The following is a 72,089-nucleotide window of genomic DNA, read 5'->3' as shown; positions in this document are numbered from 1 at the left end:
ACTTCTGGTTTGCTGTATACCTTGGAACTTGTTATTGACGATGAAACACAGAAATTGCATCGGAATTAATTTCAAAAGGCACAATGCCGACTTAAGTACAAGAGGACTGACACTCTAAATTTCTACGATTTGAACGTCTCCTGTGAGTCCAGTTTTAGATTCCGATGCTTCACTTCAGGTTTACTGTATCCCTTGGACCATCTTATTGACGATGAATCACAGAAATTGCATCCGAATTTAATACAAAAGGCAAAATGCCGACTTAAGTACAAGAGGACTGACACTCTCACTTTCTAAGATTTGAACCTCTCCTGTAAGTCCAGTTTTAGATTCCGATGCTTCACTTCAGGTTTACTGTATCCCTTGTACCTTCTTATTGACGATGAAACACAGAAATTGCATCCGAATTTAATACAAAAGGCACTATAACGACTTAAGTACAAGAGGACTGACACTCTAACTTTCTATGATTTGAACCTCTCCTGTAAGTCCAGTATTAGATTCCGATGCTTCACTTCTGGTTTGCTGTATACCTTGGAACTTGTTATTGACGATGAAACACAGAAATTGCATCGGAATTAATTTCAAAAGGCACAATGCCGACTTAAGTACAAGAGGACTGACACCCTCACTTTCTATGATTTAAACCTCTCCTGTGAGTCCAGTTTTAGATTCCGATGCTTCAGGGTTACTATATCCCTTGTACCTTCTTATTGACGATGAAAGACAGAAATTGCATCCGAATTTAATACAAAAGGCACAATGCCGACTTAAGTACAAGAGGACTGACACTCGCACTTTCTATGATTTGAACCTCTCCCGTGAGTCCAGTTTTAGATTCCGATGCTTCCCTTCAGGTTTACTGTATCCCTTGTACCTTCTTATTAACGATGAAACACAGACATTGCATCGGAATTTAATAAAAAAGGCACAATGCCGACTTAAGTACAAGAGGACTGACACCCTCACTTTCTATGATTTAAACCTCTCCTGTGAGTCCAGTTTTAGATTCCGATGCTTCAGGGTTACTATATCCCTTGTACATTCTTATTGACGTTGAAAGACAGAAATTGCATTCGAATTTAATACAAAAGGCACAATGCCGACTTAAGTACAAGAGGACTGACACTCTAACTTTCTATGATTTGAACCTCTCCTGTGAGTCCAGTTTTAGATTCCGATGCTTCACTTCAGGTTTCCTGTATACCTTGGACTTTCTTATTGACTATAAAACACAGAAATTGCATCCGAATTTAATACAAAAGGCACAATGCCGACTTAAGTACGAGAGGACTGACATTCTCACCTTCTATGATTTGAACCTCTTCTGTGAGTCCAGTTTTAGATTCCGAAACTTCACTTCAGGTTTACTGTATACCTTGGACCTTGTTATTGACGATGAAACACCGAAATTGCATCCGAATTTAACACAAAAGGCCCAATGCTTACTTAAGTACAAGGGGACTGACACTCTCACATTCGATGATTTGAACCTCTCCTGTGAGTCCAGTTCTAGATTCCGATGCTTCACTTCAGGTTTACTGTACCCCTTGTACCTTCTTATTGTCGATGAAACACAGACATTGCATCGGAATTTAATACAAAAGGCACAATGCCGACTTAAGTACAAGCGGACTGACACTCTAACTTTCAATAATTTGACCCTCGGTGTGAGTCCAGTTTTAGATTCCGATGCTTCACTTCAGGTTTACTGTATCCCTAGGACCTACGTATTGATGATGAAACACAGAAATTGCATCCGAATTTAATACAAAAGGGACATTGCCGACCTAAATACAATAGGACTGATACTCTAACTTTCTATGATTTGAACCTCTCCTGTAAGTCCAGTTTTAGATTTCGATGCTTCACTTCTGGTTTGCTGGATACCTTGTAACTTGTTATTGACGATGAAACACAGAAATTGCATCCGAATTTAATACAAAAGGCACAATAACGACTTAAGTACAAGAGGACTGACACTCTCACTTACTATGATTTTAACCTATCCTGTAAGTCCAGTATTAGATTCCGATGCTTCACTTCAGGTTTGCTGGATACCTTGTAACTTGTTATTGACGATGAAACACAGAAATTGCATCGGAATTAAATTCAAAAGGCACAATGCCGACTTAAGTACAAGAGGACTGACACTATAACTTTCTACGATTTGAACCTCTCCTGTGAGTCCAGTTTTAGATTCTGATGCTTCGCGTCAGGTTTACTGTATCCCTAGGACCTTCGTATTGATGATGAAACACAGAAATTGCATCTGAATTTAATACAAAAGGGACAATGCCGACCTAAATACAATAGGACTGATACTCTAACTTTCTATGATTTGAACCTCTCCTGTAAGTCCAGTTTTAGATTTCGATGCTTCACTTCTGGTTTGCTGTATACCTTGGAACTTGTTATTGACGATGAAACACAGAAATTGCATCGGAATTAATTTCAAAAGGCACAATGCCGACTTAAGTACAAGAGGACTGACACTCTAAATTTCTACGATTTGAACGTCTCCTGTGAGTCCAGTTTTAGATTCCGATGCTTCACTTCAGGTTTACTGTATCCCTTGGACCTTCATATTGACGATGAAACACAGAACTTGCATCCGAATTTAATACAAAAGGCACAATGCCGACTTAAGTACAAGAGGACTGACACTCTAACTTTCAATAATTTGAACCTCGCCTGTGAGTCCAGTTTTAGATTCCGATGCTTCACTTCAGGTTTACTGTATCCCTAGGACCTTCGTATTGATGGTGAAACACAGAAATTGCATCCGAATTTAATACAAAAGGGACAATGCCGACCTAAATTCAATAGGACTGATACTCTAACTTTCTATGATTTGAACCTCTCCTGTAAGTCCAGTTTTAGATTCCGATGCTTCACTTCAGGTTTACTGTATCCCTTGGACTTTCTTATTGAGGATGAGACACAGAAATTGCATCCGAATTTAATACAAAAGGCACAATGCCGACTAAAGTACAAGAGGACTGACTCTCTAACTTTCTATGATTTGAACCTCTCCTGTGAGTCCAGTTTTAGATTCCGATGCTTCACTTCTGGTTTACTGTATCCCTTGGACCCTCTTATTGACGATGAAACACAGAGATTTCTTCCGAATTTAATACAAAAGGCACAATGCCGACTTAAGTACAAGAGGACTGACACTCTAACTTTCTATGATTTGAACCTCTCCTGTGAGTCCAGTTTTAGATTCGGATGCTTCACTTCAGGTTTACTGTATCCCTTGGACCTTCATATTGACGATGAAACACAGAACTTGCATCCGAATTTAATACAAAAGGCACAATGCCGACATAAGTACAAGAGGACTGACACTCTAACTTTCTATGATTTGAACCTCTCCTGTGAGTCCAGTTTTAGATTCCGATGCTTCACTTAAGGTTTCCTGTATCCTTTGGACTTTCTTATTGACTATGAAACACAGAAATTGCATCCGAACTTAATACAAAAGGCACAATGCCGACTTAAGTACAAGAGGTCTGACACTCTCACTTTCTATGATTTGAACCTCTCCTGTGAGTCCAGTTTTAGATTCCGATGCCTCAATTCAGGTTTACTGTATCCCTTGGACCCGCTTATTGACGATGAAACACAGAAATTGCATCGGAATTCAATACAAAAGGCACAATGCCGACTTAAGGACAAGAGGACTGACACTCTCACTACCTATGAATTGAAAATCTCCTGTTAGTCCAGTACAGATTCCGATGCTTTACTTCAGGTTTACTGTATCCCTTGGACCTTCTTATTGATGATGAAACACAGAAATTGCATCCGAATTTAATAAAAAAGGCACAATGCCGACTTAAGCACAAGAGGACAGACACTATCACTTTCTATGATTTGAACCTCTCCTGTAAGTCCAGTTTTAGATTCCGATGCTCACTTTAGGTTTACTGTATCCCTCGTACCTTCTTATTGACGATGAAACACAGAAATTGCATCCGAATTTAATACAAAAGGCACAATGCCGACTAAAGTACAAGAGGACTGACTCTCTAACTTTCTATGATTTGAACCTCTCCTGTGAGTCCAGTTTTAGATTCCGATGCTTCACTTCTGGTTTTCTGTATCCCTTGGACCTTCTTATTGACGATGAAACACAGAGATTTCTTCCGAATTTAATACAAAAGGCACAATGCCGACTTAAGTACAAGAGGACTGACACTCTAACTTTCTATGATTTGAACCTCTCCTGTGAGTCCAGTTTTAGATTCGGATGCTTCACTTCAGGTTTACTGTATCCCTTGGACCTTCATTTTGACGATGAAACACAGAACTTGCATCCGAATTTAATACAAAAGGCACAATGCCGACATAAGTACAAGAGGACTGACACTCTAACTTTCTATGATTTGAACCTCTCCTGTGAGTCCAGTTTTAGATTCCGATGCTTCACTTAAGGTTTCCTGTATCCCTTGGACTTTCTTATTGACTATGAAACACAGAAATTGCATCCGAACTTAATACAAAAGGCACAATGCCGACTTAAGTACAAGAGGTCTGACACTCTCACTTTCTATGATTTGAACCACTCCTGTGAGTCCAGTTTTAGATTCCGATGATTCACTTCAGGTTTACTGTATACCTTGGACCATCTTATTGACGATGAATCACAGAAATTGCATCCGAATTTAATTCAAAAGCCACAATGCCGACTTAAGCACAAGAGGACAGACACTATCACTTTCTATGATTTGAACCTCTCCTGTAAGTCCAGTTTTAGATTCCGATGCTCACTTTAGGTTTACTGTATCCCTTGTACCTTCTTATTGACGATGAAACACAGAAATTGCATCCGAATTTAATACAAAAGGCACAATAACGACTTAAGTACAAGAGGACTGACACTCTCACTTTCTATGATTTGAACCTATCCTGTAAGTCCAGTATTAGATTCCGATGCTTCACTTCAGGTTTGCTGTATACCTTGTAACTTGTTATTGACGATGAAACACAGAAATTGCATCGGAATTCAATTCAAAAGCCACAATGCCGACTTAAGTACAAGAGGGCTGACACTCTAATTTTCTATGACTTGAACCTCTCCTGTGAGTCCAGTTTTAGATTCCGTTGCTACACTTCAGGTTTACTGTATCCCTTGGACCATCTTTTTAACGATGAAACACAGAAATTGCATCCGAATTTAATACAAAAGGCACAATGCCTATTTACGTACAAGAGGACTGACACTCTCACTTTCTATGATTTGAACCTCTGCTGTGAGTCCAGTATTAAATTCCGATGCTTCACTTCAGGTTTACTGTATCCCTTGGACCTTCTTATTGACGATGAAACACAGAAATTGCATCCAAATTTAATACAAAAGGCACAATGCCGACTTAAGTACAAGGGGACTGACACTCTAACTATCTATGATTTGAACCTCTCCTGTGACTCCAGCTTTACATTCCGATGCCTCACTTCAGGTTTACTGTATACCTTGGACCTTCTTATTGACGATGAAACACAGAAATTGCATACGAAATTAATACAAAAGGCACAATGCCGACTTAAGTACAAGGGGACTGACACTCTAACTATCTATGATTTGAACCTCTCCTGTGTCTCCAGTTTTAGATTCCGATGCTCACTTTAGGTTTACTGTATCCCTTGTACCTTCTTATTGACGATGAAACACAGAAATTGCATCCGAATTTAATACAAAAGGCACAATAACGACTTAAGTACAAGAGGACTGACACTCTCACTTTCTATGATTTGAACCTATCCTGTAAGTCCAGTATTAGATTCCGATGCTTCACTTCAGGTTTGCTGTATACCTTGTAACTTGTTATTGACGATGAAACACAGAAATTGCATCGGAATTCAATTCAAAAGCCACAATGCCGACTTAAGTACAAGAGGGCTGACACTCTAATTTTCTATGATTTGAACCTCTCCTGTGAGTCCAGTTTTAGATTCCGTTGCTACACTTCAGGTTTACTGTATCCCTTGGACCATCTTTTTAACGATGAAACACAGAAATTGCATCCGAATTTAATACAAAAGGCACAATGCCTATTTACGTACAAGAGGACTGACACTCTCACTTTCTATGATTTGAACCTCTCCTGTGAGTCCAGTTTTAGATTCCGATGCCTCACTTCAGGTTTACTGTATCCCTTGGACCTTCTTCATGACAATGAAACACAGAAATTGCATCGGAATTTAATACAAAATCCTCAATGCCGACTTAAGTACAAGAGGCCTGACACTCTAACATTCTATGATTTGAACCTCTCCTGTGAGTCCAGTTTTTGATTCCGATGCTTCACTTCAGGTTTACTGTATCCCTAGGACCATCTTTTTGACGATGAAACACAGATATTGCATCCGAATTTAATACAAAAGTCACAATGCCTATTTACGTACAAGAGGACTGACACTCTCACTTTCTATGATTTGAACCTCTGCTGTGAGTCCAGTTTTAGATTCCGATGCTTCACTTCAGGTCTACTGTATCCCTGGGACCTTACTTATTGACGATGAAACACAGAAATTGCATCCAAATTTAATACAAAAGGCACGATGCCGACTTAAGTACAAGAGGACTGACACTCTCACTTTCTATGATTTGAACCTCTGCTGTGAGTCCAGTTTTAGATTCCGATGCTTCACTTCAGGTCTACTGTATCCCTGGGACCTTACTTATTGACGATGAAACACAGAAATTGCATCCAAATTTAATACAAAAGGCACGATGCCGACTTAAGTACAAGAGGAATGACACTCTCACTTTCTATAATTGGACCCTCTTCTGTGAGTCCAGTTTTAGATTCCGATCCTTCACTTCAGCTTTACTGTATCCCTTGTACCTTCTAATTGACAATGAAACACAGAAATTGCATCCGAATTTAATACAAAAGGTACAAAGCCGACTTAAGTACCAGAGGACTGACACTTTCACTTCCTATGATTTAAACTTCTCCTGTGAGTCCAGTTTTACATTCCGATGCCTCACTTCAGGTTTACTGTATACCTTGGACCTTCTTATTGACGATGAAACACAGAAATTGCATACGAAATTAATACAAAAGGCACAATGCCGACTTAAGTACAAGGGGACTGACGCTCTAACTATCTATGATTTGAACCTCTCCTGTGTCTCCAGTTTTAGATTCCGATGCTTCACTTCAGGTTTACTGTATCCCTTGTACCTTCTTATTAACGATGAAGCACAGAAATTGCATCCGAATTTAATACAAAATGCACAATGCCGACTTAAGTACAAGAGGACTGACACTCTAACTTTCTATGTTTTGAACCACTCCTGTGAGTCCAGGTGTAGATTCGGATGCTTCACTTCAGGTTTCCTGTATACCTTGGACTTTCTTATTGACTATGAAACACAGAAATTGCATCCGAATTTAATACAAAAGGCACAATGCCGACTTAAGTACAAGAGGACTGACACTCTAACTTTCTATGATTTGAACCTCTCCTGTGAGTCCAGTTTTAGATTCCGATGCCTCACTTCAGGTTTACTGTATCCCTTGGACCTTCTTCATGACAATGAAACACAGAAATTGCATCGGAATTTAATACAAAATCCTCAATGCCGACTTAAGTACAAGAGGCCTGACACTCTAACATTCTATGATTTGAACCTCTCCTGTGAGTCCAGTTTTTGATTCCGATGCTTCACTTCAGGTTTACTGTATCCCTAGGACCATCTTTTTGACGATGAAACACAGATATTGCATCCGAATTTAATACAAAAGTCACAATGCCTATTTACGTACAAGAGGACTGACACTCTCACTTTCTATGATTTGAACCTCTGCTGTGAGTCCAGTTTTAGATTCCGATGCTTCACTTCAGGTCTACTGTATCCCTGGGACCTTACTTATTGACGATGAAACACAGAAATTGCATCCAAATTTAATACAAAAGGCACGATGCCGACTTAAGTACAAGAGGAATGACACTCTCACTTTCTATAATTGGACCCTCTTCTGTGAGTCCAGTTTTAGATTCCGATCCTTCACTTCAGCTTTACTGTATCCCTTGTACCTTCTAATTGACAATGAAACACAGAAATTGCATCCGAATTTAATACAAAAGGTACAAAGCCGACTTAAGTACCAGAGGACTGACACTTTCACTTCCTATGATTTAAACTTCTCCTGTGAGTCCAGTTTTACATTCCGATGCCTCACTTCAGGTTTACTGCATACCATGGACCTTCTTATTGCCGATGAAACACAGAACTTGCATCCAAAATTAATACAAAAGGCTCAATGCCGACTTAAGTACAAGAGGACTGACACTCTAACATTCTATGATTTGAACCTCTCCTGTGAGTCCAGTTTTTGATTCCGATGCTTCACTTCAGGTTGACTGTATACCTTGGAACTTCTTATTGACGATGGAACACAGAAATTGCATCGGAATTAAATTCAAAAGCCACAATGCCGACTTAAGTACAAGATGGCTGAGACTCTCATTATCTATTATTTGAACCTCTCCTGTGAGTCCAGTTTTAGATTCCGTTGCTACACTTCAGGTTTACTGTATCCCTTGGACCATCTTTTTAACAATGAAACACAGAAATTGCATCCGAATTTAATACAAAAGGCACAATGCCTATTTACGTACAAGAGGACTGACACTCTCACTTTCTATGATTTGAACCTCTGCTGTGAGTCCAGTTTTAAATTCCGATGCTTCACTTCTTGTTTACTGTATCCCTTGGACCTTCTTATTGTCGATGAAACACAGAAATTGCATCCAAATTTAATACAAAAGTTACGATGCCGACTTAAGTACAAGAGGAATGACACTCTCACTTTCTATAATTGGAACCTCTTCTGTGAGTCCAGTTTTAGATTCCGATGCTTCACTTCAGCTTTACTGTATCACTTGGACCTTCTTATTCACGATGAAACACAGAAATTGCATCCGAATTTAATATAAAAGGCACAATGCCAACCTAAGTACAATAGGACTGACACACTAACTTTCTATGATTTGAATCTCTCCTGTGAGTCCAGTTTTAGATTCCGATGCTTCACTTGAGGTTTCCTGTATACCTTGGACCTTGTTATTGACGATGAAACACAGAAATTGCATCCGAATTTAATACAAAAGGTACAATGCCGACTTAGGTACAAGAGGAGTGACACTCTAACTATCTATGATTTGAACCTCTCCTGTGACTCCAGTTTTAGATTCCGATGCTTCACTTCAGGTTTACTGTATCCCATGGACATTCTTATTGACGATGAAACACAGAAATTGCATCCGAATTTAATACAAAAGGCACAATGCCGACTTAAGTACAAGAGGACTGACACTCTAACTTACTATGATTTGAACCTCTCCTGTGAGTCCAGTTTTAAATTCCGATGCTTCACTTCAGGGTTACTGTATCCCTTGAACCATCTTATTTACCTCGAAACACAGAAATTGCATCCGAATTTAATACAAAAGGCACAATGCCGACTTAAGTACAAGAGGACTGACACTCTAACTTTCCATGATTTGAACCTCTCCTGTAAGTCCAGTTTTAGATTCCGATGCTTCACTTCAGGTTTACTGTATACCTTGGAACTTCTTATTGACGATGAAACACAGAAATTGCATCGTAATTAAATGCAAAAGCCACAATGCCGACTTAAGTACAAGACGGCTGACACTCTAATTTTCTATGATTTAAACCTCTCCTGTGAGTCCAGTTTTAGATTCCGTTGCTTCACTTCAGGTTTACTGTATCCCTTGGACCATCTTTTTGACGATGAAACACAGATATTGCATCCGAATTTAATACAAAAGGCACAATGCCTATTTACGTACAAGAGGACTGACACTCTAACTATCTATGAATTGAACCTCTCCTGTGTCTCCAGTTTTAGATTCCGATGCTTCACTTCAGGTTTACTGTATCCCATGGACCTTCTTATTGACGATGAAACACAGAAATTGCATCCGAATTTAATACAAAAGGCACAATGCCGACATAAGTACAAGAGGACTGACACCCTCTCTTTCTATGATTTGAAACTCTCCCGTGAGTCCAGTTTTAGATTCCGATGCTTCACTTCAGGTTTACTGTATCCCTTGTACCTTCTTATTAACGATGAAGCACAGAAATTGCATCCGAATTTAATACAAAATGCACAATGCCGACTTAAGTACAAGAGGACTGACACTCTAACTTTCTATGTTTTGAACCACTCCTGTGAGTCCAGGTGTAGATTCGGATGCTTCACTTCAGGTTTCCTGTATACCTTGGACTTTCTTATTGACTATGAAACACTGAAATTGCATCCGAATTTAATACAAAAGGCACAATGCCGACTTAAGTACAAGAGGACTGACACTCTAACTTTCTATGATTTGAACCTCTCCTGTGAGTCCAGTTTTAGATTCCGATGCCTCACTTCAGGTTTACTGTATCCCTTGGACCTTCTTCATGACAATGAAACACAGAAATTGCATCGGAATTTAATACAAAATCCTTAATGCCGACTTAAGTACAAGAGGCCTGACACTCTAACATTCTATGATTTGAACCTCTCCTGTGAGTCCAGTTTTTGATTCCGATGCTTCACTTCAGGTTTACTGTATCCCTAGGACCATCTTTTTGACGATGAAACACAGATATTGCATCCGAATTTAATACAACAGTCAAAATGCCTATTTACGTACAAGAGGACTGACACTCTCACTTTCTATGATTTGAACCTCTGCTGTGAGTCCAGTTTTAGATTCCGATGCTTCACTTCAGGTCTACTGTATCCCTTGGACCTTACTTATTGACGATGAAACACAGTAATTGCATCCAAATTTAATACAAAAGGCACGATGCCGACTTAAGTACAAGAGGAATGACACTCTCACTTTCTATAATTGGACCCTCTTCTGTGAGTCCAGTTTTAGATTCCGATCCTTCACTTCAGCTTTACTGTATCCCTTGTACCTTCTTATTGACAATGAAACACAGAAATTGCATCCGAATTTAATACAAAAGGTACATAGCCGACTTAAGTACCAGAGGACTGACACTTTCACTTCCTATGATTTAAACTTCTCCTGTGAGTCCAGTTTTACATTCCGATGCCTCACTTCAGGTTTACTGCATACCATGGACCTTCTTATTGACGATGAAACACAGAAATTGCATCCGAAATTAATACAAACGTCTCAATGCCGACTTAAGTACAAGAGGACTGACACTCTAACATTCTATGATTTGAACCTCTCCTGTGAGTCCAGTTTTTGATTCCGATGCTTCACTTCAGGTTGACTGTATACCTTGGAACTTCTTATTGACGATGGAACACAGAAATTGCATCGGAATTAAATTCAAAAGCCACAATGCCGACTTAAGTACAAGAGGGCTGAGACTCTAATTATCTATTATTTGAACCTCTCCTGTGAGTCCAGTTTTAGATTCCGTTGCTACACTTCAGGTTTACTGTATCCCTTGGACCATCTTTTTAACAATGAAACACAGAAATTGCATCCGAATTTAATACAAAAGGCACAATGCCTATTTACGTACAAGAGGACTGACACTCCCACTTTCTATGATTTGAACCTCTGCTGTGAGTCCAGTTTTAAATTCCGATGCTTCACTTCTTGTTTACTGTATCCCTTGGACCTTCTTATTGTCGATGAAACACAGAAATTGCATCCAAATTTAATACAAAAGTTACGATGCCGACTTAAGTACAAGAGGAATGACACTCTCACTTTCTATAATTGGAACCTCTTCTGTGAGTCCAGTTTTAGATTCCGATGCTTCACTTCAGCTTTACTGTATCCCTTGTACCTTCTTATTCACGATGAAACACAGAAATTGCATCCGAATTTAATATAAAAGGCACAATGCCGACCTAAGTACAATAGGACTGACACACTAACTTTCTATGATTTGAATCTCTCCTGTGAGTCCAGTTTTAGATTCCGATGCTTCACTTCAGGTTTCCTGTATACCTTGGACCTTGTTATTGACGATGAAACACAGAATTGCATCCGAATTTAATACAAAAGGTACAATGCCGACTTAGGTACAAGAGGAGTGACACTCTAACTATCTATGATTTGAACCTCTCCTGTGACTCTAGTTTTAGATTCCGATGCTTCACTTCAGGTTTACTGTATCCCATGGACCTTCTTATTGACGATGAAACACAGAAATTGCATCCGAATTTAATACAAAAGGCACAATGCCGACTTAACTATAAGAGGACTGACACTCTAACTTACTATGATTTGAACCTCTCCTGTGAGTCCAGTTTTAGATTCCGATGCTTCACTTCAGGGTTACTGTATCCCTTGGACCATCTTATTTACCTCGAAACACAGAAATTGCATCCGAATTTAATACAAAAGGCACAATGCCGACTTAAGTACAAGAGGACTGACACTCTAACTTTCCATGATTTGAACCTCTCCTGTAAGTCCAGTTTTAGATTCCGATGCTTCACTTCAGGTTTACTGTATACCTTGGAACTTCTTATTGACGATGAAACACAGAAATTGCATCGTAATTAAATGCAAAAGCCACAATGCCGACTTAAGTACAAGACGGCTGACACTCTAATTTTCTATGATTTAAACCTCTCCTGTGAGTCCAGTTTTAGATTCCGTTGCTTCACTTCAGGTTTACTGTATCCCTTGGACCATCTTTTTGACGATGAAACACAGATATTGCATCCGAATTTAATACAAAAGGCACATTGCCTATTTACGTACAAGAGGACTGACACTCTCACTTTCTATGATTTGAACCTCTGCTGTGAGTCCAGTTTTATATTCCGATGCTTCACTTCAGGTTTACTGTATCCCCTGGACCTTCTTATTGACGATGAAACACAGAAATTGCATGCGAATTTAATACAAAAGGCACAATGCAGACTTAAGTACAAGAGGACTGACACACTAACTTTCTATGATTTGAACCTCTCCTGTGAGTCCAGTTTTAGATTCCGATGCTTCACTTCAGGTTCACTGTATCCCTTGGAACTTCTTATTGACGATGAAACACAGAAATTGCATCCGTATTTAATTCAAAAAGCAGAATGCCGACTTAAGTACAAGAGGACGGACACTCTAACTTACTTTGATATGAACTTCTCCAGTGAGTCCAGTTTTAGTTTCCCATGCCTCACTTCCGGTTTACTGAATCCCTTGGACCTTCTTATTGACGATGAAACACAGAAATTGCATCCGAATTTAATACTGAAGGCACAATGCCGACTTAAGTACAAGTGGGCTGACACTCTCACTATCTATGATTTGAACCTCTCCTGTGAGTCCAGTTTTAGATTCCGATGCTTCACTTCAAGTTTACTGTATCCCTTGGACCTTCTAATTGAAGATGAAACACAGAAATTGCATCCGAATTTAATACAAAAGAAAAAAATGCCGACTGAAGTTTAAGAGGACTGACACTCTCACTTTCTATGATTTGAACCACTCCTGTGAGTCCAGTTTTAGATTCCGATGTCTCACTTCAGTTATACTGTATACCTTGGACCTTCTTATTGACGATGAAACACAGAAATTGCATCCGAATTTAATACAAAAGGCACAATGCCGACTTAAGTACAAGAGGACTGACACTCTAATTTTCTATGATTTGAACCTCTCCTGTGAGTCCAGTTTTAGATTCCGATGCCTCACTTCAGGTTTACTGTATCCCTTGGAAATTCTTATTGACGATGAAACACAGAAATTGCATCCGAAATTTATACAAAAGGCACAATGCCGACATAAGTACAAGAGGACTGACACTCTCACTTTCTATGATTGGAACCTCTCCCGTTAGTCCAGTTTTAGATTCCGATGCTTCACTGCAGCTTTACTGTATCCCTTGCACCTTCTTATTGACGATGAAACACAGTTATTGCATCCGAATTTAATATAAAAGGCACAATGCCGACTTAAGTACAAGAGGACTGACACACTAACTTTCTATGATTTGAACCTCTCCTGTGAGTTCAGTATTAGATTCCGATGCTTCACTTCAGGTTTCCTGTAAACCTTGGACCTTCTTATTGACGATGAAGCACAGAAATTGTATCGGAATTAAATTCAAAAGGCACAATGCCGACTTTAGTACAAGAGGACAAACACTGTAACTTTCTATGATTTGAACCTCTCCTGTGAGTCCAGTTTTACATTCCGATGCATCACTTCAGGTTTACTGTATACCTTGGACCCTCTCATTGACAATGAAACACAGAAATTTCATCCGAATTTAATACAAAAGGCACAATGCCGACTTAAGTACAAGAGGACTGACACTCTAACTTTCTATGATTTGAACCTCTCCTGTGAGTCCAGTTTTAGAATCCGATGCTTCACTTCAGGTTTACTGAATCCCTTGGACCTTCTTACTGACGATGAAACACAGAAATTGCATCCGAATTTAATACTAAAGACACAATGCCGACTTAAGTACAAGAGGGCTGACACTCTCGCTTTCTATGATTTGAACCTCTCCTGTGAGTCCAGTTTTAGATTCCGATGCTTCACTTCAGGTTTACCGTATCCCTTGGACCTTCTAATTGACGATGAAACACAGAAATTGCATCCGAATACAATACAAAAGGCACAATGCCGACTTCGGTACAAAAGGACTGACACTCTAACTTTCTATGATATGAACCTCTCCTGTGAGTCCAGTTTTAGATTCCGATGCTTTACTTCAGGTTTGCTGTATACCTTGTAACTTCTTGTTGCCGATGAAACACAGAAATTGCATCGAGAGTAAATTCAAAAGGCACAATGCCGACTTAAGTACAAGAGGACTGACACTCTATCTTTCTATGATTTGAACCTCTCCTGTAAGTCCAGTTTTAGATTCCGATGCTTCACTTCAATTTTACTGTATCCCTTGGACCTTCTTATTGACGATGAAACACAGAAATGGTATCCGAATTTAAGACAAAAGGCACAATGCCTATTTAAGTACAAGAGGTCTGACACTCTCACTTTCTATGATTTGAACCACTCCTGTGAGTCCAGTTTTATATTCCGATGGTTCACTTCAGGTTTACTGTATCCCCTGGACATTCTTATTGACGATGAAACACAGAAATTGCATGCGAATTTAATACAAAAGGCACAATGCAGACTTAAGTACAAGAGGACTGACACACTAACTTTCTATGATTTAAACCTCTCCTGTGAGTTCAGTTTTAGATTCCGATGCTTCACTTCAGGTTTCCTGTAAACCTTGGACCTTCTTATTGACGATGAAGCACAGAAATTGTATCGGAATTAAATTCAAAAGGCACAATGCCGACTTAAGTACAAGAGGACTGACACTCTAACTTTCTATGATTTGAACCTCTCCTGTGAGTCCAGTTTTACATTCCGATGCATCACTTCAGGTTAACTGTATACCTTGGACCCTCATATTGACGATGAAACACAGAAATTTCATCCGAATTTAATACAAAAGGCACAATGCCGACTTAAGTACAAGAGGACTGACACTCTAACTTTCTATAATTTGAACCTCTCCTGTGAGTCCAGTTTAGGAATCCGATGCTTCACTTCAGGTTTACTGAATCCCTTGGACCTTCTTACTGACGATGAGACACAGAAATTGCATCCGAATTTAATACTAAAGGCACAATGCCGACTTAAGTACAAGAGGGCTGACACTGTAATTTTCTATGATTTGAACCTCTCCTGTGAGTCCAGTTTTAGATTCCGATGCTTCACTTCAGGTTTACTGTATCCCTTGGACCTTCTAATTGACGATGAAACACAGAAATTGCATCCGAATTCAATACAAAAGGCACAATGCCAACTTAAGTACAAAAGGACTGACACTCTAACTTTCTATGATATGAACCTCTCCTGTGAGTCCAGTTTTAGATTTCGATGCTTCACTTCAGGTTTGCTGTATACCTTGTAACTTCTTGTTGCCGATGAAACACAGAAATTGCATCGGAAGTAAATTCAAAAGGCACAATGCCGACTTAAGTACAAGAGGACTGACACTCTAACTTTCTATGATTTGAACCTCTCCTGTAAGTCCAGTTTTAGATTCCGATGCTTCACTTCAATTTTACTGTATCCCTTGGACCTTCTTATTGACGATGAAACACAGAAATTGCATCCGAATTTAAGACAAAGGCACATTGCCTATTGAAGTACAAGAGGACTGACACTCTCACTTTCCATGATTTGAATCTCTCCTGTGAGTCCAGTTTTATATTCCGATGCTTCACTTCAGGTTTACTGTATCCCCTGGACCTTCTTATTGACGATGAAACACAGAAATGGCATGCGAATTTAATACAAAAGGCACAATGCAGACTTAAGTACAAGAGGACTGACACACTAACTTTCTATGATTTGAACCTCTCCTGTGAGTCCAGTTTTAGATTCCGATGCTTCACTTCAGGTTCACTGTATCCCTTGGAACTTCTTATTGACGATGAAACACAGAAATTGCATCCGTATTTAATTCAAAAGGCAGAATGCCGACGTAAGTACAAGAGGACGGACACTCTAACTTACTTTGATATGAACTTCTCCAGTGAGTCCAGTTTTAGTTTCCAATGCCTCACTTCCGGTTTACTGAATCCCTTGGACCTTCTTATTGACGATGAAACACAGAAATTGCATCCGAATTTAATACTGAAGGCACAATGCCGACTTAAGTACAAGAGGGCTGACACTCTCGCTATCTATGATTTGCACCTGTCCAGTGAGTCCAGTTTTAGATTCCGATGCTTCACTTCAAGTTTACTGTATCCCTTGGACCTTCTAATTGAAGATGAAACACAGAAATTGCATCCGAATTTAGTACCAAAGAAAAAATGCCGACTGAAGTACAAGTGGACTGACACTCTCACTTTCTATGATTTGAACCACTCCTGTGAGTCCAGTTTTAGATTCCGATGTCTCACTTCAGTTTTACTGTATACCTTGGACCTTCTTATTGACGATGAAACACAGAAATTGCATCCGAATTTAATACAAAAGGCACAATGCCGACTTAAGTACAAGAGGACTGACACTCTAATTTTCTATGATTTGATACTCTCCTGTGAGTCCAGTTTTAGATTCCGATGCCTCACTTCAGGTTTACTGTATCCCTTGGACATTCTTATTGACGATGAAACACAGATATTGCATCCGAAATTTATACAAAAGGCACAATGCCGACATAAGTACAAGAGGACTGACACTCTCACTTTCTATGATTGGAACCTCTCCTGTTAGTCCAGTTTTAGATTCCGATGCTTCACTGCAGCTTTACTGTATCCCTTGTACCTTCTTATTGACGATGAAACACAGTTATTGCATCCGAATTTAATATAAACGGCACAATGCCGACTTAAGTACAAGAGGACTGACACACTAACTTTCTATGATTTGAACCTCTCCTGTGAGTTCAGTTTTAGATTCCGATGCTTCACTTCAGGTTTCCTGTAAACCTTGGACCTTCTTATTGACGATGAAGCACAGAAATTGTATCGGAATTAAATTCAAAAGTCACAATGCCGACTTTAGTACAAGAGGACAAACACTCTCACTTTCTATGATTTGAACCTCTCCTGTGAGTCCAGTTTTAGAATCCGATGCTTCACTTCAGGTTTACTGAATCCCTTGGACCTTCTTACTGACGATGAAACACAGAAATTGCATCCGAATTTAATACTAAAGGCACAATACCGACTTAAGTACAAGAGGGCTGACACTCTCGATTTCTATGGATTGAACCTCTCCTGTGAGTCCAGTTTCAGATTCCGATGCTTCACTTCAGGTTTACTGTATCCCCTGGACCTTCTTATTGACAATGAAACACAGAAATTGCATGCGAATTTAATACAAAAGGCACAATGCAGACTTAAGTACAAGAGGACTGACACACTAACTTTCTATGATTTGAACCTCTCCTGTGAGTCCACTTTTAGATTCCGATGCTTCACTTCAGGTTTGCTGTATACCTTGTAACTTCTTGTTGCCGATGAAACACAGAAATTGCATCGGAAGTAAATTCAAAAGGCACAATGCCGACTTAAGTACAAGAGGACTGACACTCTAACTTTCTATGATTTGAACCTCTCCTGTAAGTCCAGTTTTAGATTCCGATGCTTCACATCAATTTTACTGTATCCCTTGGACCTTTTTATTGACGATGAAACACAGAAATTGCATCCGACTTTAAGACAAAAGGCACAATGCCTATTTAAGTACAAGAGGACTGACACTCTCACTTTCTATGATTCGAACGTCTCCTGTGAGTCCAGTTTTATATTCCGATGCTTCACTTCAGGTTTACTATATCCCCTGGACCTTCTTATTGACGATGAAACACAGAAATTGCATGCGAATTTAATACAAAAGGCACAATGAAGACTTAAGTACAAGAGGACTGACACACTAACTTTCTATGATTTGAAACTCTCCAGTGCGTCCAGTTTTAGATTCCGATGCTTCACTTCAGGTTCACTGTATCCCTTGGAACTTCTTATTGACGATGAAACACAGAAATTGCATCCGTATTTAATTCAAAAGGCAGAATGCCGACTTAAGTACAAGAGGACGGACACTCTAACTTACTTTGATATGAACTTCTCCAGTGAGTCCAGTTTTAGTTTCCCATGCCTCACTTCCGGTTTACTGAATCCCTTGGACCTTCTGATTGACGATGAAACACAGAAATTGCATCCGAATTTAATACTGAAGGCACAATGCCGACTTAAGTACAAGAGGGCTGACACTCTCACTATCTATGATTTGAACCTCTCCTGTGAGTCCAGTTTTAGATTCCGATGCTTCACTTCAAGTTTACTGTATCCCTTGGACCTTCCAATTGAAGATGAAACTCAGAAATTGCATCCGAATTTAATACAAAAGGCACAATGCCGACTTAAGTACAAGAGGACTGACACTCTAACTTTCTATGATTTGAACCTCTCCTGTGAGTCCAGTTTTAGATTCCGATCCCTCACTTCAGGTTTACTGTATCCCTTGGACCTTCTTATTGACGATGAAGCACAGAAATTCCATCTGAATTTAGTACAATAGGCACAATGCCGACTTAATTACAAGAGGACTGACACTCTAAATGTCTGTGATTTGAACCTCTCCTGTGAGTCCAGTTTTAGGTTACGATGCTACACTTCAGGATTACTAATTCCCCTGGACCTTCTTATTGACGATGAAACACAGAAATTGCGTCCGAATTTGATACTACAGGCACAATGCCGACTTAAGTACAAGTGGGCTGACACTCTCAAGTTTTATGATTTGAACCTCTCCTGTGCGTCCAGTTTTAGATTCCGATGCTTCACTTCAGGTTTACTGTATCCCTTGGACCATCTAATTGACGATGAAACACAGAAATTGCATCCGTATTTAATACAAAAGGCACAATGCCGACTTAAGTACACGAGGACTAATACTCTAAATTTCTATGATTTGAACCTCTCCTGTGAGTCTAGTTTTAGATTCCGATGCTTCACTTCAGGTTTGCTGTATACCTTAGAACTTCTTATTGACGATGAAAAACAGAAATTGCATCGGAATTTAATTCAAAATTCACAGTGCCGACTTAAGTACAAGAGGACTGACACCCTCACTTTCTATGATTTGAACCTCTCCTGTGAGTCCAGTTTTAGACTCCGATGCTTCACTTCAGGTTTACTGTATCCCTTGGACCTTCTTGTTGACGATGAATGACAGAAATTGCATGCGAATTTAATACAAAAGGCACAATGCAAACTTAAGTACAAGAGGACTGACACACTAACTTTCTATGATTTGAACCTCTCCTGTGAGTCCAGTTTTAGATTCCGATGCTTCACTTCAGGTTCACTGTATCCCTTGGAACTTCTTATTGACGATGAAACACAGAAATTGCATCCGTATTTAATTCAAAAGGCAGAATGCCGACTTAAGTACAAGAGGACGGACACTCTAACTTACTTTGATATGATTTTCTCCAGTGAGTCAGGTTTTTATTTCCCATGCCTCACTTCCGGTTTACTGAATCCCTTGGACCTTCTTATTGACGATGAAACACAGAAATTGCATCCGAATTTAATACTGAAGGCACAATGCCGACTTAAGTACAAGAGGGCTGACACTCTCACTATCTGTGATTTGAACCTCTCCTGTGAGTCCAGTTTTAGATTCCGATGCTTCACTTCAAGTTTACTGTATCCCTTGGACCTTCTAATTGAAGATGAAACACAGAAATTGCATCCGAATTTAATACAAAAGGCAAAATGCCGACTTAAGTACAAGAGGACGGACACTCTAACTTACTTTGATATGAACTTCTACAGTGTGTCCAGTTTTTATTTCCCATGCCTCACTTCCGGTTTACTGAATCCCTTGGACCTTCTTAATGACCATGAAACACAGAAATTGCATCCGAATTTAATACTAAAGGCACAATGCCGACTTAAGTACAAGAGGGCTGACACTCTCACTATTTATGATTTGAACCTCTCCTGTGAGTCCAGTTTTGGATTCCGATGCTTCACTTCAAGTTTACTGTACCCCTTGGAACTTCTAATTGACGATGAAACACAGAAATTGCACCCGAATTTAATACAAAACGCACAATGCCGACTTAAGTACAAGAGGACTGACACACTAACATTCTATGATTTGAACCTCTCCTGTGAGTTCAGTTTTAGATTCCGATGCTTCACTTCAGGTTTCCTGTAAACCTTGGACCTTCTTATTGACGTAGAAGCACAGATATAGTATCGGAATTAAATTCAAAAGGCACAATGCCGACTTAAGTACAAGAGAGCTGACACTCTCACATTCTATGATTTGAACCTCTCCTGTGAGTCCAGTTTTAGATTCCGATGCTTCACTTCAGGTTTACTGTATCCCTTGGACCTTCTAATTGACGATGAAACACAGAAATTGCATCCGAATTCAATACAAAAGGCACAATGCTGACTTAAGTACAAATGGACTGACACTCTAACTTTCTATGATATGAACCTCTCCTGTAAGTCCAGTTTTAGATTCCGATGCTTCACTTCAATTTTACTGTATCCCTTGGACCTCCTTATTGGCGATGAAACACAGAAATTGCATCCGAATTTAAGACAAAAGGTACAATGCCTATTTAAGTACAAGAGGACTGACACTCTCACTTTCTATGATTTGAACCCCTCCTGTGAGTCCAGTTTTATATTCCGATGCTACACTTCAAGTTTACTGTATCCCCTGGACCTTCTTATTGACGATGAAACACAGAAATTGCATGCGAATTTAATACAAAAGGGACAATGCAGACTTAAGTACAAGAGGACTGACACATAAACTTTCTATGATTTGAACCTCTCCTGTGAGTCCAGTTTTAGATTCCGATGCTTCACTTCAGGTTCACTGTATCCCTTGGAACTTCTTATTGACGATGAAACACAGAAATTGCATCCGTATTTAATTCAAAATGCAGAATGCCGACTTAAGTACAAGAGGACGGACACTCTAACTTACTTTGATATGAACTTCTCCAGTGAGTCCAGTTTTAGTTTCCCCTGCCGCACTTCCGGTTTACTGAATCCCTTGGACCTTCTTACTGACGATGAAACACAGAAATTGCATCCGAATTTAATACGGAAGGCACATTGCCGACTTAAGTACAAGAGGACTAACACTCTCACTATCTATGATTTGAACCTCTCCTGTGAGTCCAGTTTTAGATTCCGATGCTTCACTTCAAGTTTACTGTATCCCTTGGACCTTCTAATTGAAGATGAAACACAGAAATTGCATTCGAATTTAATACAAAAGGCAAAATGCCGACTTAAGTACAAAAGGACTGACACTCTCACTTTCTATGATTTGAACCACTCCTGTGAGTCCAGTTTTAGATTCCGATGTCTCACTTCAATTTTTCTGTGTACCGTGGACCTTCTTAATGACGATGAAACACAGAAATTGCATCCGAATTTAATACAAAAGGCACAATGCCGACTTAAGTACAAGAGGACTGACACTCTAACTTTCTATGATTTGAACCTCTCCTGTGAGTCCAGTTTTAGATTCCGATGCCTCACTTCAGGTTTACTGTATCCCTTGGACCTTCTTATTGACGATGAAGCACAGAAATTCCATCTGAATTTAATACAATAGGCACAATGCCGACTTAAGTACAAGAGGACTGACACTCTAAATTTCTATGATTTGAACCTCTCCTGTGAGTCCAGTTTTAGATTACGATGCTACACTTCAGGATGACTGAATCCCTTGGACCTTCTTATTGACGATGAATCACAGAAATTGCATCCGAATTTAATACAAAGGGCACAATGCCGACTTAAGTACAAGAGGGCTGACACTCTCAAGTTTTATGATTTGTACCTCTCCTGTGCGTCCAGTTTTAGATTCCGATGCTTCACTTCAGGTTTACTGTATCCCTTGGACCATCTAATTGACGATGAAACTCAGAAATTGCATCCGTATTTAATACAAAAGGCACAATGCCGACTTAAGTACAAGAGGACTGACACTCTAAATTTCTATGATTTGAACCTCTCCTGTGAGTCCAGTTTTAGATTCCGATGCTTCACTTCAGGTTTGCTGTATACCTTGGAACTTCCAATTGACGATGAAACACAGAAATTGCATCGGAATATAATTCAAAATTCACAATGCCGACTTAAGTGCAAGAGGACTGACACCCTCACTTTCTATGATTTGAACCTCTCCTGTGAGTCCAGTTTTAGACTCCGATGCTTCTCTTAAGGTTTACTGTATCCCTTGGACCTTCTAATTGACGATGAAACACAGAAATTGCATCCTAATTTAATAGAAAACGCACAATGCCGTCTTAAGTTCAAGAGGACTGACACTCTAACTTTCAATGATTTGAACCTCTCCTGTGAGTCCAGTTTTAGATTCCGATGCCTCTTTTCAGGTTTACTGTATCCCTTGGACCTTCTTATTGACGATGAAACACAGAAATTGCATCCGTATCTAATACATTAGGCACAATGCAGACTTAAGTACAAGAGGACTGACTCTCAAACTTTCTATGATTTGAACCTCTCCTGTGAGTCCAGTTTTAGATTCCGATGCAACACTTCAGGATTACTGAATCCCTTGGACCTTCTTATTGACGATGAATCACAGAAATTGCATCCGAATTTAATACTAAAGGCACAATGCCGACTTAAGTACAAGAGGGCTGACACACTCACTTTTTATGATTTGAACCTCTCCTGTGCGTCCAGTTTTAGATTCCGATGCTTCACTTCAGGTTTACTGTATCCCTTGGACCATCTAATTGACGATGAATCACAGAAATTGCATCCGAATTTAATATAAAAGGCACAATGCCGACTTAAGTACAGGAGGACTGACACACTAACTTTCTATGATTTGAACCTCTCCTGTGAGTTCAGTTTTAGATTCCGAGGCTTCACTTCAGGATTCCTGTATACCTTGGACCTTCGTATTGACGATGAAGCACAGATATTATATTGGAATTAAATTCAAAAGGCACAATGCCGACTTAAGTACAGAAGGACTGACAGTCTAACTTTCAATTATTTGAACCTCTCCTGTGAGTCCAGTTTTAGATTCCGATGCTTAACTTCAGGTTCACTGTATCCCTTGTACCTTCTTGTTGACAGATGAAACACAGAAATTGCATCCGAATTTAATTCAAAAGGCACAATGCCTATTTAAGTACAAGAGGACTGACACTCTCACTTTCTATGAAATTGAACCTCTCCTGTGAGTCCAGTTTTATATTCCGATGCTTCACTTCAGGCTTACTGTATCCCTTGGACCTTCTTATTGACGACGAAACACAGAAATTCCATGCGAATTTAATACAATAGGCACAATGCCGACTTAAGTACAAGCGGACTGACACACTAACTTTCTATGATTTGAACCTCTCCTGTGAGTCCAGTTTTAGATTCCGATGCATCACTTCAGGTTTGCAGTATACCTTGGAACTTCTTATTGACGATGAAACACAGAAATTGCATCGGAAGTAAATTCAAACGGCACAATGCCGATTTAAGTAAAATAGTACTGACACTCTAACTTTTTATGATTTGAACCTCTCCTGTGAGTCCAGTTTTAGATTCCGATGCAACACTTCAGGATTACTGAATCCCTTGGACCTTCTTATTGACGATGAATGACAGAAATTGCATCCGAATTTAATACTAAAGGCACAATGCCGACTCAAGTACAAGAGGGATGACACTCTCACTTTTTATGATTTGAACCTCTCCTGTGCGTCCAGTTTTAGATTCCGATGCCTCACTTCAGGTTTACTGTATCCTTTGGACCATCTAATTGACGATGAAACACAGATATTGCATCCGAATTTAATACTAAAGGCACAATGCCGACTCAAGTACATGAGGGATGACACTCTCACTTTTTATGATTTGAACCTCTCCTGTGCGTCCAGTTTTATATTCCGATGCCTCACTTCAGGTTTACTGTATCCCTTGGACCTTCTTATTGACGATGAAACACTGAAATTGCATCCGAATTTAAGACTAAAGGCACAATGCCTAATTAAGTACAAGAGGACAGACACTCTCACTTTCTATGATTTGAACCTCTCCTGTGAGTCCAGTTTTAGATTCCGATGCTTCACTTCAGGTTTACTGTATCCCTTGGACCTTGTTATTGACGATATAACACAGAAATTGCATCCGAATTTAAGACAAAAGGCACAATGCCTATTTAAGTACAAGAGGACAGACAGCCTAACTTTCTATGATTTGAACCTCTCCTGTGAGTCCAGGTTTAGATTCCGATGCTGCACTTCAGGTTTACTGTATCCCTTGGACCCTCTTATTGACGATGAAACACAGAAATAGCATCCGAATTTTATACAAAAGGCACAATGCCGACATAGGTACAAGAGGACTGACACTCTCTCTTTCTATGATTGGAACCTCTCCTGTGAGTCCAGTTTTAGATTCCGATGCCTCACTTCAGGTTTACTGTATCCCTTGGACCTTCTTATTGACAAATGAAACACAGAAATTGCATCCGTATTTAATACAATAGGCACAATGCAGACTTAAGTACAAGAGAACTGACTCTCTAACTTTCTATGATTTGAACCTCTCCTGCGAGTCCAGTTTTAGATTCCGATGCAACACTTCAGGATTACTGAATCCCTTGGACCTTCTTATTGACGATGAATGACAGAAATTGCATCCGAATTTAATACTAAAGGCACAGTGCCGACTTAATAACAAGAGGGATGACACTCTCACTTTTTATGATTTGAACCTCTCCTGTGCGTCCAGTTTTAGATTCCGATGCCTCACTTCAGGTTTACTGTATCCCTTGGACCATCTAATTGACGATGAAACACAGAAATTGCATCCGTATTTAATACAAAAGGCACTATGCCGACTTAAATAGAAGAGTACTGACACTCTAACTTTCTATGGTTTCAACCTCCCCTGTGAGTCCAGTTTTAGATTCCGATGCTTCACTTCAGGATTGCTGTATACCTTGGAACTTCTTATTCACGATTAAACACAGACATTGCATCGGAATTTAATTCAAAATTCACAATGCCGACTTCAGTACAAGAGGACTGACACTCTAACTATCTATGATTTGAACCTCTCCTGTGAGTAAAGTTTTAGATTCCGATGCTTCACTTTAGGTTTACTGTATCCCTTGGACCTTCTTATTGACGATGAAACACTGAAATTGCATCCGAATTTAAGACTAAAGGCACAATGCCTATTTAAGTACAAGAGGACAGACACTCTCACTTTCTATGATTTGAACCTCTCCTGTGAGTCCAGTTTTAGACTCCGATGCTTCACTTAAGGTTTACTGTATCCCTTGAACCTTCTTATTGACGATGAAACACAGAAATTGGTTCCTAATTTAATAGAAAACGCACAATGCCGACTTACGTTCAAGAGGACTGACACACTAACTTTCTATGATTTGAACCTCTCCTGTGAGTCCAGTTTTAGATTCCGATGCTTCACTTCAGGTTCACTGTATCCCTTGGACCTTCTTGTTGACGATGAAACACAGAAATTGCATCCGAATTTAATTCAAAAGGCACAATGCCGACTTAAGTACAAGAGGACTAACAATCTAACTTTCTATGATTTGAACCTCTCCTGTGAGTCCAGTTTTAGAATCCAATGATTCACTTCAGGTTTACTGAATCCCTTGGACATTCTTATTGACGATGAAACACAGAAATTGCATCCGAATTTAATACTAAAGGCACAATGCCGACTTAAGACCAAGAGGGCTGACACTCTCACTTTCTATGATTTGAACCTCTCCTGTGAGCCCAGTTTTAGATTCCGATGCTTCACATCAGGTTTTCTGTATCCCTTGGACCTTCTAATTGACGATGAAACACAGAAATTGCATCCGAATTTAATACAAAAGGCATAATGCCGACTTAAGTAGAAATGGACTGACACTCTAACTTTCTATGATATGAACCTCTCCTGTGAGTCCAGTTTTAGATTCCGATGCTTCACTTCAGGTTTGCTGTATACCTTGTAACTTCTTGTTGCCGATGAAACACAGAAATTGCATCCGAATTTAAGACAAAAGGGACAATGCCTATTTACGTACAAGAGGACTGACACTCTCACTTTCTATTAAATTGAACCTCTCCTGTGAGTCCAGTTTTATATTCCGATGCTTCACTTCAGGTTTACTGTATCCCTTGGACCTTCTTATTGACGACGAAACACAGAAATTCCATGCGAATTTTATACAAAAGGCACAATGGCGACTTAAGTACAAGAGGACTGACAAACTAACTTTCTATGATTTGAACCTCTCCTGTGAGTCCAGTTTTAGATTCCGATGCTTCAGTTCAGGTTTGCAGTATACCTTGGAACTTCTTATTGACGATGAAACACAGAAATTGCATCGGAAATAAATGCAAAAGGCACAATGCCGATTTAAGTAAAATAGGACTGACACTCTAACTTTTTATGAATTGCACCTCTCCTGTGATTCCAGTTTTAGATTCCGACGCTTCACTTTAGGTTTACTGTATCCCTTGGACCTTCTTATTAACGATGATACACAGAAATTGCATCCGAATTTAAGACAAAATACACCATGCCTATTTAAGTACAAGAGGACTGACACTCTCACTTTCCATGATTTCAAACTCTCCTGTGAGTCCAGTTTTAGATTCCGATGCTTCACTTCGGGTTTACTGTATCCCTTGGACCTTCTTATTGACGATGAAACACAGAAATTGCATCCGAATTTAATACAAAAGGCACAATGCCGACTTAAGTACAAGAGAACTGACACTCTCACTTACCATGATTGGAACCTCCCCTGTGAGTCCAGTTTTAGATTCCGATGCTTCACTGCAGCTTTACTGTATCCCTTGTACCTTCTTATTGACGATGAACCACAGAAATTGCATCCGAATTTAATATAAAAGGCACAATGCCGACTTAAGTACAATAGGACTGACACAATAACTTTCTATGATTTGAACCTCTCCTGTGAGTCCAGTTTCAGATTCCGATGCTTCACTTCAGGTTTCCTGCATACCTTGGACTTTCTTATTAACGATGATACACAGAAATTGCATCCGAATTTAATACAAAAGGCAAAATGCCGACTTAAGTACAAGAGGACTGACACTCTCACTTTCTATGATATGAACCTCTCCTCTGAGTCCAGTTTTAGATTCCGATGCCTCACTTCAGGTTTACTGTATCCCTTGGACCTTCTTAATGACGATAAAACACTGAAATTCCATCTGAATTTAGTACAATAGGCACAATGCCGACTTAAGTACAAGAGGACTGACATTCTAACTTTCTATGATTTGAACCTCTCCTGTGAGTCCAGATTTAGATTCCGATGCTACACTTCAGGAGTACTGAATCCCTTGGACCTTCTTATTGACGATGAATCACAGAGATTGCATCCGAATTTAATACTAAAGGCACAATGCTGACTTAAGTACAAGAGGGCTGACACTCACACTTTTTATGATTTGAACCTCTCCTGTGCGTCCAGTTTTAGATTCCGATGCTTCACTTCAGGTTTACTGTATCCATTGGACCTTCTTATGGACGATGAAACACAGAAATTGCATCCGAATTTAATACAAAAGGCACAATGCCGATTTAAATACAAGAGGACAGATACTCTAACTTTCTATGATTTGATCCTCTCCTGTGGGTCTAGTTTTAGATTCTGATGCTTCACTTCAGGTTTGCTGTATACCTTGGAACTTCTTATTGACGATGAAACACAATTGCATCGGAATTTAATTCAAAATTCACAATGCCGACATAAGTACAAGAGGACTGAGACTCTAACTTTCTATGATTAGAACCACTCCTGTAAGTAAAGTTTTAGATTCCGATGCTTCACTTTAGGTTTACTGTATCCCTTGTACCTTCTTATTGACGATGAAACACAGATATTGCATCCGAATTTAATATAAAAGGCACAATGCAGACTTAAGTACAAGAGGACTGGCACACTAACTTTCTATGATTTGAACCTCTCCTGTGAGTCCATTTTTAGATTCCGATGCTTCACTTCAGGTTTTCTGTATACCTTGGACTTTCTTATTGACGATGACACACAGAAATTGCATCCGAATTTATTACAAAAGGCAAAATGCCGACTGAAGTACAAGAGGACTGCCACTCTCACTTTCTATGATTTGAACCTCTCCTGTGAGTCCAGTTTTAGACTCCGATGCATCACTTCAGCTTTACTGTATCCCTTGGACCTTCTTATTGACGATGAAACACAGAAATAGCATCCTAATTTAATACATAAGTCACAATGCCGACTTAAGTTCAAGAGGACTGACACTCTAACTTTCAATGATTTGAACCTCTCCTGTGAGTCCAGTTTTAGATTCCGATGCCTCACCTCAGGTTGACTGTATCCCTTGGACCATCTTATTGACGATGAAACACAGAAATTGCATCCGAATTTAATACAAAAGGCACAATGCCGATCTAAGTACAAGAGGACTGACACTCTAGCTTTCTATGATTTGAACCTCTCCTGTGAGTCCAGTTTTAGATTCCGATGCTCACTTCAGGTTTACTGTATACCTTGGACCTTCCTATTGACAATGAAACACAGAAATTGTATCCGAATTTAATACAAAAGGCACAATGCCGACTTAAATACAAGAGGACTGACAGCCTAACTTTCTATGATTTCAACCTCTCCTGTGAGTCCACTTTTAGATTCCGATGCCTCACTTCAGGTTTACTGTTGGACCTTCTTATTGACGATGAGACACAGAAATTGCATCCGAATTTATTACTAAAGGCGCAATGCCGACTTAAGTCCAAGAGGACTGACACACTAACTTTCTATGATTTGAACCCCTCCTGTGAGTCCAGTTTTAGATTCCGATGCTTCACTTCAAGTTTACTGTATCCCTTGGACCATCTTATTGACGATGAAACACAGAAATTGCATCCGAATTTAATACAAAAGGCAAAATGCCGACTTAAGTACAAGAGGACTGACACTCTATCCTTCTATGATTTGAACCTCTCCTGTGAGTCCAGTTTTAGATTCCGACGCTTCACTTCAGGTTTGCTGGATCCGTTGGACCTTGTTATTGACGATGAAACACAAAAATTGCATCCGTATTTAATACAATGGGCACAATGCCGACTTAAGTATAAGAGGCCTGACACTCTAACTTTCTATGATTTGAACCTCTCCTGTAAGTCCAGTTTTACATTCCGATGCTTCACTTGAGGTTTACTGTAAACCTTGGAACTTCGTATTGACGATGAAACACAGAAATTGCATCGGTATTAAATTAAAAATTCACAATGCCGACTTAAGTACAAGAGCACTGACACTGTAACTTTCTATGATTTGAACCTCTCCTGTGAGTCCTGTTTTAGATTCCAATGCTTCACTTCAGGTTTACTGTATCCCTTGGGCCTTCTTATTGACGATGAAACACAGAAATTGCATCCGAATTTAATACAAAAGGGACAATGACGACTTAAAAACAAGAGGACAGACACTCTCACTTTCTATGATTTGAACCTCTCCTGTGAGTCCAGTTTTAGATTCCGATGCTTCACTTCAGGTTTACTGTAGCCCTTGGGCCTTGTTAATGACGATGAAACACAGAAATTGCATCCGAATTTAATACCAAAGGCACAATGCCGACCTAAGTACAAGAGGACTGACAAGCTCACTTTCTATGATTTGTACCTCTCCTGTGAGTCCAGTTTTAGATTTCGATGCCTCACTTCAGCTTTGCTGTATCCCCTGTACCTTCTTATTGACGATGAAACACTGAATTTGCATCCGAATTTAATATAAAAGCACAATGCCGACTTAAGTAAAAGAGGACTGACACACTAACTTTCTATGTTTTGAACCTCTCCTGTGCGTCCAGTTTTAGATTCCGATGCTTCACTTCAGGTTTCCTGTATACCTTGGACCTTGATATTGACGATGAAACACAGAAATTGCATCCGAATTTAATACAAAAGGCACAATGCCGACTTAATTACAAGAGGACTGACACTCTAACTTTCTGTGATTTGAACCTCTACTGTGAGTCCAGTTTTAGATTCCGATGCCTCACTTCAGGTTTACTGTATCCCTTGGACCATCGTATTGACGATGAAACAAAGAAATTGCATCTGAAATTAATACAAAAAGCACATTTCCGACTTATGTACAAGAGGACTGACACTCTAACTTTCTATGATTTGAACCTCTCCTGTGAGTCCAGTTTTAGATTCCGATGCTTCACTTCAGGTTTACTGTATACCTTGGACCTTCTTATTGACGAAGAAACACAGTTATTGCATCGGAATTAAATTCAAAAGGAACATTGCCAACATTAGTACAAGAGCACTGACACTCTAACTTTCTATGATTTGAATCTCTCCTGTGAGTCCAGTTTTAGATTCCGATGCTTCACTTCAGGTTTACTGTGTACCTTGGACCTTCTTATAGACGATGAAGCACAGAAATTGGATCGGAATTAAGTTTAAAAGGCACAATGCCGAGTTAAGTACAACAGGACTGACACTCTAACTTTCTATGATTTGAACCTCTCCTGTCAGTCCAGTTTTAGATTCCGATGCTTCACTTCAGGTTTACTGTATCCCTTGGACCATCTTATTGACGATGAAACACAGATGTTGCATCCGAATTTAATACAAAAGGCACAATGCCGACTTAGGTACAAAAGGACTAAGACTCTTACTTTCTATGATTTGAACCTCTCCTGTGAGTCCAGTTTTAGATTCCGATGCTTCACTTCAGGTTAACTGTATCCCTTGGACCCTCTCATTGATGATGAAACAAAGAAATTGCATCCGAATTTAATACAAAAGGCAAAATGTCGACTTAAGTACAAGAGGACTGACACTCTAACTTTCTACGATTTGAACCTCTCCTGTAAGTCCAGTTTTACATTCCGATGCTTCACTTCAGGTTTACTGTATCCCTTGGAACTTCTTATTGACGATGAAACACAGAAATAGCATCGGGATTAAATTAAAAATTCACAATGCCGACTTAAGTACAAGAGGACTGACACTCTCACATTCTATCATTGGAACTTCTCCTGTTACTCCAGTTTTAGATTCCGTGCTTCATTTCAGGTTTACTGTAGCCCTTGGGCCTTGTTAATGACGAAGAAACACAGAAATTGCATCCGAAATTAATACAAAAGGCAAAAAGCCGACTTAAGTACAAGAGGACTGACACTCTCACTTTCTATGATCTGAACCTCTCCTGTGAGTCCAGTTTTAGATTCCGATGCTTCTCTTCAGCTTTACTGTATCCCTTGTACCTTCTTATTGACGATGAAACACAGAAATTGCATCCGAGTTTAATATTAAAGGCACAATGCCGACTTAAGTACAAGAGGACTGACACACTAACTTTCTATGATTTGAACCTCTCCTGTGAGTCCAGCTTTAGATTCCGATGCTTCACTTCTGGTGTCCTGTATACCTTGGACCTTCATATTGACGGTGAAACACAGAAATTGCATCCGGATTTAATACAAAAGGCACAATGCCGACTTAAGTACAAGAGGACTGACACTCTCAATTTCTATGATTTGAACCTCTCCTGTGAGTCCAGTTTTAGATTCCGATGCTTCACTTCAGGTTTACTGTATACCTTGGACCTTCTTGTTGACGAAGAAACACAGAAATTGCATCCGAATTTAATACAAAAGGCACAATGCCGACTTAATTACAAGAGGACTGACACTCTAACTTACTATTATTTGAACCTCTCCTGTGAGTCCAGTTTTAGATTCCGATGCTTCACTTCAGGTTTGCTGTATACCTTGGACCATCTTATTGACGATGAAGCACAGAAATTGCATCGGAATTAAATGTAAAAGGCACAATGCCGAGTTAAGTACAAGAGGACTGACACTCTATCTTTCTGTGATTTGAAGCTCTCCTGTGAGTCCAGTTTTAGAATACAATGCTTCACTTCAGGTTTACTGTATCCATTGGACCTTCTTATTGACGATGGAACACAGGAATTGCATCCGAATTTAATACAAAAGGCACAATGCCGACTTAAGTACAAGAGGACTGACACTCTCACTTTCTGTGATTTGAACCTCTCCTGTGAGTCCAGTTTTAGATTCCAATGCTTCACTTCAGGTTTACTGTATCCTTGGACCTTCTTATTGACGATGAAACACAGAAATTTGCTTCGGAATTAAATTCAAAATGCAGAATGCCGCCTTAAGTACAAGAGGACTGACACACTAACTTTCTATGATTTGAACCTTTCCTGTGAGTCCAGTTTTAGATTCCGATGCTTCACATCTGGTTTACTATCTCCCTTGGACCTTCTTATTGACGATGAATCACAGAAATTGCATCCGAATTTAATACAAAAGGCACAATGCCGACTTAAGTACACGAGGACTGACACTCTCACTTTCTATGATTTGAACCTCCCCTGTGAGTCCAGTTTTAGATTCCGATGCTTCACTTCAGGTTTACTGTATCCCTTGGAACTTCTTATTGACGATGAAACACAGAAATAGCATCGGGATTAAATTAAAAATTCACAATGCCGACTTAAGTACAAGAGGACTGACACTCTCACATTCTATCATTGGAACTTCTCCTGTTACTCCAGTTTTAGATTCCGATGCTTCATTTCAGGTTTACTGTAGCCCTTGGGCCTTGTTAATGACGAAGAAACACAGAAATTGCATCCGAAATTAATACAAAAGGCAAAAAGCCGACTTAAGTACAAGAGGACTGACACTCTCACTTTCTATGATCTGAACCTCTCCTGTGAGTCCAGTTTTAGATTCCGATGCTTCTCTTCAGCTTTACTGTATCCCTTGTACCTTCTTATTGACGATGAAACACAGAAATTGCATCCGAGTTTAATATTAAAGGCACAATGCCGACTTAAGTACAAGAGGACTGACACACTAACTTTCTATGATTTGAACCTCTCCTGTGAGTCCAGTTTTAGATTCCGATGCTTCACTTCTGGTGTCCTGTATACCTTGGACCTTCGTATTGACGGTGAAACACAGAAATTGCATCCGGATTTAATACAAAAGGCACAATGCCGACTTAAGTACAAGAGGACTGACACTCTCAATTTCTATGATTTGAACCTCTCCTGTGAGTCCAGTTTTAGATTCCGATGCTTCACTTCAGGTTTACTGTATACCTTGGACCTTCTTGTTGACGAAGAAACACAGAAATTGCATCCGAATTTAATACAAAAGGCACAATGCCGACTTAATTACAAGAGGACTGACACTCTAACTTACTATTATTTGAACCTCTCCTGTGAGTCCAGTTTTAGATTCCGATGCTTCACTTCAGGTTTGCTGTATACCTTGGACCATCTTATTGACGATGAAGCACAGAAATTGCATCGGAATTAAATGTAAAAGGCACAGTGCCGAGTTAAGTACAAGAGGACTGACACTCTATCTTTCTGTGATTTGAAGCTCTCCTGTGAGTCCAGTTTTAGAATACAATGCTTCACTTCAGGTTTACTGTATCCATTGGACCTTCTTATTGACGATGGAACACAGGAATTGCATCCGAATTTAATACAAAAGGCACAATGCCGACTTAAGTACAAGAGGACTGACACTCTCACTTTCTATGATTTGAACCTCTCCTGTGAGTCCAGTTTTAGATTCCAATGCTTCACTTCAGGTTTACTGTATCCTTGGACCTTCTTATTGACGATGAAACACAGAAATTTGCATCGGAATTAAATTCAAAATGCAGAATGCCGCCTTAAGTACAAGAGGAGTGACACACTAACTTTCTATGATTTGAACCTTTCCTGTGAGTCCAGTTTTAGATTCCGATGCTTCACTTCTGGTTTGCAGTACACCTTGGAACTTCTTATTGACGATGAAACACAGAAACTGCATCCGAATTTAATACAAAAGGCACAATGCCGACTTAAGTACAAGAGGACTGACACTTATACTTTCTATGGTTTGAACCTCTCCTTTGAGTCCACTTTTAGATTCCGATGCTTTACTTAGGGTTTCCTGTATACCTTGGACCTTCTTATTGACGATGGAACACAGAAAATGCATCCGAATTTAATACAAAAGGCACAAACCGACTTAAGTACAAGAGGACTGACACTCTCACTTTCTATGATTTGAACCCCTCCTGTGAGTCCAGTTTTAGATTCCGATGCTTCACTTCAGGTTTACTAAATACCTTGGACCTTCTTATTGACGATGAAACACAGAAATTGCATCCGAATTTAATACAAATGGCACAATGCCGACTTAAGTACAAGAGGACTGACACTCTAACTTTCTATGATTTGGACCTCTCCTGTGAGTCCAGTTTTAGATTCCGATGCCTCACTTCAGGTGTACTGTATCCCTTGGCCTTCTTATTGACGATGAAACACAGAAATTGCATCCGAATTTAATACAAAAGGCACAATGCCGACTTAAGTACAAGAGGACTGACACTCTCACTATCTATGATTTGAACCTCTAATGTGAGTCCAGTTTTAGATTCCGATGCTTCTGGGTTAATGTATCCCTTGGACCTTCTTATTGACAATGAAACACAGAAATAGCATCCGAATTTAATACAAAAGGCACAATGCCGACTTAAAAACAAGAGGACTGACACTCTAATATTCTTTGATTTGAACCTCTCCTATGAGTCCCGTTTTAGATTCCGATGCTTCACTTCAGGTTTCCGGTATCCCTTGGACCTTCTTATTGACGATGAGACACAGAAACTGCATCCGAATTTAATACAAAAGGCACATTGGCGACTTAAGTACAAGTGGACTGACACTCTAACTTTCTATGATTTGAACCTCTCCTGTGAGTCCACTTTTAAATTCCGATGCTTCACTTAGGGTTTCCTGTATACCTTGGACCTTCTTATTGACGATGGAACACAGAAATTGCATTCCGAATTTAATACAAAAGGCACAATGCCGACTTAAGTACAAGAGGACTGACACTCTCACTTTATATGATTTGAACCTCTCCTGTGAGTCCAGTTTTAGATTCCGAAGCTTCACTTCAGGTTTACTGTATACCTTGGACCTTCTTATTGACAATGAAAAACAGAAATTGCTTTCGAATTTAATACAAAAGGCACAATGCCGACTTAAGTACAAGAGGACTGACACTCTCACTTTATATGATTTGAACCTCTCCTGTGAGTCCAGTTTTAGATTCCGAAGCTTCACTTCAGGTTTACTGTATACCCTGGACCTTCTTATTGACGATGAAACACAGAAATTGCATCCGAATTTAATACAATAGGCACAATGCCGACTAAAGTACAAGAGGACTGACACTCTAACTTTCTACGATTTGAACCTCTCCTGTAAGTCCAGTTTTAAATTCCGATGCTTCACTTCAGGTTTACTGTATCCCTTGGAACTTCTTATTGACGATGAAACACAGAAATTGCATCGGAATTAAATTAAACATTCACAATGCCGACTTAAGTACAAGAGGACTGACACTCTCACATTCTATCATTTGAACTTCTCCTGTTACTCCAGTTTTAGATTCCGATGCTTCACTTCAGGTTTACTGTAGCCCTTGGGCCTTGTTAATGACGAAGAAACACAGAAATTTCATCCGAATTTAATACAAATGGCACAAAGCCGACTTAAGTACAAGAGGACTGACACTCTCACTTTCTATGATCTGAACCTCTCCTGTGAGTCCAGTTTTAGATTTCGATGCTTCTCTTTAGCTTTACTGTATCCCTTGTACCTTCTTATTGACGATGAAACACAGAAATTGCATCCGAGTTTAATATAAAAGGCACAATCCCGACTTAAGTACAAGAGGACTGCTACACTAACTTTCTATGATTTGAACCTCTCCTGTGAGTCCAGTTTTAGATTCCGATGCTTCACTTAGGTGTCCTGTATACCTTGGACCTTCATATTGACGGTGAAACACAGAAATTGCATCCGGATTTAATACAAAAGGCACAATGCCGACTTAAGTACAAGAGGACTGACACTCTCAATCTCTATGATTTGAACCTCTCCTGTGAGTCCAGTTCTAGATTCCGATGCTTCACTTCAGGTTCACTGTATCCCTTGGACCTTCTTGTTGACGATGAAACACAGAAATTGCATCCGAATTTAATTCAAAAGGCACAATGCCGACTTAAGTACAAGAGGACTAAAAATCTAACTTTCTATGATTTGAACCTCTCCTGTGAGTCCAGTTTTAGAATCCAATGATTCACTTCAGGTTTACTGAATCCCTTGGACCTTCTTATTGACGATGAAACACAGAAATTGCATCCCAATTTAATACTAAAGGCACAATGCCGACTTAAGTACAAGAGGGCTGACACTCTCACTTTCTATGATTTGAATCTCTCCTGTGAGCCCAGTTTTAGAATCCGATGCTTCACTTCAGGTTTTCTGTATCCCTTGGACCTTCTAATTGACGATGGAACACAGAAATTGCGTCCGAATTCAATACAAAAGGCACAATGCCGACTTAAGTACAAAAGGACTGACACTCTAACTTTCTATGATATGAACCTCTCCTGTGAGTCCAGTTTTAGATTCCGATGCTTCACTTCAGGTTAGCTGTATACCTTGTAACTTCTTGTTGCCGATGAAACACAGAAATTGCATCCGAATTTAAGACAAAAGGCAAAATGCCAATTTAAGCACAAGAGGACTGACACTCTCACTTTCTATGACATTTAACCTCTCCTGTGAGACCAGATTTATATTCCGATGCTTCACTTCAGGTTTACTGTACCCCTTGGACCTTCTTATTGACGATGAAACACAGAAATTCCATGCGAATTTAATACAAAAGGCACAATGCCGACTTAAGTACAAGAGGACTGACACACTAACTTTCTATGATTTGAACCTCTCCTGTGAGTCCAGTTTTAGATTCCGATGCTTCACTTCAGGTTTGCAGTACACCTTGGAACTTCTTATTGACGATGAAACACAGAAATTGCATCGGAAGTAAATTCAAAAGGCACAATGCCGATTTAAGTAAAATAGGACTGACACTCTAACTTTTTATGATTTGAACCTCTCCTGTGATTCCAGTTTTAGATTCCGACGCTTCACTTCAGGTTTACTGTATCCCTTGGACCTTCTTATTGACGATGATACACAGAAATTGCATCCGAATTTAAGACAAAATACACAATGCCTATTTAAGTACATGAGGACTGACACTCTCACTTTCCAAGATTTGAACCTCTCCTGTGAGTCCAGTTTTAGATTCTGATGCTTCACTTCGGGTTTACTCTATCCCTTGGACCTTCTTATTGACGATGAAACACAGAAATTGCATCCGAATTTAATACAAAAGGCACAATGCCGACTTAAGTACAAGAGAACTGACACTCTCACTTTCTATGATTGGAACCTCCCCTGTGAGTCCAGTTTTAGATTCCGATGCTTCACTGCAGCTTTCCTGTATCCCTTGTACCTTCTTATTGACGATGAAACACAGAAATTGCATCCGAATTTAATATAAAAGGCACAATGCCGACTTAAGTACAAGAGGACTGACACAATAACTTTCTATGATTTGAACCTCTCCTGTGAGTCCAGTTTCAGATTCCGATGCTTCACTTCAGGTTTCCTGCATACCTTGGACTTTCTTATTAACGATGATACACAGAAATTGCATCCGAATTTAATACAAAAGGCAAAATGCCGACTTAAGTACAAGAGGACTGACACTCTCACTTTCTATGATATGAACCTCTCCTGTGAGTCCAGTTTTAGATTCCGATGCCTCACTTCAGGTTTACTGTATCCCTTGGACCTTCTTATTGACGATAAAACACTGAAATTCCATCTGAATTTAATACAATAGGCACAATGCCGACTTAAGTACAAGAGGACTGACACTCTAACTTTCTATGATTTGAACCTCTCCTGTGAGTCCAGTTTTAGATTCCGATGCTACACTTCAGGATTACTGAGTCCCTTGTACCTTCTTATTGACGATGAATCACAGAGATTGCATCCGAATTTAATACTAAAGGCACAATGCCGACTTAAGTACTAGAGGGCTGACACTCTCACTTTTTATGATTTGAACCTCTCCTATGCGTCCAGTTTTAGATTCCGATGCTTCACTTCAGGTTAACTGTATCCCTTGGACCATCTAATTGACGTAGAAACACAGAAACTGCATACGTATTTAATACAAAAGGCACGATGCCGACTTAAGTACAAGAGGACTGACACTCTACCTTTCTATGATTTGAACCTCTCCTGTGAGTCCAGTGTTAGATTCCGATGCTTCACTTCAGGTTTACTGGATCCGTTGGACCTTGTTATTGACGATGAAACACAAAAATTGCATCCGAATTTAATACAATAGGCACAATGCCGACTTAATTATAAGAGGACTGACACTCTAACGTTCTATGATTTGAACCTCTCCTGTAAGTCCAGATTTACATTCCGATGCTTAACTTGAGGTTTACTGTATACCTTGGAACTTCGTAATGACGATGAAACACAGAAATTGCATCGGTATTAAATTAAAAATTCACAATGCCGACTTAAGTACAAGAGGACTGCCACACTAACTTTCTATGATTTGAACCTCTCCTGTGAGTCCAGTTTTAGATTCCGATGCTTCACTTCAGGTTTTCTGTATACCTTGGACTTTCTTATAGACGATGACACACAGAAACTGCATCCGAATTTATTACAAAAGGCAAAATGCCGACTTAAGTACAAGAGGACTGACACTCTCACTTTCTATGATTTGAACCTCTCCTGTGAGTCCAGTTTTAGACTCCGATGCATCACTTCAGGTTTACTGTATCCCTTGGACCTTCTTATTGACGATGAAACACAGAAATTGCATCCTAATTTAATACATAAGCACAACGCCGACTTAAGTTCAAGAGGACTGACACTCTAACTTTCAATGATTTGAACCTCTCCTGTGAGTCCAGTTTTAGATTCCGATGCCTCACTTCAGGTTTACTGTATCCTTGGACCTTCTTATTGACGATGAAACACAGAAATTGCATCGGAATTTAATACAAAAGGCACAATGCCGACTTAAGTACAAGAGGACTGACACTCTAACTTTCTATGATTTGAACCTCTCCTGTGAGTCCAGTTTTAGATTCCGATGCTTTACTTACGGTTTACTGTTGGACCTTCTTATTGACGATGAGACACAGAAATTGCATCCGAATTTATTACAAAAGGCACAATGCCGACTTAAGTACAAGAGGACTGACACTCTAACTTTCTATGATTTGAACCTCTCCTGTGAGTCCAGTTTTAGATTCCGATGCTACACTTCTAGTTTACTGTATCCCTTGGACCATCTTATTGACGATGAAACACAGATATTGCATACGAATTTAATACAAAAGGCAAAATGCCGACTTAAGTACAAGAGGACTGACACTCTATCTTTCTATGATTTGAACCTCTCCTGTGAGTCCAGTGTTAGATTCCGATGCTTCACTTCAGGTTTACTGGATCCGTTGGACCTTGTTATTGACGATGAAACACAAAAATTGCATCCGAATTTAATACAATAGGCACAATGCCGACTTAAGTATAAGAGGACTGTCACTCTAACTTTCTATGATTTGAACCTCTCCTGTAAGTCCAGTTTTACATTCCGATGCTTCACTTGAAGTTTACTGTATACCTTGGAACTTCGTAATGACGATGAAACACAGAAATTGCATCGGTATGAAATTAAAAATTCACAATTCCGACTTAAGTACAAGAGGACTGACACTCTATCTTTCTATGATTTGAACCTCTCCTGTGAGTCCAGTTTTAGATTCCGTTGCTTCACTTCAGGTTTCCTGTATACCTTGGACCTTCATATTGACGATGAAACACAGAAATTGCATCCGAATTTAATACAAAAGGCACAATGCCGACTTAAGTACAAGAGGACTGACATTCTCAGTTTCTATGATTTGAACCTCTCCTGTGAGTCCAATTTTAGATTCCGATGCTTCACTTCAGGATTACTGTATACCTTGGACCTTCTTATTGACGATGAAACACAGAAATTGCATCCGAATTTAATACAAAAGGCTCAATGCCGACTTAATTACAAGAGGACTGACACTCTAACTTTCTGTGATTTGAACCTCTACTGTGGGTCCAGTTTTAGATTCCGATGCCTCACTTCAGGTTTACTGTATCCCTTGGACCACCGTATTGACGATGAAACAAAGAAATTGCATCTGAAATTAATACAAAAAGCACAATTCCGACTTATGTACAAGAGGACTGACACTCTAACTTTCTATGATTTGAACCTCTCCTGTGAGTCCAGTTTTAGATTCCGATGCTTCACCTCAGGTTTACTGTATACCTTGGACCTTCTTATTGACGAAGAAACACAGATATTGCATCGGAATTAAATTCAAAAGGAACATTGCAGACATAAGTACAAGTGCACTGACACTCTAACTTTCTATGATTTGAACCTCTCCTGTGAGTCCAGTTTTAGATTCCGATGCTTCACTTCAGGTTTACTGTGTACCTTGGACCTTCTTATTGACGATGAAGCACAGAAATTGGATCGGAATTAAATTTAAAAGGCACAATGCCGAGTTAAGTACAAGAGGACTGACACTCTAACTTTCTATGATTTGAACCCCTCCTGTCAGTCCAGTTTTAGATTCCGATGCTTCACTTCAGGTTTACTGTATCCCTTGGACCATCTTATTGACGATGAAACACTGAAATTGCATCCGAATTTAATACATAAGGCACAATGCCGACTTAAGTATAAGAGGACTGACACTCTAACTTTCTATGATTTGAACCTCTCCTGTAAGTCCAGTTTTACATTCCGATGCTTCACTTGAGGTTTACTGTATACCTTGGAACTTCGTAATGACGATGAAACACAGAAATTGCATCGGTATTAAATTAAAAATTCACAATGCCGACTTAAGTACAAGAGCACTGACACTATAACTTTCTATGATTTGAACCTCTCCTGTGAGTCCAGTTTTAGATTCCGATGCTACACTTCAGGATTACTGAATCCCTTGTACCTTCTTATTGACGATGAATCACAGAGATTGCATCCGAATTTAATACTAAAGGCACAAAGCCGACTTAAGTACTAGAGGGCTGACACTCTCACTTTTTATGATTTGAACCTCTCCTGTGCGTCCAGTTTTAGATTCCGATGCTTCACTTCAGGTTTACTGTATCCCTTGGACCATCTAATTGACGTAGAAACACAGAAACTGCATACGTATTTAATACAAAAGGCACAATGCCGACTTAAGTACAAGAGGACTGAAACTCTCACTTTCTATGATTTGAACCTCTCCTGTGAGTCCAGTTTTAGATTCAGATGCTTCACTTCAGGTTTACTGTAGCCCTTGGGCCTTGTTAATGACGATGAAACACAGAAATTGCATCCGAATTTAATACATAAGGCACAATGCCGACCTAAGTACAAGAGGACTGACACTCTCCCTTTCTATGATTTGAACCTCTCCTGTGAGTCCAGTTTTAGATTCCGATGCTTCACCTCAGGTTTACTGTATACCTTGGACCTTCTTATTGACGAAGAAACACAGATATTGCATCGGAATTAAATTCAAAAGGAACATTGCAGACATAAGTACAAGTGCACTGACACTCTAACTTTCTATGATTTGAACCTCTCCTGTAAGTCCAGTTTTACATTCCGATGCTTCACTTGAGGTTTACTGTATACCTTGGATCTTCGTAATGACGATGAAACACAGAAATTGCATCGGTATTAAATTAAAAATTCACAATGCCGACTTAAGTACAAGAGCACTGACACTATAACTTTCTATGATTTGAACCTCTCCTGTGAGTCCAGTTTTAGATTCCGATGCTACACTTCAGGATTACTGAATCCCTTGTACCTTCTTATTGACGATGAATCACAGAGATTGCATCCGAATTTAATACTAAAGGCACAAAGCCGACTTAAGTACTAGAGGGCTGACACTCTCACTTTTTATGATTTGAACCTCTCCTGTGCGTCCAGTTTTAGATTCCGATGCTTCACTTCAGGTTTACTGTATCCCTTGGACCATCTAATTGACGTAGAAACACAGAAACTGCATACGTATTTAATACAAAAGGCACAATGCCGACTTAAGTACAAGAGGACAGACACTCTCACTTTCTATGATTTGAACCTCTCCTGTGAGTCCAGTTTTAGATTCCGATGCTTCACTTAAGGTTTACTGTTGGACCTTCTTATTGACGATGAGACACAGAAATTGCATCCGAATTTATTACAAGAGGCACAATGCCGACTTAAGCACAAAAGGACTGACACTCTAACTTTCTATGATTTGAACCTCTCCTGTGAGTCCAGTTTTAGATTCCGATGCTTCGCTTCAAGTTTACTGTATCCCTTGGACCATCTTATTGACGATGAAACACAGAAATTGCATCCGAATTTAATACAAAAGGCAAAATGCCGACTTAAGTACAAGAGGACTGACACTCTATTTTTCTATGATTTGAACCTCTGCTGTGAGTCCAGTGTTAGATTCCGATGCTTCACTTCAGGTTTACTGGATCCGTTGGACCTTGTTATTGACGATGAAACACAAAAATTGCATCCGAATTTAATACAATAGGCACAATGCCGACTTAAGTATAAGAGGACTGACACTCTAACTTTCTATAATTTGAACCTCTCCTGTAAGTCCAGTTTTACATTCCAATGCTTCACTTGAGGTTTACTGTATACCTTGGAACTTCGTAACGACGATGAAACACAGAAATTGCATCGGTATTAAATTAAAAATTCACAATGCCGACTTAAGTACAAGAGGACTGGCACACTAACTTTCTATGATTTGAACCTCTCCTGTGAGTCCAGTTTAGATTCCGATGCTTCACTTCAGGTTTTCTGTATACCTTGGACTTTCTTATTGACGATGACACACAGAAACTGCATCCGAATTTATTACAAAAGGCAAAATGCCGACTTAAGTACAAGAGGACTGACACTCTCACTTTCTATGATTTGAACCTCTCCTGTGAGTGCAGTTTTAGACTCCGATGCATCACTTCAGGTTTACTGTATCCCCTGGACCTTCTTATTGACGATGAAACACAGAAATTGCATCCTAATTTAATACATAAGCACAACGCCGACTTAAGTTCAAGAGGACTGACACTCTAACTTTCAATGGTTTGAACCTCTCCTGTGAGTCCAGTTTTAGATTCCGATGCCTCACTTCAGGTTTACTGTATCCCTTGGACCTTCTTATTGACGATGAAACACAGAAATTGCATCGGAATTTAATACAAAAGGCACAATGCCGACTTAAGTACAAGAGGACTGACACTCTAACTTTCTATGATTAGAACCTCTCCTGTGAGTCCAGTTTTAGATTCCGATGCTTCACTTAAGGTTTACTGTTGGACCTTCTTATTGACGATGAGACACAGAAATTGCATCCGAATTTATTACAAAAGGCACAATGCCGACTTAAGTACAAGAGGACTGACACTCTAACTTTCTATGATTTGAACCTCTCCTGTGAGTCCAGTTTTAGATTCCGATGCTTCACTTCAAGTTTACTGTATCCCTTGGACCATCTTATTGACGATGAAACACAGAAATTGCATCCGAATTTATTACAAAAGGCAAAATGCCGACTTAAGTACAAGAGGACTGACACTCTATCTTTCTATGATTTGAACCTCTCCTGTGAGTCCAGTGTTAGATTCCGATGCTTCACTTCAGGTTTACTGGATCCGTTGGACCTTGTTATTGACGATGAAACACAAAAATTGCATCCGAATTTAATACAATTGGCACAATGCCGACTTAAGTATAAGAGGACTGACACTCTAACTTTCTATGATTTGACCCTCTCCTGTATGTCCAGTTTTACATTCCGATGCTTCACTTGAGGTTTACTGTATACCTTGGAACTTCGTAATGACGATGAAACACAGAAATTGCATCGGTATTAAATTAAAAATTCACAATGCCGACTTAAGTACAAGAGCACTGACACTATAACTTTCTATGATTTGAACCTCTCCTGTGAGTCCTGTTTTAGATTCCGATGCTTCACTTCAGGTTTACTTTATCCCTTGGACCTTCTTATTGACGATGAAACACAGAAATTGCATCCAAATTTAATACAAAAGGCACTATGACGACTTACGTACAAGAGGACTGACACTCTCACTTTCTATGATTTGAACCTCTCCTGTGAGTCCAGTTTTAGATTCCGATGCTTCACTTCAGGTTTACTGTAGCCCTTGGGCCTTGTTAATGACGATGAAACACAGAAATTGCATCCGAATTTAATACAAAAGGCACAATGCCGACCTAAGTACAAGAGGACTGACACTCTCACTTTCTATGATTTGAACCTCTCCTGTGAGTCCAGTTTTAGATTTCGATGCTTCACTTCAGTTTTACTGTATCCCCTGTACCTTCTTATTGACGATGAAACACTGAATTTGCATCCGAATTTAATATAAAAAGCACAATGCCGACTTAAGTACAAGTGGACTGACACACTAACTTTCTATGATTTGAACCTCTCCTGTGAGTCCAGTTTTAGATTCTGATGCTTCACTTCAGGTTTCCTGTATACCTTGGACCTTCATATTGACGATGAAACACAGAAATTGCATCCGAATTTAATACAAAAGGCACAATGCCGACTTAAGTACAAGAGGACTGACATTCTCAGTTTCTATGATTTGAACCTCTCCTGTGAGTCCAATTTTAGATTCCGATGCTTCACTTCAGGTTTACTGTATACCTTGGACATTCTTATTGACGATGAAACACAGAAATTGCATCCGAATTTAATACAAAAGGCTCAATGCCGACTTAATTACAAGAGGACTGACACTCTAACTTTCTGTGATTTGAACCTCTACTGTGGGTCCAGTTTTAGATTCCGATGCCTCACTTCAGGTTTACTGTATCACTTGGACCACCGTATTGACGATGAAACAAAGAAATTGCATCTGAAATTAATACAAAAAGCACAATTCCGACTTATGTACAAGAGGCCTGACTCTCTTACTTTCTACGATTTGAACCTCTCCTGTGAGTCCAGTTTTAGATTCCGATGCTTCACTTCAGGTTTACTGTATACCTTGGACCTTCTTATTGACGAAGAAACACAGATATTGCATCGGAATTAAATTCAAAAGGAACATTGGCGACATAAGTACAAGAGCACTGACACTCTAACTTTCTATGCTTTGAACCTCTCCTGTGAGTCCAGTTTTAGATTCCGATGCTTCACTTCAGGTTTACTGTGTACCTTGGACCTTCTTATTGACGATGAAGCACAGAAATTGGATCGGAATTAAATTTAAAAGGCACAATGCCGAGTTAAGTACAAGAGGACTGACACTCTAACTTTCTATGATTTGAACCCCTCCTGTCAGTCCAGTTTTAGATTCCGATGCTTCACTTCAGGTTTACTGTATCCCTTGGACCATCTTATTGACGATGAAACACTGAAATTGCATCCGAATTTAATACATAAGGCATAATGCCGACTTAAGGACAAAAGGACTGAGACTCTCACTTTCTATGATTTGAACCCCTCCTGTCAGTCCAGTTTTAGATTCCGATGCTTCACTTCAGGTTTACTGTATCCCTTGGACCATCTTATTGACGATGAAACACAGAAATTGCATCCAAATTTAATACAAAAGGCAAAATGCCGACTTAAGTACAAGAGGACTGACACTCTATCGTTCTATGATTTGAACCTCTCCTGTGAGTCCAGTTTTAGATTCCGTTGCTACACTTCAGGATTACTGAATCCCTTGGATCTTCTTATTGACGATGAATCACAGAGATTGCATCCGAATTTAATACTGAAGGCACAATGACGACTTAAGTACTAGAGGGCTGACACTCTCACTTTTTATGATTTGAACCTCTCCTGTGCGTCCAGTTTTAGATTCCGATGCTTCACTTCAGGTTTACTGTATCCCTTGGACCATCTAATTGACGTAGAAACACAGAAACTGCATACGTATTTAATACAAAAGGCACAATGCCGACTTAAGTACAAGAGGACTGAGACTCTAACTTTCTATGATTTGAACCTCTACTGTGAGTCCAGTTTTAGATTCCGATGCTTCACTTCAGGTTTGCTGTATACCTTGGAACTTCTTATTGACGATGAAACACAATTGCATCGGAATTTAATTCAAAATTCACAATGCCGACATAAGTACAAGAGGATTGACACTCTAACTTTCTATGATTTGAACCTCTCCTGTGAGTAAAGTTTTACATTCCGATGCTTCACTTTAGGTTTACTGTATCCCTTGGACATTCTTATTGACGACGGAACACTGAAATTGCATCCGAATTTAAGACTAAAGGCACAATGCCTATTTAAGTACAAGAGGACAGACACTCTCACTTTCTATGATTTGAACCTCTCCTGTGAGTCCAGTTTTAGATTCCGATTCTTCACTTCAGGTTTACTGTATCCCTTGGACCTTCTTATTGACGATGAAACACAGAAATTGCATCCGAATTTAATACAAAAGGCACAATGCCTACTTAAGTACAGGAGGACTGACACTCTCACTTTCTATGATGGGAACCTCTCCTGTGAGTCCAGTTTTAGATTCCGATGCTTCACTGCAGCTTTACTGTACCCCTTGTACCTTCTTATTGACGATGAAACACAAATATTGCATCCGAATTTAATATAAAAGGCACAATGCCGACTTAAGTACAAGAGGACTGGCACAGTAACTTTCTATGATTTGAACCTCTCCTGTGAGTCCAGTTTTAGATTCCGATGCTTCACTTCAGGTTTTCTGTATACCTTGGACTTTCTTATTGACGATGACACACAGAAATTGCATCCGAATTTATTACAAAAGGCAAAATGCCGACTTAAGTACAAGAGGACTGACACTCTCACTTTCTATGATTTGAACCTTTCCTGTGAGTCCAGTTTTAGACTCCGATGCATCACTTCAGGTTTACTGTATCCCTTGGACCTTCTTATTGACGATGAAACACAGAAATTGCATCCTAATTTAATACATAAGCACAACGCCGACTTAAGTTCAAGAGGACTGACACTCTAACTTTCAATGATTTGAACCACTCCTGTGAGTCCAGTTTTAGATTCCGATGCCTCACTTCAGGTTTACTGTAACCCTTGTACCTTCTCATTGACGATGAAACACAGAAATTGCATCGGAATTTAATACAAAAGGCACAATGCCGACCTAAGTACAAGAGGACTGACACTCTATCTTTCTATGATTTGAACCTCTCCTGTAAGTCCAGTTTTAGATTCCGATGCTTCACTAAAGGTTTACTGTTGGACCTTCTTATTGACGATGAGACACAGAAATTGCATCCGAATTTATTACAAAAGGCACAATGCCGACTTAAGTACAAGAGGACTGACACTCTACCTTTCTATGATTTGAACCTCTCCTGTGAGTCCAGTTTTAGATTCCGATGCTTCACTTCAAGTTTACTGTATCCCTTGGACCATCTTATTGACGATGAAACACAGAAATTGCATCCGAATTTAATACAAAAGGCAAAATGCCGACTTAAGTACAAGAGGACTGACACTCTATCTTTCTATGATTTGAACCTCTCCTGTAAGTCCAGTTTTACATTCCGATGCTTCACTTGAGGTTTACTGTATACCTTGGAAATTCGTAATGACGATGAAACACAGAAATTGCATCGGTATTAAATTAAAAATTCACAATGCCGACTTAAGTACAAGAGGACTGACACTCTAACTTTCTATGATTTGAACCCCTCCTGTCAGTCCAGTTTTAGATTCCGATGCTTCACTTCAGGTTTACTGTATCCCTTGGACCATCTTATTGACGATGAAACACTGAAATTGCATCCGAATTTAATACAAAAGGCACAATGCCGACGTAAGTACAAGAGGACTGACACTCTCACTTTCTATGATTTGAACCTCTCCTGTGAGTCCAGTTTTAGATTTCGATGCTTCACTTCAGCTTTACTGTATCCCCTGTACCTTCTTATTGACGATGAAACACTGAATTTGCATCCGAATTTAATATAAAAAGCACAATGCCGACTTAAGTACAAGAGGACTGACACACTAACTTTCTATGATTTGAACCTCTCCTGTGAGTCCAGTTTTAGATTCCGATGCTTCACTTCAGGTTTCCTGTATACCTTGGACCTTCATATTGACGATGAAACACAGAAATTGCATCCGAATTTAATACAAAAGGCACAATGCCGACTTAAGTACAAGAGGACTGACATTCTCAGTTTCTATGATTTGAACCTCTCCTGTGAGTCTAATTTTAGATTCCGATGCTTCACTTCAGGTTTACTGTATACCTTGGACCTTCTTATTGACGATGAAACACAGAAATTGCATCCGAATTTAATACAAAAGGCTCAATGCCGACTTAATTACAAGAGGACTGACACTCTAACTTTCTGTGATTTGAACCTCTACTGTGGGTCCAGTTTTAGATTCCGATGCCTCACTTCAGGTTTACTGTATCCCTTGGACCATCGTATTGACGATGAAACAAAGAAATTGCATCTGAAATTAATACAAAAGGCACAATGCCGACTTAAGTACAAGAGGACTGACATTCTCAGTTTCTATGATTTGAACCTCTCCTGTGAGTCCAATTTTAGATTCCGATGCTTCACTTCAGGTTTACTGTATACCTTGGACCTTCTTATTGACGATGAAACACAGAAATTGCATCCGAATTTAATACAAAAGGCTCAATGCCGACTTAATTACAAGAGGACTGACACTCTAACTTTCTGTGATTTGAACCTCTACTGTGGGTCCAGTTTTAGATTCCGATGCCTCACTTCAGGTTTACTGTATCCCTTGGACCACCGTATTGACGATGAAACAAAGAAATTGCATCTGAAATTAATACAAAGCACAATTCCGACTTATGTACAAGAGGACTGACACTCTTACTTTCTATGATTTGAACCCCTCCTGTGAGTCCAGTTTTAGATTCCGATGCTTCACTTCAGGTTTACTGTATACCTTGGACCTTCTTATTGACGAAGAAACACAGATATTGCATCGGAATTAAATTCAAAAGGAACATTGCCGACATAAGTACAAGAGCACTGACACTCTAACTTTCTATGATTTGAGCCTCTCCTGTGAGTCCAGTTTTAGATTCCGATGCTTCACTTCAGGTTTACTGTGTACCTTGGACCTTCTTATTGACGATGAAGCACAGAAATTGGATCGGAATTAAATTTAAAAGGCACAATGCCGAGTTAAGTACAAGAGGACTGACACTCTAACTTTCTATGATTTGAACCCCTCCTGTCAGTCCAGTTTTAGATTCCGATGCTTCACTTCAGGTTTACTGTATCCCTTGGACCATCTTATTGACGATGAAACACTGAAATTGCATCCGAATTTAATACATAAAGCATAATGCCGACTTAAGGACAAGAGGACTGAGTCTCTCACTTTCTATGATTTGAACCCCTCCTGTCAGTCCAGTTTTAGATTCCGATGCTTCACTTCAGGTTTACTGTATCCCTTGGACCATCTTATTGACGATGAAACACAGAAATTGCATCCAAATTTAATACAAAAGGCAAAATGCCGACTTAAGTACAAGAGGACTGTCACTCTATCTTTCTATGATTTGAACCTCTCCTGTGAGTCCAGTGTTAGATTCCGATGCTTCACTTCAGGTTTACTGGATCCGTTGGACCTTGTTATTGACGATGAAACACAAAAATTGCATTCGAATTTAATACAATAGGCACAATGCCGACTTAAGTATAAGAGGACTGACACTCTAACTTTCTGTGATTTGAACCTCTACTGTGGGTCCAGTTTTAGATTCCGATGCCTCACTTCAGGTTTACTGTATCCCTTGGACCATCGTATTGACGATGAAACAAAGAAATTGCATCTGAAATTAATACAAAAGGCACAATGCCGACTTAAGTACAAGAGGACTGACATTCTCAGTTTCTATGATTTGAACCTCTCCTGTAAATCCAGTTTTACATCCGATGCTTCACTTGAGGTTTACTGTATACCTTGGAACTTCGTAATGACGATGAAACACAGAAATTGCATCGGTATTAAATTAAAAATTCACAATGCTGACTTAAGTACAAGAACACTGACACTATAACTTTCTATGATTTGAACCTCTCCTGTGAGTCTTGTTTCAAATTCCGATGCTTCACTTCAGGTTTACTTTATCCCTTGGACCTTCCTATTGACGAAGAAACACAGAAATTGCATCCAAATTTAATACAAAAGGCACAATGACGACTTAAGTACAAGAGGACTGACACTCTCACTTTCTATGATATGAACCTCTCCTGTGAGTCCAGTTTTAGATTCCGATGCCTCACTTCAGGTTTACTGTATCCCTTGGACCTTCTTATTGACGATAAAACACTGAAATTCCATCTGAATTTAATACAATAGGCACAATGCCGACATAAGTACAAGAGGACTGACACTCTAACTTTCTATGATTTGAACCCCTCCTGTGAGTCCAGTTTTAGATTCCGATGCTACACTTCAGGATTACTGAATCCCTTGGACTTTCTTATTGACGATGAATCACAGAGATTGCATCTGAATTTAATACTGAAGGCACAATGACGACTTAAGTACTAGAGGGCTGACACTCTCACTTTTTATGATTTGAACGTCTCCTGTGCGTCCAGTTTTAGATTCCGATGCTTCACTTCAGGTTTACTGTATCCCTTGGACCATCTAATTGACGTAGAAACACAGAAACTGCATACGTATTTAATACAAAAGGCACAATGCCGACTTAAGTACAAGAGGACTGAGACTCTAACTTTCTATGATTTGAACCTCTCCTGTGAGTCCAGTTTTAGATTCCGATGCTTCACTTCAGGTTTGCTGTATACCTTGGAACTTCTTTTTGACGATGAAACACAAATGCATCGGAATTTAATTCAAAATTCACAATGCCGACATAAGTACAAGAGGACTGACACTCTACCTTTCTATGATTTGAACCTCTCCTGTGAGTCCAGTTTTAGATTCCGATTCTTCACTTCAGGTTTACTGTATCCCTTGGACCTTCTTATTGACGATGAAACACAGAAATTGCATCCGAATTTAATACAAAAGGCACAATGCCTACTTAAGTACAGGAGGACTGACACTCTCACTTTCTATGATGGGAACCTCTCCTGTGAGTCCAGTTTTAGATTCCGATGCTTCACTGCAGCTTTACTGTACCCCTTGTACCTTCTTATTGACGATGAAACACAAATATTGCATCCGAATTTAATATAAAAGGCACAATGCCGACTTAAGTACAAGAGGACTGGCACACTAACTTTCTATGATTTGAACCTCTCCTGTGAGTCCAGTTTTAGATTCCGATGCTTCACTTCAGGTTTTCTGTATACCTTGGACTTTCTTATTGACGATGACACACAGAAATTGCATCCGAATTTATTACAAAAGGCAAAATGCCGACTTAAGTACAAGAGGACTGACACTCTCACTTTCTATGATTTGAACCTCTCCTGTGAGTCCAGTTTTAGACTCCGATGCATCACTTCAGGTTTACTGTATCCCTTGGACCTTCTTATTGACGATGAAACACAGAAATTGCATCCTAATTTAATACATAAGCACAACGCCGACTTAAGTTCAAGAGGACTGACACTCTAACTTTCAATGATTTGAACCACTCCTGTGAGTCCAGTTTTAGATTCCGATGCCTCACTTCAGGTTTACTGTAACCCTTGTACCTTCTCATTGACGATGAAACACAGAAATTGCATCGGAATTTAATACAAAAGGCACAATGCCGACCTAAGTACAAGAGGACTGACACTCTATCTTTCTATGATTTGAACCTCTCCTGTAAGTCCAGTTTTAGATTCCGATGCTTCACTAAAGGTTTACTGTTGGACCTTCTTATTGACGATGAGACACAGAAATTGCATCCGAATTTATTACAAAAGGCACAATGCCGACTTAAGTACAAGAGGACTGACACTCTACCTTTCTATGATTTGAACCTCTCCTGTGAGTCCAGTTTTAGATTCCGATGCTTCACTTCAAGTTTACTGTATCCCTTGGACCATCTTATTGACGATGAAACACAGAAATTGCATCCGAATTTAATACAAAAGGCAAAATGCCGACTTAAGTACAAGAGGACTGACACTCTATCTTTCTATGATTTGAACCTCTCCTGTAAGTCCAGTTTTACATTCCGATGCTTCACTTGAGGTTTACTGTATACCTTGGAACTTCGTAATGACGATGAAACACAGAAATTGCATCGGTATTAAATTAAAAATTCACAATGCCGACTTAAGTACAAGAGGACTGACACTCTAACTTTCTATGATTTGAACCCCTCCTGTCAGTCCAGTTTTAGATTCCGATGCTTCACTTCAGGTTTACTGTATCCCTTGGACCATCTTATTGACGATGAAACACTGAAATTGCATCCGAATTTAATACAAAAGGCACAATGCCGACGTAAGTACAAGAGGACTGACACTCTCACTTTCTATGATTTGAACCTCTCCTGTGAGTCCAGTTTTAGATTTCGATGCTTCACTTCAGCTTTACTGTATCCCCTGTACCTTCTTATTGACGATGAAACACTGAATTTGCATCCGAATTTAATATAAAAAGCACAATGCCGACTTAAGTACAAGAGGACTGACACACTAACTTTCTATGTTTTGAACCTCTCCTGTGAGTCCAGTTTTAGATTCCGATGCTTCACTTCAGGTTTCCTGTATACCTTGGACCTTCATATTGACAATGAAACACAGAAATTGCATCCGAATTTAATACAAAAGGCACAATGCCGACTTAAGTACAAGAGGACTGACATTCTCAGTTTCTATGATTTGAACCTCTCCTGTGAGTCTAATTTTAGATTCCGATGCTTCACTTCAGGTTTACTGTATACCTTGGACCTTCTTATTGACGATGAAACACAGAAATTGCATCCGAATTTAATACAAAAGGCTCAATGCCGACTTAATTACAAGAGGACTGACACTCTAACTTTCTGTGATTTGAACCTCTACTGTGGGTCCAGTTTTAGATTCCGATGCCTCACTACAGGTTTACTGTATCCCTTGGACCATCGTATTGACGATGAAACAAAGAAATTGCATCTGAAATTAATACAAAAGACACAATGCCGACTTAAGTACAAGAGGACTGACATTCTCAGTTTCTATGATTTGAACCTCTCCTGTGAGTCCAATTTTAGATTCCGATGCTTCACTTCAGGTTTACTGTATACCTTGGACCTTCTTATTGACGATGAAACACAGAAATTGCATCCGAATTTAATACAAAAGGCTCAATGCCGACTTAATTACAAGAGGACTGACACTCTAACTTTCTGTGATTTGAACCACTACTGTGGGTCCAGTTTTAGATTCCGATGCCTCACTTCAGGTTTACTGTATCCCTTGGACCACCGTATTGACGATGAAACAAAGAAATTGCATCTGAAATTAATACAAAAAGCACAATTCCGACTTATGTACAAGAGGACTGACACTCTTACTTTCTATGATTTGAACACCTCCTGTGAGTCCAGTTTTAGATTCCGATGCTTCACTTCAGTTTTACTGTATACCTTGGACCTTCTTATTGACGAAGAAACACAGATATTGCATCGGAATTAAATTCAAAAGGAACATTGCCGACATAAGTACAAGAGCACTGACACTCTAACTTTCTATGATTTGAGCCTCTCCTGTGAGTCCAGTTTTAGATTCCGATGCTTCACTTCAGGTTTACTGTGTACCTTGGACCTTCTTATTGACGATGAAGCACAGAAATTGGATCGGAATTAAATTTAAAAGGCACAATGCCGAGTTAAGTACAAGAGGACTGACACTCTAACTTTCTATGATTTGAACCCCTCCTGTCAGTCCAGTTTTAGATTCCGATGCTTCACTTCAGGTTTACTGTATCCCTTGGACCATCTTATTGACGATGAAACACTGAAATTGCATCCGAATTTAATACATAAGGCATAATGCCGACTTAAGGACAAGAGGACTGAGTCTCTCACTTTCTATGATTTGAACCCCTCCTGTCAGTCCAGTTTTAGATTCCGATGCTTCACTTCAGGTTTACTGTATCCCTTGGACCATCTTATTGACGATGAAACACAGAAATTGCATCCAAATTTAATACAAAAGGCAAAATGCCGACTTAAGTACAAGAGGACTGTCACTCTATCTTTCTATGATTTGAACCTCTCCTGTGAGTCCAGTGTTAGATTCCGATGCTTCACTTCAGGTTTACTGGATCCGTTGGACCTTGTTATTGACGATGAAACACAAAAATTGCATTCGAATTTAATACAATAGGCACAATGCCGACTTAAGTATAAGAGGACTGACACTCTAACTTTCTGTGATTTGAACCTCTACTGTGGGTCCAGTTTTAGATTCCGATGCCTCACTTCAGGTTTACTGTATCCCTTGGACCATCGTATTGACGATGAAACAAAGAAATTGCATCTGAAATTAATACAAAAGGCACAATGCCGACTTAAGTACAAGAGGACTGACATTCTCAGTTTCTATGATTTGAACCTCTCCTGTAAATCCAGTTTTACATCCGATGCTTCACTTGAGGTTTACTGTATACCTTGGAACTTCGTAATGACGATGAAACACAGAAATTGCATCGGTATTAAATTAAAAATTCACAATGCTGACTTAAGTACAAGAGCACTGACACTATAACTTTCTATGATTTGAACCTCTCCTGTGAGTCTTGTTTCAAATTCCGATGCTTCACTTCAGGTTTACTTTATCCCTTGGACCTTCCTATTGACGAAGAAACACAGAAATTGCATCCAAATTTAATACAAAAGGCACAATGACGACTTAAGTACAAGAGGACTGACACTCTCACTTTCTATGATATGAATCTCTCCTGTGAGTCCAGTTTTAGATTCCGATGCCTCACTTCAGGTTTACTGTATCCCTTGGACCTTCTTATTGACGATAAAACACTGAAATTCCATCTGAATTTAATACAATAGGCACAATGCCGACATAAGTACAAGAGGACTGACACTCTAACTTTCTATGATTTGAACCCCTCCTGTGAGTCCAGTTTTAGATTCCGATGCTACACTTCAGGATTACTGAATCCCTTGGACTTTCTTATTGACGATGAATCACAGAGATTGCATCCGAATTTAATACTGAAGGCACAATGACGACTTAAGTACTAGAGGGCTGACACTCTCACTTTTTATGATTTGAACCTCTCCTGTGCGTCCAGTTTTAGATTCCGATGCTTCACTTCAGGTTTACTGTATCCCTTGGACCATCTAATTGACGTAGAAACACAGAAACTGCATACGTATTTAATACAAAAGGCACAATGCCGACTTAAGTACAAGAGGACTGAGACTCTAACTTTCTATGATTTGAACCTCTCCTGTGAGTCCAGTTTTAGATTCCGATGCTTCACTTCAGGTTTGCTGTATACCTTGGAACTTCTTATTGACGATGAAACACAAATGCATCGGAATTTAATTCAAAATTCACAATGCCGACATAAGTACAAGAGGATTGACACTCTAACTTTCTATGATTTGAACCTCTCCTGTGAGTAAAGTTTTACATTCCGATGCTTCACTTTAGTTTTACTGTGTCCCTTGGACATTCTTATTGACGATGAAACACAGAAATTGCATCCGAATTTAATACTGAAGGCACAATGCCTATTTAAGTACAAGAGGACAGACACTCTCACTTTCTATGATTTGAACCTCTCCTGTGAGTCCAGTTTTAGATTCCGATTCTTCACTTCAGGTTTACTGTACCCCTTGGACCTTCTTATTGACGATGAAACACAGAAATTGCATCCGAATTTAATACAAAAGGCACAATGCCGACTTATGTACAAGAGGACTGGCACACTAACTTTCTATGATTTGAACCTCTCCTGTGAGTCCAGTTTTAGATTCCGATGCTTCACTTCAGGTTTTCTGTATACCTTGGACTTTCTTATTGACGATGACACACAGAAATTGCATCCGAATTTATTACAAAAGGCAAAATGCCGACTTAAGTACAAGAGGACTGACACTCTCACTTTCTATGATTTGAACCTCTCCTGTGAGTCCAGTTTTAGACTCCGATGCATCACTTCAGGTTTACTGTATCCCTTGGACCTTCTTATTGACGATGAAACACAGAAATTGCATCCTAATTTAATACATAAGCACAACGCCGACTTAAGTTCAAGAGGACTGACACTCTAACTTTCAATGATTTGAACCTCTCCTGTGAGTCCAGTTTTAGATTCCGATGCCTCACTTCAGGTTAACTGTATCCCTTGGACCTTCTTATTGACGATGAAACACAGAAATTGCATTGGAATTTAATACAAAAGGCACAATGCCGACTTAAGTACAAGAGGACTGACACTCAAACTTTCTATGATTTGAACCTCTCCCGTGAGTCCAGTTTTAGATTCAGATGCTTCACTTAAGGTTTACTGTTGGACCTTCTTATTGACGATGAGACACAGAAATTGCATCTGAATTTATTACAAAAGGCACAATGCCGACTTAAGTACAAGAGGACTGACACTCTACCTTTCTATGATTTGAACCTCTCCTGTGAGTCCAGTTTTAGATTCCGATGCTTCACTTCAAGTTTACAGTATCCCTTGGACCATCTTATTGACGATGAAACACAGAAATTGCATCCGAATTTAATACAAAAGGCAAAATGCCGACTTAAGTACAAGAGGACTGACACTCTACCTTTCTATGATTTGAACCTCTCCTGTGAGTCCAGTGTTAGATTCCGATGCTTCACTTCAGGTTTACTGGATCCGTTGGACCTTGTTATTGACGATGAAACACAAAAATTGCATCCGAATTTAATACAATAGGCACAATGCCGACTTAAGTATAAGAGGACTGACACTCTAACTTTCTATGATTTGAACCTCTCCTGTAAGTCCAGTTTTACATTCCGATGCTTCACTTGAGGTTTACTGTATACCTTGGTACTTCGTAATGACGATGAAACACAGAAATTGCATCCGTATTAAATTAAAAATTCACAATGCCGACTTAAGTACAAGAGCACTGACACTATAACTTTCTATGATTTGAACCTCTCCTGTGAGTCCTGTTTTAGATTCCGAAGCTTCACTTCAGGTTTACTTTATCCCTTGGACCTTCTTATTGACGATGAAACACAGAAATTGCATCCGAATTTAATACAAAAGGCACAATGCCGACCTAAGTACAAGAGGACTGACACTCTCACTTTCTATGATTTGAACCTCTCCTGTGAGTCCAGTTTTAGATTTCGATGCTTCACTTCAGCTTTACTGTATTCCCTGTACCATCTTATTGACGATGAAACACTGAATTTGCATCCGAATTTAATATAAAAAGCACAATGCCGACTTAAGTACAAGAGGACTGACACACTAACTTTCTATGATTTGAACCTCTCCTGTGAGTCCAGTTTCAGATTCCGATGCTTCACTTCAGGTTTCCTGTATACCTTGGACCTTCATATTGACGATGAAACACAGAAATTGCATCCGAATTTAATACAAAAGGCACAAAACAGACTTAAGTACAAGAGGACTGACATTCTCAGTTTCTATGATTTGAACCTCTCCTGTGAGTCGAATTTTAGATTCCCATGCTTCACTTCAGGTTTACTGTATACCTTGGACCTTCTTATTGACGATGAAACACAGAAATTGCATCCGAATTTAATAGAAAAGGATCAATGCCGACTTAATTACAAGAGGACTGACACTCTAACTTTCTGTGATTTGAACCTCTACTGTGGGTCCTGTTTTAGATTCCGATGCCTCACTTCAGGTTTACTGTATCCCTTGGACCATCGTATTGACGATGAAACAAAGAAATTGCATCTGAAATTAATACAAAAAGCACAATTCCGACTTATGTACAAGAGGACTGACACTCTAACTTTCTATGATTTGAACCTCTCCTGTGGATCCAGTTTTAGATTCCGATGCTTCACTTCAGGTTTACTGTGTACCTTGGACCTTCTTATTGACGATGAAGCACAGAAATTGGATCGGAATTAAATTTAAAAGGCACAATGCCGAGTTAAGTACAAGAGGACTGACACTCTAACTTTCTATGATTTGCACCCCTCGTGTCAGTCCAGTTTTAGATTCCGATGCTTCACTTCAGGTTTACTGTATCCCTTGGACCATCTTATTGACGATGAAACACTGAAATTGCATCCGAATTTAATACATAAGGCATAATGCCGACTTAAGGACAAAAGGACTGAGACTCTCACTTTCTATGACTTGAACCTCTCCTGTGAGTCCAGTTTTAGATTCCGATGCTTCACTTCAGGTATACTGTAACACTTGGACCATCTTATTGACGATGAAACACAGATGTTGCATCCGAATTTAATACAAAAGGCACAATGCCGACTTAGGTACAAAAGGACTGAGACTCTTACTTTCTATGATTTGAACCTCTCCTGTGAGTCCAGTTTTAGATTCCGATGCTTCACTTCAGGTTTACTGTTTCCCTTGGAACTTCTTTTTGACGATGAAACACAGAAATTGCATCGGAATTAAATTAAAAATTCACAATGCCGACTTAAGTACAAGAGGACTGACACTCTCACATTCTATCATTGGAACTTCTCCTGTTACTCCAGTTTTAGATTCCGATGCTTCACTTCAGGTTTACTGTAGCCCTTGGGCCTTGTTAATGACGAAGAAACACAGAAATTGCATCCAAATTTAATACAATAGGCAAAAAGCCGACTTAAGTACAAGAGGACTGACACTCTCACTTTCTATGATCTGAACCTCTCCTGTGAGTCCAGTTTTAGATTCCGATGCTTCTCTTCAGCTTTACTGTATCCCTTGTACCTTCTTATTGACGATGAAACACAGAAATTGCATCCGAGTTTAATATAAAAGGCACAATGCCGACTTAAGTACAAGAGGACTGACACACTAACTTTCTATGATTTGAACCTCTCCTGTGAGTCCAGTTTTAGAATACAACGCTTCACTTCAGGTTTACTGTATCCATTGGACCTTCTTATTGACGATGGAACACAGAAATTGCATCCGAATTTAATACAAAAGGCACAATGCCGACTTAAGTACAAGAGGACTGACACTCTCACTTTCTATGATTTGAACCTGTCCTGTGAGTCCAGTTTTAGATTCCGATGCTTCACTTCAGTTCTACCGTATCCTTGGACCTTCTTATTGACGATGAAACACAGAAATTTGCTTCGGAATTAAATTCAAAAGGCAGAATGCCGACTTAAGTACGAGAGGACTGACACTCTAACTTTCCTTGATTTGAACCTCTCCTGTGAGTCCAGCTTTAGATTCCGATGCTTCACTTCAGGTTTCCTGTATCCCTTGGACCTTCTTATTGACGATGAAACACAGAAACTGCATCCGAATTTAATACGAAAGGCACAATGCCGACTTAAGTACAAGAGGACTGACACTTAAACTATCTATGGTTTGAACCTTTCCTGTGAGTCCACTTTTAGATTCCGATGCTTCACTTAGGGTTTCCTTTATACCTTGGACCTTCTTATTGACGATGGAACACAGAAATTGCATCCGAATTTAATACAAAAGGCACAATGCCGACTTAAGTACAAGAGGACTGACACTCTCTTTTTCTATGATTTGAACCTCTCCTGTGAGTCCAGTTTTAGATTCCGATGCTTCACTTCAGGTTTACTGTATACCTTGGACCTTCTTATTGACGATGAAACACAGAAATTGCATCCGAATTTAATACAAATGGCACAATGCCGACTTAAGTAAAAGAGGACTGACACTCTAACTTTCTATGATTTGGACCTCTCCTGTGAGTCCAGTTTTCGATTCCGATGCCTCACTTCAGGTGTACTGTATCCCTTGGCCTTCTTATTGACGATGAAACACAGAAATTGCATCCGAATTTAATACAAAAGGCACAATGCCGACTTAAGTACAATAGGACTGACACTCTCACTATCTATGATTTGAACCTCTCCTGTGAGTCCAGTTTTAGATTCCGATGCTTCTGGGTTACTGTATCCCTTGGACCTTCTTATTGACGATGAAACACAGAAATAGCATCCGAATTTAATACAAAAGGCACAATGCCGACTTAAGTACAAGAGGACTGACACTCTAACATTCTATGATTAGAACCTCTCCCGTGAGTCCAGTTTTAGATTCCGATGCTTCACTTTAGGTTTCCTGTATCCCTTGGACCTTCTTATTGACGATGAAACACAGAAACTGCATTCGAATTTAATACAAAAGGCACAATGGCGACTTAAGTACAAAGGGCTGACACTCTAACTTTCTATGGTTTGAACCTCTCCTGTGAGTCCACTTTTAGATTCCGATGCTACACTTAGGGTTTCCTGTATACCTTGGACCTTCTTATTTACGATGGAACACAGAAATTGCATCCGAATTTAAAGCAAAAGGCACAATGTTGACTTAAGTACAAGAGGACTGACACTCTCACTTTATATGATTTGAACCTCTCCTGTGAGTCCAGTTTTAGATTCCTATACTTCACTTCAGGTTTACTGTATACCTTGAACCTTCTTATTGACGATGAAAAACAGAAATTGCATCTGAATTTAATACAAATGGCACAATGCCGACTTAAGTACAAAAGGACTGAGACTCTCACTTTCTATGATTTGAACCTCTGCTGTGAGACCAGTTCTAGATTCCGACGCTTTACTTCAGGTTTACTGTATCCCTTGGACCTTCTTATTGACGATGAAACACAGAAATTGCATCCGAATTTAATACAATAGGCACATGCCGACTTAAGTACAAGAGGACTGACACTCTCACATTCTATCATTTGAACTTCTCCTGTTACTCCAGTTTTAGATTCCGATGCTTCACTTCAGGTTTACTGTAGCCCTTGGGCCTTGTTAATGACGAAGAAACACAGAAATTTCATCCGAATTTAATACAAAAGGCACAAAGCTGACTTAAGTACAAGAGGACTGACACTCTCACTTTCTATGATCTGAACCTCTCCTGTGAGTCCAGTTTTAGATTCCGATGCTTCTCTTCAGCTTTACTGTATACCTTGTTCCTTCTTATTCACGATGAAACACAGAAATTGCATCCGAGTTTAATATAAAAGGCACAATGCCGACTTAAGTACAAGAGGACTGACACACTAACTTTCTATGGTTTGAACCTCTCCTGTGAGTCCAGTTTTAGATTCCGATGCTTCACTTCAGGTGTCCTGTATACCTTGGACCTTCATATTGACGGTGACACACAGAAATTGCATCCGGATTTAATACAAGAGGCACAATGCCGACTTAAGTACAAGAGGACTGACACTCTCAATTTCTATGATTTGAACCTCTCCTGTGAGTCCAGTTTTAGATTCCGATGCTTCACTTCAGGTTTACTGTATACCTTGGACCTTCTTATTGACGAAGAAACACAGAAATTGCATCCGAATTTAATACAATAGGCACAATGCCGACTTAAGTACAAAAGGACTGACACTTAAAGTTTCTATGGTTTGAACCTCTCCTGTGAGTCCACTTTTAGATTCCGATGCTTCACTTAGGGTTTCCTGTATACCTTGGACCTTCTTATTGACGATGGAACACAGAAATTGCATCCGAATTTAATACAAAAGGCACAATGCCGACTTAAGTACAAGAGGACTGACACTCTCACTTTCTATGATTTGAACCTCTCCTGTGAGTCCAGTTTTAGATTCCGATGCTTCACTTCAGGTTTACTGTAAACCTTGGACCTTCTTATTGACGATGATACACAGAAATTGCATCCGAATTTAATACAAATGGCACAATGCCGACTTAAGTACAAGAGGACTGACACTCTAACTTTCTATGATTTGGACCTCTCCTGTGAGTCCAGTTTTAGATTCCGATGCCTCACTTCAGGTGTACTGTATCCCTTGGCCTTCTTATTGACGATGAAACACAGAAATTGCATCTGAATTTAATACAAAAGGCACAATGCCGACTTAAGTACAAGAGGACTGACACTCTCACTTTCTATGATTTGAACCTCTCCTGTGAGTCCAGTTTTAGATTCCGATGCTTCTGGGTTACTGTATCCCTTGGACCATCTTATTGACGATGAAACACAGAAATAGCATCCGAATTTAATACAAAAGGCACAATGCCGACTTAAGTACAAGAGGACTGACACTCTAACATTCTATGATTTGAACCTCTCCTGTGTGTCCAGTTTTAGATTCCGATGCTTCACTTCAGGTTTCCTGTATCCCTTGGACCTTCTTATTGACGATGAAACACAGAAACTGCATCCGAATTTAATACAAAAGGCACTATGGTAAACTTAAGTACAAGAGGACTGACACTCTAACTTCCTATGATTTGAACCTCTCCTGTGAGTCCACTTAGATTCCGATGCTTCACTTAGGGTTTCCTGTATACCTCGGACCTTCTTATTGACGATGGAACACAGAAATTGCATCCGAATTTAATACAAAAGGCACAATGCCGACTTAAGTACAAGAGGACTGACACTCTCACTTTATATGATTTGAACCTCTCCTGTGAGTCCAGTTTTAGATTCCGATGCTTTTCTTCAGGTTTACTGTATACCTTGGACCTTCTTATTGACGATGAAAAACAGAAATTGCATCCGAATTTAATACAAATAGCACAATGCCGACTTAAGTACAAAAGGACTGACACTCTCACTTTCTATGATTTGAACCTCACCTGTGAGTCCAGTTCTAGATTCCGACGCTTCACTTCAGGTTTACTGTATCCCTTGGACCTTCTTATTGACGATGAAACACAGAAATTGCATCCGAATTTAATACAATAGGCACAATGCCGACTTAAGTACAAGAGGACTGACACTCTAACTTTCTACGATTTGAACCTCTCCTGTAAGTCCAGTTTTAAATTCCGATGCTTCACTTCAGGTTTACTGTAACCCTTGGAACTTCTTATTGACGATGAAACACAGAAATTGCATCGGAATTAAATTAAAAATTCAGAATGCCGACTTAAGTACAAGAGGACTGACACTCTCACATTCTATCATTTGAACTTCTCCTGTTAGTCCAGTTTTAGATTCCGATGCTTCAATTCAGGTTTACTGTAGCCCTTGGGCCTTGTTAATGACGAAGAAACACAGAAATTGCATCCAAATTTAATACAATAGGCAAAAAGCCGACTTAAGTACAAGAGGACTGACACTCTCACTTTCTATGATCTGAACCTCTCCTGTGAGTCCAGTTTTAGATTCCGATGCTTCTCTTCAGCTTTACTGTATCCCTTGTACCTTCTTATTGACGATGAAACACAGAAATTGCATCCGAGTTTAATATAAAAGGCACAATGCCGACTTAAGTACAAGAGGACTGACACACTAACTTTCTATGATTTGAACCTCTCCTGTGAGTCCAGTTTTAGAATACAACGCTTCACTTCAGGTTTACTGTATCCATTGGACCTTCTTATTGACGATGGAACACAGAAATTGCATCCGAATTTAATACAAAAGGCACAATGCCGACTTAAGTACAAGAGGACTGACACTCTCACTTTCTATGATTTGAACCTGTCCTGTGAGTCCAGTTTTAGATTCCGATGCTTCACTTCAGTTCTACCGTATCCTTGGACCTTCTTATTGACGATGAAACACAGAAATTTGCTTCGGAATTAAATTCAAAAGGCAGAATGCCGACTTAAGTACGAGAGGACTGACACTCTAACTTTCCTTGATTTGAACCTCTCCTGTGAGTCCAGCTTTAGATTCCGATGCTTCACTTCAGGTTTCCTGTATCCCTTGGACCTTCTTATTGACGATGAAACACAGAAACTGCATCCGAATTTAATACGAAAGGCACAATGCCGACTTAAGTACAAGAGGACTGACACTTAAACTATCTATGGTTTGAACCTTTCCTGTGAGTCCACTTTTAGATTCCGATGCTTCACTTAGGGTTTCCTTTATACCTTGGACCTTCTTATTGACGATGGAACACAGAAATTGCATCCGAATTTAATACAAAAGGCACAATGCCGACTTAAGTACAAGAGGACTGACACTCTCTTTTTCTATGATTTGAACCTCTCCTGTGAGTCCAGTTTTAGATTCCGATGCTTCACTTCAGGTTTACTGTATACCTTGGACCTTCTTATTGACGATGAAACACAGAAATTGCATCCGAATTTAATACAAATGGCACAATGCCGACTTAAGTAAAAGAGGACTGACACTCTAACTTTCTATGATTTGGACCTCTCCTGTGAGTCCAGTTTTAGATTCCGATGCCTCACTTCAGGTGTACTGTATCCCTTGGCCTTCTTATTGACGATGAAACACAGAAATTGCATCCGAATTTAATACAAAAGGCACAATGCCGACTTAAGTACAATAGGACTGACACTCTCACTATCTATGATTTGAACCTCTCCTGTGAGTCCAGTTTTAGATTCCGATGCTTCTGGGTTACTGTATCCCTTGGACCTTCTTATTGACGATGAAACACAGAAATAGCATCCGAATTTAATACAAAAGGCACAATGCCGACTTAAGTACAAGAGGACTGACACTCTAACATTCTATGATTAGAACCTCTCCCGTGAGTCCAGTTTTAGATTCCGATGCTTCACTTTAGGTTTCCTGTATCCCTTGGACCTTCTTATTGACGATGAAACACAGAAACTGCATTCGAATTTAATACAAAAGGCACAATGGCGACTTAAGTACAAAGGGCTGACACTCTAACTTTCTATGGTTTGAACCTCTCCTGTGAGTCCACTTTTAGATTCCGATGCTTCACTTAGGGTTTCCTGTATACCTTGGACCTTCTTATTTACGATGGAACACAGAAATTGCATCCGAATTTAAAGCAAAAGGCACAATGTTGACTTAAGTACAAGAGGACTGACACTCTCACTTTATATGATTTGAACCTCTCCTGTGAGTCCAGTTTTAGATTCCTATACTTCACTTCAGGTTTACTGTATACCTTGAACCTTCTTATTGACGATGAAAAACAGAAATTGCATCTGAATTTAATACAAATGGCACAATGCCGACTTAAGTACAAAAGGACTGAGACTCTCACTTTCTATGATTTGAACCTCTGCTGTGAGACCAGTTCTAGATTCCGACGCTTTACTTCAGGTTTACTGTATCCCTTGGACCTTCTTATTGACGATGAAACACAGAAATTGCATCCGAATTTAATACAATAGGCACATGCCGACTTAAGTACAAGAGGACTGACACTCTCACATTCTATCATTTGAACTTCTCCTGTTACTCCAGTTTTAGATTCCGATGCTTCACTTCAGGTTTACTGTAGCCCTTGGGCCTTGTTAATGACGAAGAAACACAGAAATTTCATCCGAATTTAATACAAAAGGCACAAAGCTGACTTAAGTACAAGAGGACTGACACTCTCACTTTCTATGATCTGAACCTCTCCTGTGAGTCCAGTTTTAGATTCCGATGCTTCTCTTCAGCTTTACTGTATACCTTGTTCCTTCTTATTCACGATGAAACACAGAAATTGCATCCGAGTTTAATATAAAAGGCACAATGCCGACTTAAGTACAAGAGGACTGACACACTAACTTTCTATGGTTTGAACCTCTCCTGTGAGTCCAGTTTTAGATTCCGATGCTTCACTTCAGGTGTCCTGTATACCTTGGACCTTCATATTGACGGTGACACACAGAAATTGCATCCGGATTTAATACAAGAGGCACAATGCCGACTTAAGTACAAGAGGACTGACACTCTCAATTTCTATGATTTGAACCTCTCCTGTGAGTCCAGTTTTAGATTCCGATGCTTCACTTCAGGTTTACTGTATACCTTGGACCTTCTTATTGACGAAGAAACACAGAAATTGCATCCGAATTTAATACAATAGGCACAATGCCGACTTAAGTACAAAAGGACTGACACTTAAAGTTTCTATGGTTTGAACCTCTCCTGTGAGTCCACTTTTAGATTCCGATGCTTCACTTAGGGTTTCCTGTATACCTTGGACCTTCTTATTGACGATGGAACACAGAAATTGCATCCGAATTTAATACAAAAGGCACAATGCCGACTTAAGTACAAGAGGACTGACACTCTCACTTTCTATGATTTGAACCTCTCCTGTGAGTCCAGTTTTAGATTCCGATGCTTCACTTCAGGTTTACTGTAAACCTTGGACCTTCTTATTGACGATGAAACACAGATGTTGCATCCGAATTTAATACAAAAGGCACAATGCCGACTTAGGTACAAAAGGACTGAGACTCTTACTTTCTATGATTTGAACCTCTCCTGTGAGTCCAGTTTTAGATTCCGATGCTTCACTTCAGGTTTACTGTTTCCCTTGGAACTTCTTTTTGACGATGAAACACAGAAATTGCATCGGAATTAAATTAAAAATTCACAATGCCGACTTAAGTACAAGAGGACTGACACTCTCACATTCTATCATTGGAACTTCTCCTGTTACTCCAGTTTTAGATTCCGATGCTTCACTTCAGGTTTACTGTAGCCCTTGGGCCTTGTTAATGACGAAGAAACACAGAAATTGCATCCAAATTTAATACAATAGGCAAAAAGCCGACTTAAGTACAAGAGGACTGACACTCTCACTTTCTATGATCTGAACCTCTCCTGTGAGTCCAGTTTTAGATTCCGATGCTTCTCTTCAGCTTTACTGTATCCCTTGTACCTTCTTATTGACGATGAAACACAGAAATTGCATCCGAGTTTAATATAAAAGGCACAATGCCGACTTAAGTACAAGAGGACTGACACACTAACTTTCTATGATTTGAACCTCTCCTGTGAGTCCAGTTTTAGAATACAACGCTTCACTTCAGGTTTACTGTATCCATTGGACCTTCTTATTGACGATGGAACACAGAAATTGCATCCGAATTTAATACAAAAGGCACAATGCCGACTTAAGTACAAGAGGACTGACACTCTCACTTTCTATGATTTGAACCTGTCCTGTGAGTCCAGTTTTAGATTCCGATGCTTCACTTCAGTTCTACCGTATCCTTGGACCTTCTTATTGACGATGGAACACAGAAATTGCATCCGAATTTAATACAAAATGCACAATGCCGACTTATGTACAAGAAGACTGACTCTTGTTACTGACCATACTTTGAACCATTCCTGTGACACTAGCTATAGACTCTGATGCTTCACTTTAGGTTTATTGTATCCCTTGAACCTTCTTATTGAAGATGAAACACAGAAATTGCTTCGGAATTAAATACAAAAGGCACAATGCCGACTTAAGTACAAGAATACTGACTCTTCTTACTGTCTATGTTTTGAACCATCCCTGTGACACTAGTTATAGATTCCGATGCTTCACTTCAGGTTTACTGTATCCCTTGGTCCTTCGTAATGACGATGAAACACTAAAATTGCATCGGAATTAAATACAAAAGGCACAATGCCGATTTTAGTACAAGAAGACTGACTCTTCTTACTGACTATGTTTGACTCATTCCTGTGACACTAGTTATAGATTCCGCTGCTTCACTCCAGGTTTACTGTATCCCTTGGACCTTCATATTGACGATGAAACATAGAAATTGCATCGGAATTAAAAACAAAAAGCACAATGCCGACTTAATTACAAGAAGACTGACTCCATTTACTGACCATGTTTTGAACCATTCCTTTGACACTAGTTATAGATTCCGATGCTTCACATCAGGTTTACTATATCCCTCGGACCTTCTTATTGACGATGAAACACAGAAATTGCATAGGAATTAAATAGAAAAGGCACAATGCCGACTTAAGTACAAGAAGACTGACTCTTCCTACTGTCTACGCTTTGAACCATTTCTGTGACTCTAGTTATACATTCCGGTGCTTCACTCCAGGTTTACTGTATCCCTTGGACCTTCTTGTTGACGATGAAACACAGAAATTGCATCGGAATTAAATACAAAAGGCACAATGGCGACTTAAGTGCAAGACGTCTGACTCTTCTTACTGACTATGATTTGAACCATTCATGTGACACTAGTTATAGATTCCGGTGCTTCACTTCAGGTTTACTGTATCCCTTGGACCTTCTTATTGACGATGAAACACAGAAATTGCGTCGGAAATAAATACAAAAGGCACAATGCCGTCTGAAGTTCAAGAAGACTGACTCTTCTTACTGACTATGTTTTGAACCATTCCTGTGACACTAGTTATAGATTCTGATGCTTCACTTCAGGTTTACTGTGTCCCTTGGACCTTCTTATTGACGATGAAACACAGAAATTGCATCGGAATTAAATACAAAAGGCACAATGCCGACTTAAGTACAAGAAGACTGACATTTCCTACTGTCTATGTTTTGAACCATTCCTGTGACTATAGTTATAGATTCCGGTGCTTCAGTTCAGGTTTACTGTATCCCTCTGACCTTCTTATTGACGATGAAACACAGAAATTGCGTCGGAATTAAATACAAAAATCACAATGCCGACTTAAGTACAAGAAGACTGACTCTTCCCACTGTCTCTGTTTTGAACCATTCCTGTAACACTAGTTATAGATTCCGATGCTTCACTTCATGTTTACTGTATCCCTTGGACCTTCTTATTGACGATGAAACACAGAAATTGCATCGGAATTAAATACAAAAGGCACAATTCCGACTTATGTACAAGAAGACTGACTCTTCTTACTGACCATGCTTTGAACCATTCCTGTGACACTAGCTATAGACTCTGGTGCTTCACTTTAGGTTTATTGTATCCCTTGAACCTTCTTATTGAAGATGAAACACAGAAATTGCTTCGGAATTAAATACAAAAGGCACAATGCCGACTTATGTACAAGAATACTGACTCTTCTTACTGTCTATGATTTGAACCATCCCTGTGACACTAGTTATAGATTCCGATGCTTCACTTCAGGTTTACTGTATCCCTTGGTCCTTCTTATTGACGATGAAACACTGAAATTGCATCGGAATTAAATACAAAAGGCACAATGCCGATTTTAGTACAAGAAGACTGACTCTTCTTACTGACTATGCTTTGATTCGTTCCTGTGACACTAGTTATAGATTCCGATGTTTCACTTCAGGTTTACTATATCCCTCGGACCTTCTTATTGACGATGAAACACAGAAATTGCATAGGAATTAAATAGAAAAGGCACAATGCCGACTTAAGTACAAGAAGACTGACTCTTCCTACTGTCTATGTTTTTGAACCATTTCTGTGAATTTAGTTATAGATTCCGGTGCTTCAGTTCAGGCTTACTGTATCCCTCTGACCTTCTTATTGACGATGAAACACAGAAATTGCAACGGAATTAAATACAAAATTCACAATTCCGAATTAAGTACAAGATGACTGACTCTTCTTACTGTCTATGTTTTGAACCATCCCTGTGACACTAGTTATAGATTCCGATGCTTCACTTCAGGTTTACTGTATCCCTTGGTCCTTCGTATTGACGATGAAACACTGATATTGCATCGGAATTAAATACAAAAGGCACAATGCCGATTTTAGTACAAGAAGACTGACTCTTCTTACTGACTATGTTTTGATTCATTCCTGTGACACTAGTTATAGATTCTGCTGCTTCACTCCAGGTTTACTGTATCCCTTGGACCTTCTTATTGACGATGAAACGTAGAAATAGCATCGGAATTAAAAACAAAAAGCACAATGCCGACTTAATTACAAGAAGACTGACTCTTCTTACTGACGATGTTTTGAACCATTCCTGTGACACTAGTTATAGATTCCGATGCTTCACTTCAGGTTTACTATATCCCTCGGACCTTCTTATTGACGATGAAACACAGAAATTGCATAGGAATTAAATAGAAAAGGCACAATGCCGACTTAAGTACAAGAAGACTGACTCTTCCTACTGTCTATGTTTTGAACCATTTCTGTGACTCTAGTTATAGATTCCGGTGATTCAGTTCAGGTTTACTGTATCCCTCTGACCTTCTTATTGACGATGAAACACAGAAATTGCATCGGAATTAAATACAAAATTCACAATTCCGAATTAAGTACAAGATGACTGACTCTTCTTACTGTCTATGTTTTGAACCATTCATGTGACGCTAGTTATAGATTCCGACGCTTCACTCCAGGTTTACTGTATCCCTTGGACCTTCTTATTGACGATGAAACACAGATTTTGCATCGGAATTAAATACAAAAGGCACAATGGCGACTTAAGTGCAAGAAGTCTGACTCTTCTTACTGACTATGATTTGAACCATTCATGTGACACTTGTTATAGATTCCGGTGCTTCACTTCAGGTTTACTGTATCCCTTGGACCCTCTTATTGACGATGAAACACAGAAATTGCATCGGAAATAAATACAAATGGCACAATGCCGTCTGAAGTACCAGAAGAATGACTCTTCTTACTGACTATGTTTTGAACCATTCCTGTGACACTAGTTATAGATTCTGATGCTTCACTTCATGTTTACTGTGTCCCTTGGACCTTCTTATTGACGATGAAACACAGAAATTGCATCGGAATTAAATACAAAAGGCACAAAGCCGACTTAAGTACAAGAAGACTGACTCTTCTTACTGACTATGTTTTGAACCATTCCTGTGACACTAGTTATAGATTCCGATGCTTGACTTCAGATTTACTGTATGCCTCTGACCATCTTATACACGATGAAACACAGAAATTGCATCGGAATTAAATACTAAAGGCACAATGCCGAATTAAGTACAAGAAGACTGACTCTTCTTACTGTCGATGATTTGAACCATTCCTGTGACACTAGTTATAGATTTAGAGCTTTACTCCAGGTTTACTGTATCCCTTGGACCTTCTTATTGACGATGAAACACAGAAATTGCATAGGAAATAAATAGAAAAGGCACAATGCCGACTTTAGTACAAGAAGACTGACTCTTCCTACTGTCTATGTTTTGAACCATTCCTGTGACACTAGTTATGGATTCCGGTGCTTCAGTTCAGGTTTACTGTATCCCTCTGACCTTCGTATTGACGATGAAACACAGAAATTGCGTCGGAATTGAATACAAAAGACACAATGCCGACTTAAGTACAAGAAGACTGACTCTTCTTACTGTCTATGATTTGATTCATTCCTGTGACACTAGTTATAGATTCCGCTGCTTCACTCCAGGTTTACTGTATCCCTTGGACCTTCTTATTGACGATGAAACATAGAAATTGCATCGGAATTAAAAACAAAAAGCACAGTGCCGACTTAATTACAAGAAGACTGACTCTTCTTACTGACCATGTTTTGAACCATTCCTGTGACACTAGTTATAGATTCCGATGCTTCACTTCAGGTTTACTATATCCCTCGGACCTTCTTATTGACGATGAAACACAGAAATTGCATAGGAATTAAATAGAAAAGGCACAATGCCGACTTAAGTACAAGAAGACTGACTCTTCTACTGTCTATGTTATGAACCATTTCTGTGAATCTAGTTATAGATTCCGGTGCTTCAGTTCAGGT

The sequence above is a fragment of the Schistocerca americana genome, chromosome X (assembly GCF_021461395.2).
Source record: "Schistocerca americana isolate TAMUIC-IGC-003095 chromosome X, iqSchAmer2.1, whole genome shotgun sequence".
Taxonomy (NCBI): domain Eukaryota; kingdom Metazoa; phylum Arthropoda; class Insecta; order Orthoptera; family Acrididae; genus Schistocerca; species Schistocerca americana.
The sequence above is the reverse complement of the archived record's forward strand: the minus strand, read 5'-3'. Positions refer to the sequence as shown.